The following is a 72,089-nucleotide window of genomic DNA, read 5'->3' on the forward strand; positions in this document are numbered from 1 at the left end:
TTTTCAATCATTAAAGTGTATGCTTCATTCTCTACTTTTCACCTTCCATAATGCATGCCAGCTCAAAAATTTGTACAACTCTTCAATTAAGAATAGGTTTGCAATGCTTCTAATATCACTCATTTCGACTGTCCACCTTGAAAACTTTTGCCGGACTGAACTTCTGACCACACTTCAAGTAAAACTGCACAGGTAAAATCTTCAGCATGTTGACGAGAGTACAGGCGGCGCTTGGAGGCTTACATGTGATACCGTCTTGCTGCTCTTACCTGCGCAAATGAGTCTCTGCAGACATGGTCTCAGGCAAAACGTAGTGTGTAGCCAGTGTATTATACTACAGACCTCAAGGCTCTGAGGATAGTCAGCATAATTTAGATTGCTCAGATTTCTGCATTATCATTATGAATGATATATGTACAACGTTATGCTGTCATGACATTTGCAAAAAAAATTGTTTGTATTGATGGTACCTATGGAACTAATATTGGTGAAGGCGTTGCTGTGACATACATGATTTCAAATAGAATGAATACTACAATTTCTACCTAATAATATCACTACAGATATGTTTATGAGAGATATAATGGAAACTTTTTATAACGGATGGACAGCAGTGATAATGTGACAGCTGTGTCTAATCGATTATTTTGTTCCTGGCACATTGATTGTGCCTGGAAAACTAATCTAACAAAAATTTCTGTAGTTGAAAAAAGAATGGAAGTATGTATACAAGTGCTTGAAATTTATACAAAGTACTTTAGAAGTTAACAACTTTTAAAAAGATTTGTTGAATTTTCCAACTGGAGAATGATTCTGGTACTGTTAAATTTTATGAGTACCTGAGTAAAAATTATAGTTTGAATACTAAGTCGGGGTTCTACTGTTATAGAAAGGAATTACTAACAAATACAAATATGTACTTGGAGAGTATGCACAGTATTATAAAAAGGTGAAACAACTAGATAAAAGCATGCATAATTTGACACACTACACTCGAGATAAACAAGTGGAAAGACTAATTCAGATAACAAAAGGTTTGTAAATATGTTTTGATTTAATTTTGTCAACATTTTTGTGGCTTTCAGGAAAAAGGACTGATTGATTGACTGCCATTAATTGTAGCCACAAATTATAAATTTGATATTGAAAGTGTGGAAGGAAATGATGAATTTAAAAAATGGATAATTAAAAATAAAACAAACTCAAAAATATGTACTGTTACAGAGAAACTGTTTAATGTATGTTATCTTGTCAGCTACATACTATGTAAAATATGCTACCATTCCTACTCATGTACTTGCCTTGATTATTTTATTAAATTAAATTCAATCAAATCTTTAATTCAATCAAATATTTGCCAGCACATTCACTACCTTTGTATTACATGAGTCACACTAAATAATTAAGTTCCAAGCAGTGATATTTGGGAAGAACTGGAGTCTTCAGCACCTACGCACACATCAAAAACGGAGGGATAGATAGAAATTACATGAGATACTATCTGCTCAGCACTGTAAGTAATTGCATTAGGTCAAAAATGCAACAGTGAAGATATTTTAATGACAGCCGTTAATCAAATTAAAGCTGTGAAAGCCAACAAATTTCACGTTGATCCAAATATGAGACTTGAGAAAATTCAGAAAGGGTGAAACAGGTGTCATTTTCTACCAAGAAAAAGACAGTGTCTACGTCTGGTAAACTATTAAGGAAGCCCAATATCGCAGAGTCCTCCAATTTGAATGAAGTATCCTCTAAATGGTATGTATTTGCATAATGCCTGTACCTATGTGTTGTGAGTACACAATTAAGTAATCAGCAAACTGCATGTCCATTTCTTGTTTAAGTTCACCATTATCTATAAATAGTTTTTCGCAGATTTTAAAACAACAAAACTAGAACAACTTGCAACAGAACAACTCCTCTATATTCAATGAAACAAGAATCAATTCAATTTCAATATACAACTCCTTGTATACAACACAATAAAACACAAAACATAGGTTAGGTTAAATAAAACGGAAATGTCAAAACAAACTACAACTTCGGAATGGACTAAATACCTATTACCTATACTGTGTTTAACCGTGTCTCAAAAAATTTATTTCCCCAAATTGTGTTTTAAAAGTTGCCAGATTTTCAACAGAATTCCCCAGATTTATAAGGTTTTTTCCAACTCGATACAAAACCGTTATTAAATCGTTACGCGCATGCGCAATAACGAAAATTTATGCGCAGTTACACATTTTTCGTTACTGCGCATACTCGTAACTGTTAAAGAACGGTTTTGTTTGGGGAACCCCAGGGAATATCATTGTTCGCGGTAGTCACAATTCATCAAACTGTATTGAGAGTGGCCTATATGTGGAATCAGTCACCACGATCTTGTCGTTGTAAAACATTTAATATTCACATAATTACTGGACTTTCTAAAATAACTATCTTTTACTAAATTTAATAACATATTTTAGCCAGTTGGATTTCCCCAGATATTAGTCATTTTAAAAAAGTTTTTCCCCAGTCCCCAAAGTTTATCAATTTTCCCCAGTTCTGGGGAAAATTCCCCAGACCTGGCATCCCTGGACTACACACACATACACATTACACATTTACACGCCACTGTTGCCAGATGCAGATGCGATTTTCTAAATCCCCCACTTTTAAACTAAAATTCCCCCAAATTGAAGCTCAAATCCCCCAAATTTAATAGCTTTGTTCGTGGAGTCCGTCCATAGATAAATAAGGATAATGTCTAGGTAATGGGAACGGAAATTGGAAGGTGGAAACACAAAAAAAATCTTATGTATGTCTTTGTACTCACTTTATAATGCTAAAAAAATCACGGCTTCCGAATTTCCATGCATATTTTTTCTATAATTCTGATTTAAAATTCTGTTTTTAACATGAATTTTCAAATATATCCTCCATCTTGATTGTTCTTTGTTCTGTCCTTAATGTCATGTCACTTTTCTACCAATGTTGCCATATTTTCAAAAATATTGTCTTGCAAAATTTTGTAAAAATGTAAAAAAATAATATAATTTTGAAAAAACTACATATTATTTTGTTTTAATTTTGTCTTCATCAGTTATGTTTATATTAGTTTCGGTTAGTTTAGGTTAGGTTTGGTCAGGTTATGTTTTAGTCACTAAGAAATATTTAAAAGGTAATAAGTCACTTTAATTTTCAGTTACTAACTTCTTTATCATGGACGTATAAAAATAAAATCGTCTTTATTTATACGTCCATGTTCTTTATATATTATTTTTGATTAATTTGGGTTAGGTTTGGTCAGGTTATGTTTTAGTCGGTATATTGTGATTGCGCGCAGCGGTCAAATACCTCCTGGGGTACTCTACACTCTAATACCCGAAAGTTAGGTTTGGACCGAAGGGTTAGGTCTTCCTCCTTTGAAAATTCTACTGTATAATATATAATATATTAATTTTTTTTAAATTAGCAAAATTTCCGTTCAAAACGAATAAGAAGTAAATAAAACTTAGACACCCTGTTGAGAACCCTGACCGCTGCGCACAATTGCAATCTGCCCGTTTTAGTCATTCTAGAATATTATTATAAAAACGGTACTTTATATTTATATTTAAATTATTACAAAATTTTGCAAGAAATAATATTTTTTGAAAATATGGCAACATTGGTAGAAAAGTGACATGACATTAACAAGGAAACAATCAAGATGGAGGGATATATTTGAAAATTTATGTTAAAAAAGGAATTTTTAAATGAGAATTGAACTGATTATAGAAAAAATATGCATTGAAATACACGTATCGTATTTTTAAGAGCATTATTAAGTGAGTACAAAGGCATACATAATAAAATTTCTCTAATTTCACCTCAAATTTAGCATGCACTTTTCCTAGACTTTTACCATAAATAATATGAGTATTAATGGAGGCGGTCCATGGCCGATTTCTGACTGATGCGCATGCGCAGTTCCGTTTTCAAGCGCTTAAAAACGGAACTGCGCATGCGAGTCAGTCGGGGGGCCAGTCGTGGACTATCTCCGCGAATAAAGCTAATGAATTAGGAATTAGTACATTAGTAGCACAGACAAGCGGATACCTATACATTCTCAGCCATCGTCCCGGCACAGGGCGCGTGCGCGAAAACTATGTATATTTGTAATTTTATTAATTATTCTCGACAATGATTATCAAATTTCAAATTATTGGTTAAAATAAGAAATAATATTGTTTTTCTATTTTACTAGTCCATTATAATTAACGGGTTGCCAGAGTTGTAGCTAATATGATTCAGACTAGGTATTATTTACTTTTTTGACGATAAAATGAAAAATACAGTCTCTAATAATAATTATTCCTTGAAGTAGAGGATCCGATGTAAGGTCGATTTAAGTAATTAGCATGTTAGCAATTACAAAAAACAAGGTTGCCCTATCTAATCTTGTTCTTAACTATAATTAATTAATTAAAAAACCACATTTTTTTATGAATTTAAAAAAAATTCGACCCGGGCAGATATTATTTAAGATTTTTTGGATCATTCTAAGCAAAAAAGGTCTTTTGTAATTTTTCTCTAAAGTTGATCGTTTTCGAGTTATAAACAATTTAAAACTGAAAAAAGAAGGAAAGATGACAATTTTCAAGGCTCAAAATCACAAGTAAAAAATATCATTTTTGTATTCATCAAGAAAGAACATAAATTCAAATTCAAGCCTTATTATATCAGTTCTTGATAAGTCTTTTGGACTTTCATTACATTGTTTTTTAGTTGTTAATGCCCGCCTCCCCATAAGAAACCTTTCTCATATGAACAATTAAAAAAATTATGTTTTTAGGATAAAACATGGCTAAAATTCTTATCGAGACCTGATAGAAAAAGGTTTGAACTTGAATTTAGGTACTCGATGATGATGATTACAAAAATGATACATATTTTTTATTTGTGTTTTTGAGCCTTGAAAATTGTCATCTTTCGTTCTTTTTCAGTTTTAAATTGTTTATAACTCGAAAACGATCAACTTTAGAGAAAAATTACATAAAACCTTTTTTGTTTAGAATGATCCAAAAAACCTAAAATAGTATCTGCCCGGGTCGAATTTTTTTTAATTCATAAAAAATGTCACTTTTAATTATGAATTAATTATAGTTAGAACAAGATTAGATCGGGCAACCCTGCTTGTTTTTGTAATTGTTAACATGCTACATATGCAATAGTTTTTATCCATTAAACAGGTCGGTGCAAATCGACCTTATATCAGATCCTCATCTACTCTTCTGCAAGGTATAATTTTATCGTCAGAAAAGTAGGTAAATAATACGTATTATTTAGGTACTAGGTACCTATTTTAGTCTGAATCATATTGGCTACAACTCTGACAACCCATTAATTATAATAGACTAGTAAAATAGAAAAATAATATTATTTCTTATTGTAACCAATAATTTGAAATTTGATAATCATTGTCGAGAATTATTAAAATTACAAATATACATAGTTTTCGCGCACGCGCTCCTGTGCCGGGACGATGGCTGAGAATGTATAGGTATCCGCTTGTGTAGCACAGTAGCAGTAGTACATGGTAGATGCGGGTCGGGTATCATTCACAACTGTCACTGGAATGGGTAATACAGAAATCGTCACGCGCAGGTCGCAAAATGAATAAGTACCAAGTTGGATATGACCCTATTCATATCCGCTGGGAGCGTTAACTTTGACACATGGTCACGTGGTACACTGTGGCTGTTTGTGGGACGATCTTATGTGTATTCCTTATGGGTGAATTCCAAAAACAAGAGATTATTTAAAATATTACTATTAATTTTGTAAAATTGTATCAGTACATCATAAGAAATTTTATATAAATACTATATATAGTAGAAATTGTCTGATATAATACATAAATATAATTTCGATATACAAACTTACGAAGAGATTTTTAGGTTAACAGCCGTAATGTGAGGTTACGACTGTCAAGGACTTCGTAAATGTAAACAAAAGTTGCAAAGCCAGAATTTGCTCAATCTCAAAGCCTTTTTAATTCCTATAAAGTTGAAATGTTGCTTCCTCTGCAGCTTTTTCTGCTTAAGTATAGTGTTTTTAACATAATACCACCATAATTCGGTCTTAAATTTCTATGAAATATAGTTTTTTAGTGATATTCACCAAGCAAAGTTTACAAACTGGTGAACTATTCTATTTTGTATAATAAAAATGGTAATGTGCTTTGTCCCGGATTGTACAAAATATTGTGAAAGAGGGATATGTAGATTCTTTGTTGTTCCAAAAGATCTGGTTGCAAAGAAGAATTTCATTACTAAGGTAAGAAAATATAGTGAAGAGGAAGAATTGAATTTATCATTTTATATGATTCACACACGGAAAGAATCTGTCTATTCTTTGTTGGTTTGCTCTTGCCACTTTGTGAATTCTGACCAACAATTTTTGTGCACAACAAAGCCAAAGGTTTTTTGACAGACAATCAACTTTTACATCCAAATTAAATGAGTAAAGTAAGTCATTTTACTTGAATATCTGTGTTGAAATATCTGTTACAATGCTGTAGAGGGCAAATCTACTTTATAGAATTTATTTTCAAGGACCCATTCTGCATATAGAGGTCCTCTCATTTCGCTGAGTTGATTTTCATTTTAGTATGATAATATATTTGTTGGTCCATTTATATTTTCTTTGTCCGCCTAGTTCATAAATTCTCAATTTTATGATGTAGATAGTGATGCCCGATTGAAATTCCAAAATTTATTTCCATTATCTCAAATATAAAATTTACAATTAAGATGCAGTAAAAATAAACAAACCAAGACACGTTAAATGCTGCTAATAAGAGCACTCCTGGATCATAATTTACAATGTATATACACTGTAAATCCCAAATCATTATTTCCAAAGTTTATACATTGTAAATTATAATTCACAAGTGCTCCTTGTAGCATTTAACGTGTCTTGGTTTGTTTATTTTTACTGCATCTTGATTGTAAATTTAGTATAGTATTTATTGAGAAAATGCTATTTTAGCTTGCCATTTTCATTATAAATTATTTCCAGTAAAACAGTCATTCTCTTTAGATATTTTATTCCAAAACATATTTATTAAGTGCTTAATTTTTTGTAATTTTGTCTTAATAGAAATACCTACTTCTTTATCTGTTAATATTGACCTTCAGGTAATTTCTTTTGCTCATATAAATACGATGTTATGTGCTGGTCTCACTCAGGTTCATTTGTATAGGCTCTGCCAAGTGAAACCTAAACAAACCTAGTTGGTAAGTAGGTTTTCTGATTTTATTGCTTAATTCTCTGTTCACATTTTTGTTAATTGACTAACTCATTTGCATAATACAGTAGAACCCCGAGTATCTGTGTACGGATTATCCGGGCTGCGGATTATCCGTGCTATGATTTTTTATTACAAAAATTGTATTTTTGAGTTTTTATCAAAATATTGTCACTGTAAATCACTCAACAGAACCTCTATACGCCGAGAAAATGACTCATAATGAAAGATTTATTTTTTCTGTTATCTTTTTATGGTAGTTACATATATACTCGTACATACATATGTATCTATTCTACATAAGTAATGCATGTTCGGATTATCCGTGCTTTTCAATTATCCGTGCCGAGGTCTGGTCCCGAGGAGCACGGATAATCGGGGTTCTACTGTATATTTGTTTGATTATTTCATTCATAGGAGATTCTGACCAATAGAAAACTACAGAAATTTGAATTAAATTGATAATTTTTGATAATTGCCCGTTGTTAAGTATATTACGTCAGAGATGCCCTTCGTTGCTACGGACATTAATGACAATTAATGGTTTAAAAATTATAGATAGATAGATAAAAGTTATAACTTTCAATCGTCAAATATTCATAAAAACTTTGTGTTTAATTGTACTAATTTGTACTTACATAAATAAATTACAATAAAATTTTGGTTTTGAACAGTTTTATTCATGAAATAATCGCAACAAATTGCACTCGAACTCTAAAATTAATATAGAATTTTTGCCCTTGTGACACAATTTCACTCGCCTTTGGCTTGTGAAATTAAAACTGTCAAAGTGTCACTCGGGAAAAATTCAATAATTTTAGAGCTTTTGTGCAATTACTACTGATAATTTCATTTATCCAATTAGGTAAAGAAAATATTTGTGGGGTATTTATTTTCTGTTAATGCTAATTTATTGATATATCAGCAGTTATGTTAAATAATAATTTCTCAAGTTTCATTTATTGGTTTAAAAATTTGTTAATTTTATAGAAATATTTGGAATTCAATTAATTTAACAGAAAAGTTTATTTTCTGATTAAGGGGTGTTTCAATTAAAATATTTGTTATAACTTTTAGTTCAAAAGTAACCTGTAAATTTTTCTGTACTGCCTACAGGGTATATTAAGGTTTTGTTGGCTTGGGTGGTAGGGGCCCTTCATAAATTTATGCTGTGTGTTCTCTACATCTGAATTTCTCTTTTAGGCACCCAGGAGAAGGGCATGGCCCTATTTCAAATATGAGTATTATAGAAAATTAACAGTTCCCCAGGCAACCATCCAATGAGAATCGTAGAAAAAGTAACAGTTCCCTACGCAACTATCCAATGAAAATCTTAAGGCCATAATGAATTGTATCACCCGAATGTCATTCTCTAGGGGTGAGCAAGTCTCTCAGGCTGGGTTAATTCACCATTGCCTACTTGCAAGAGCAATTGTCAACATTTCTACAGTTCCACAGGTGACCATATTGTCTCTTTTTGGACATACCATCTGACACCCTCTGAAGAAGATCTTGGGGTGTAAATAACCCAGGACAGCACCGGAAGAAGCCGTCAGACCACAAGCTAAATTTCTTATTAAAATCTATAGCTTGCCTATAAACAGAGACAAACTATTTTTATATAAAATAACTTTATTAGTTCTAAAATGTAGATCTTGAATTGTGACCATAATAAAATGAGAAAATAAAGTGTTTATACCGAATTTCATTCCTTTTTACTTTACTGATGCAGAGGAGCAGAATACAAGAACCCATAAAGGTCTCTCAGGCTCGCTGTGTTATGTTGAATTTGTTTCTTGGTCCAACGTTGGCACTTGGAAATGAATTCAATATCTCATCATCAATATGATCACGACAATGTATTGAAATTTTGTAGAAATCAAATTCAAAATGTGAAAAATGAAACATTAGTCAGTACTTTCCAGGAGGCCTTTACCAGGACCCATTACCTCTTGTTGCAAATCCACCTACTTCTCCAGTGAGAAGTGAAGAAAAAAGTCAACCCGGCACTGCCAATGAAGCTACTCAGTTTCTACTCCTTTGGTTGCAACTATGGAAGCTGAAAATGACTTTTTGTAGAATGTCAAAGTACTTCAAGAAGCAGTAAATATTGCAAAGTAGTTGTCTTCTTGTTTTTCATTTAGATGTATTGAAAGTAGTGATGAAAAAAATTGTGCTTTATATAGTTTGTCCGCTCTAACTTTTCCCATGCGGCACAACTTTTCTGTTTTGACTTAATTTTCAAACAAATTAAGTTGAAACCTAAAGTGAAACGAACGTCGATGTGTATATACATTTTGTATATTATTTATACTATATACTACACACATCAGCATACGGTTCACTTTAGGTTTTGACTTAATTTGTTTGAAAATAAGTCGTGACGCATGGGAAAAGTTAGAGTGGACGAACTATACTGGTTTATTTATTTATTTATCAACGGGCAATCACCCAATTAAAATACATTGTAAACATTAATCACAGGAGATTTATAACCTAACCTAAAGTAAATTTAAAAATTTTAATCATACAAACTAGGAACATTAAGTAAATAACAAACATTAACAAAAAATGTACAAAACACAAGGTTTATCATACAAATATGTATTTATGTGTTTATAATGAGTTTAGACTGATGTCAATTAATTGTTATCAAAATTGAGCTGTGGTCAATGTACCTAAAATTGATCCGTTTCTATTTACATTGATGAAATTGAAACTAAATCTTGTGAATGAAGATTTAGGCATTATATTTAAAATTTCAATGAGGATTTCATCCTACTGAACCTGGTTTAAACATGCTACATGAAATATTATTTCAAAATATTATGAAAGGATATTCACAGCAGGAATAAAAATAACTTATTGCATGCCAACATGATTCAAAAATTTTATAAATTGTAGAATAATTTTAGACTGCACAAAAATCTATTGTAACTAACCAAAAAATTGGAAAAACAGATAGAGTAACATATAGCTCATATAATCATATAAATACTTTAAAATGTCTAATTGGAGTGGCTCCCAATGGAGTAGTTACTTATGCAAGTAAGGTTCACTATTTGACAAGAAGATAGTAAAAAATTTAGTATGTATATTACAGCAGATGGTGTCAGGTGATTTAATAATTGCTGATAAATGATTTTTGGTTTCCCATTTGGTTCCTTCAGGTGTAAGTTCAAAAAATAGACCACCTCTTTTAACAACTGCTCAATTTACACCAAACCAATAATTGCTAAAGGAAGAATACATGTCAGAAAAATCATAGCATATGATTTGACTTTAAAAAACACATGCAATGATGACAGCAACATTCTCATGTTAGTGGTCCCACAGTAAATCACTAGAAAAAACTCCATTATACCATCCCGAAAGTATGGGTCATTCTATGAATATACAACTCTCTTGGATTATCTCGATTACGAATATTTTACTGTACAAAATATGAAGAACGAAAGTAAATTGAAAATTACATTGCTGTTTATGGGAATAATTACTAGAGCCATTTACTTTCGTACTTATGTCGCACAGTAAAATATTCGTTGTTGAGATAATCCAAGAGAGTCATATATTCGTTGAATGGCCCATATTTGATCTTACATTTAGTTTACTCTCAAAATTAACACCAAAGTCTGATTTTATATGTATGTTATTTTAAAATATAAATTAGGTATCCTTGATATGTTATTGACTTACTAATCATGGTACATATTTTCTTTCTATTGATTTACTCTTTTAATATGGGTAACCACATCCACTTAGGAATTTGCAACCCAATTGGGTTCAGTAACATAATTAGAGTCACTTCTTTGATTTTTCTTTTTATCATTCATTATGGAAGTAAATATTGTAGAATCAAAATGAGTGAATGAATTAATTCAATGAGCTATATAGTTAATTAGTTTCAAGTAACATTTTAAAATCAAAAGTATTTTATGCATGTAATCGGGAAAATAAAAATAATAAATTTCTATTTTTGCTATCTTCAATAATATGTATATGTTTAGATACATAAAATAAACAAAAAATGTAATTGTAAAGTGCTTTATTTCCACATAAAAATGGTATATACTTATTTATTCAAATAAAATGTTTTTAATAATTTTATATTGTGTTCCCAGCATTCTTCAATACCGACATCATATATGATCGATTCTGAAGGCATCCAGATCACTAGGTGGCACACCTTCCTTTTTATTAATTATAAGTTGCCTTGAATTTGGTTGTAATAATTGTGCTTTGTGTTCAGTACTCATTTTTTTTCTTTCATTAAAATATATGATATAGTCCCTATAAAACATATCATTAACCAATGATTTGGACTCTTCTTTGTTCTTTTCCAAATTTTATGGCCTTTATATTCTGAAAAAATAAAAAGAAATATACTTTTATTTTACCTACTTTTAAATCACTTTATTGTCTTTTATTTATTTATTTCACTCTGAAGCAACAGTTTGAAGCCTCATCGAAAGATCAGTTGTTCAAACTTTGCTCAGATTTCATTTCTTTATTGTGGAATGTTGAAGATGATGTGTCAACACATATTGCAAAGTTAAAACGAATTTTCAATTAGCTAAATAATGGGCTTGAAATGAAGCAACTAAGTAAAGTACCAGATGTAATGATTATATATCCAAAATTCTACATTATTTTACCTGGTCAGTATGAAAGCTAGCTTATAATTAACAATGCAGTGCATGTAAACAATGATTTAAGTTGTTAAAGATGTTCAAAATGTATCTACTCGTTCCACAATAACGGTATATTATTAAAATATTTTTATCATTTTTTCTTTTCTCGATTATTAGTTTTTATTGTATAGTATATAAATTAATCTAATCACTGAATACATAGATAGTGAAAAAAATTAATTACATTAATGAATAATTTACGTGATTTTACAAATAAATAACTTCTATTCAAAAATTGAACGGAAATATGATCTAGTTCTCATTCATTGCTGATGACGACATTGCTGTCAACTTATGTTTACATCTACTGCATTGCGTATGTGATTTTACTATATGCTTATACAGGGTGTTTCATTGGGAAAGTAACATACGTTAACTGTAGAAAGGGGACACTTAGGCGGTCTCAAAAATACCATACTTAATGGGTCTTACTCCATTAATAACAAAGATACTGGGTGTTTTATCTATTTTGCCATTTTCTTAATTGGTTCATAACTTTTTAACCACACTGTATATTTATTTGATATTTGGCACGCAAATATAATTTAAGGTGTACAATAAATTAATTTATTTACAAATGTAAAAAATCCAGGCCCGGATTAAAAAATATTAGAAAAATGTTACGACCCAAAATCGACTTAAATTAGATTAAATTAGTAGATTAAATTTTTTTTAAATAAATTTTTTAGTTGAAAAGAGAATGAAAAACTAAATTCAGTGGTATACTTTGAATTTTTGGCAAAATGATTTTTCTGGTCAAATTTTGAATTTGAATTTGAATTAATGAAGGTCTAACACAAGGGGATGTGCTGTCAACAATACTTTTTAACCTTGCGTTGGAACAAGTAATCAGGAAAACTCCTATAGATAGGAGAGGTACAATATTTACAAAGTTCAATCAAGTCGTTACTTAGGCAGATGATATATTCTTGTTCTCATGATCATTTTTCAGTGCGTCATTAATTATGACGTCATGTACTGTATGGGGTATGTCGAGACTTATTTCATGTAATTATTGACGAATCTGACAGATGCCACAATCGTACTTAGCCATAGGTGAAAAGCTTGTGGAATTAAACTAATTAGTAATTTATTAAATTTGATTTTTACACAATATGTTAACATCTAGGTATTTTTTATAAAGGGGAATAAAATTAAAAAGTAAACAATATTGTTAATTAAATTTATAAATATGGAAACATTAAAAAATGACACAAAACTATCCATAAACTGTGTTTTTATCTTCTTCTCTAGGTGCTGTCTCCGCTTCAAAAGTCGGTAATCATCAGAGGGATCTTTATTTCTGAAACCGCGGCTCTAAATAATTCATTGTTATTACATCCAAACCAGTTCCTAAGGTTCTTCAGCCATGAGTTACGTCTCCTTACTATGGATCTTTTTCTTGCATAATGACCTGGAGTATTAGATATACATCTCTCATCACATGTCCCATATATCTCAGTTTTCTTCTTATTTGTTAGTTCTCGTTCCTTATGCGTAAGTCTCATTACCTCCACGTTGGCTATTCTATCTACTCATGAGATATTTAGCACTCTTCGGTACATCTCGAATGTCTCTAGTCTCCTCACGCCAATGACTAACTTTTAACGAATTAAATTCTAAACCAAAACACAAAATAATGCACAAAGACGTGAAACACAAGTGAAGTCGAATTCGAAATTTCAAAATGACAGGTACACAAAATACTGACCTGAATAATAACCGTCACTTGACTCTTTGACACTTCTAAAAAATGGCCAAAATGGACGAAGTTTTCGTCAAATGTTCGTAATACGTGTATTTGATTGGCTAGAAAAAACGCGCATTCTAAATATCAACGAATCAAACGTAGGTTAGGAATAGACATCTTATGTATGTAACCATTTTAATGCTGCATTATTTTTGTGTTTAATCACGGAGCTACCGCTTTTTCCATCTCATCTAACTTAATGCATTAGAGAGAAATCGAAAAACTGTGACGCACTGAAAAATGATCATGAGAACAAGAATAGACATAATCAGTTGTTCACATAATCGCATTAAAAGACATAGAAAAAATTTATACATGTTTTAAAGAAGCGGCACAGACTATAGGCTAGAAGTTAATGTCTCAAAGACAAAGTACATGATAACAAAAATACAAAAAGTACTTAGAAAATAATAAACGGGAAGAGACCGAGAAGTAGGCCTAGAAAGAGATGGATTGATGGTATTCACTAGGATTTGAAAGACCTAGAAATATGAGAATGGGAAAAAATGCAAAAGAAAGGAAAACATGGGCAACTGTAGTAGTCAAGCAAGCAATACACATAACGCCGAAAAGACCTCCTTAAAAAAGAATAAAGAAAGTAATATATTATGTTAGATAAATAACGTTTATAGAACTTTTGAAGTGTTATGCGTGTAGCTGGCCTTTGCCTTGCAAAACTTTAGAGCCTAGTAGCCTAGAAACCCTAACGGGCGACCATGGCCCTCCATGGGCTGGTAGTGCTAGTGCTCACCGATGATGATTTAATTTAATAATTATAGATAAAAGTATAAAAGTGAGGTTAACATACTTTTGTCTTCGAATAGCATTAATCCATTTTTTTCTTTGATCCTGCCTATATTTGGATGTAGGAAAGCGAAAGAATTTCATTCCACTGTTTCTCCATGTAAAATGACAGTCAAAAACGACACAAGAACCGTGATGTGGCATTTTAAAAAAATTAACGGAATATTTTGATAAGCCAGAAGCCAGCAGTACACGGCAGGTGACGGTGTTGCCAGAGAAATTTTTATAAATTCACTCATGCACTGGAATATTGACACAAAATGTACTAAACCAACACATTTTGTACAAAAACTTAAAAAAACGTCATTTAATGTTATTTGAAGCAAATTTCTTATATCACAAAATTTTAGATTTTTACTTTAGATACTTTAGTATCACAAGTTTGGTTGTTATTTGTTTCAAATTGGTACAATTGTACGAACTCTGGCAACGCTAATTTGTGGGACGGAGCTTCCAATTTTCGCCACCATGAGAAGGACGATCGACATGCGATATCCCCACCATGTCAACCCTCCCAGCGGATACACCCAATTTGCATACATATTAAGAAAAATAAATATATGGAAGAATTGAAGAATATATTTTAGAAAATGAGTTAATGATGTATTGGATATTCGCTATTATATCGCTAAAAAGTATGGACCATGTATGTAATACTTTTATGTTAATAATAATTTGATGGATAATAATTTTGTATTATAAATGGGCAGAAAAACAGAAGAAGACTTGAGCTACCTACCTAACCTATTACAATGATTTGATTATGCTGTATTAGTCAATCCCATAGATATATAATACTCTAGATTGCACCTTACGATCTTAAAATGGGTGACGGTTGCGACAGAGATAAATGAGCCTATTTGGTCGGTAGTCTCTTTCTAATTCAAGGGGAGTATCGACGACGTCACTATCCTACTCTGTCGTCGAGTATTTTAGATGGTTTGACAGTTCGACCGGATGGCGACGAGAACTGGTCGTTTGTCTTCGGACGTTGATAATCCTGGTTCGAATCCCATACCAATCTTTACTTTTTTTATTTTTTATTTAATCAATATTGCGTTTATTAGATATTATTACATCTCTAAAGTCCACTTTACATCAACAATAAATTGGACAAGAAATTGACCAAGTTATTCAAGGCCAAATTTGACGTGTAAAAGCACACTTTGACATCTAAGTTTGTTCGTTATAAACTTCACGTGAAGAAATTGACGAAAAAGAAAATTGTTCTATTTTTTCATTTATTTGGCGTGAATTCAGTGTCACCAACCTGTGTCCATTTGGCGGGAAGTGGAAGTAGAGCTTTTTGTTTATTATTATTTGTTGAGGTTGAGTCTTTCATGTTCATGACAACCTAAAAATTTTGATTGGAAAATGCATATAAGATAAGGGGGTGGGAAAATGGAAATTAGTGGCTTTTTTGCAGTTCTGTCTGTTAGTTTTGCTCTGGCTGGGTCTCTTTTGTTTAAACAATTATGTAAGTATTATAAAAACGTTTTCAATTTTCTGTATTCTTTAGGAAACGAATTATTTATGCATATTATTACCTGTAAATAGTAGTACCTATTTCCTATTTCTTTTGATTTTTAATTGTAAAGAATAGAAAAATTACCATTCATTTTAATTTTTTAGAATCAGCTGAAAGTGGTCTACAAAAAAACCAGGAAGGAAACGTATTATAGCCTTGTTGTGGCTATGAAAGGCAAAAGAAAGATACCTATAAAAAGTGTATTGACTAGTTGGAAGAAACTCCACATTGTCGATGCATAATAAGATATTACTTTATAAACAAATATCAAGACCTAGGAATGGAACCTGGATAATATAGTCATCAAGAAGATAGCAGGAGGTCATGAGCAACAACAACTTCATGAGTATGAGAATATTGAGGAAATCCAGCTCCTCGATATCTACTACTGGACAAACTAGAAGATTGAAGAGGACAAAGCCTTTTGAACTAGTTTGAGTGATAGGTGATAGTGAAAAGCAGAGCGTAGTGCTTGTGTGCCTGTGTATGTTAGAATAGTGCACGATCTTGTTAGATTAGATAAGAGACGCTATAGGGTAAGCTCTTCATTTTAAGGAACAGTAGTAATTTAGGTTAAATTAAAATTGCTCATTGGTCAGTTATGACCAGATTGTAATTCTCTGATGTTTGGCAAAAAGGGCTGAAGTCAGAATTGCACATCAATAATGTTTTGATGATTTCTGGACCATAAAAAAAGTGTTGCAGACTTAAACTGTATGTACCAATAAAAAGAGCCGATTTTTCTGGTCCAGAAATCATCAAAACATTATCGATGTGCAATTCTGACTTAAGCCCTTTTTCCCAAACATCAGAGAATTGCAATGTACAATTCAATACAAATGAATCATCATCGTAGTGATGATTATGGAAAAAAATATATATATATATATAGAAATATATATATTTTGTGCAATAAAAATGTTTATATTTATCAAGGATGTATTATTTGGTATGGCCACATATACTTCTGGTATATCGTCGGTGATGTGACAATACCTCCTATCTGCTTTTTCATGAATTTTGTAGGAGACGAAAAACCATTTTTAGGGTCATCTGTTTTCACATGTAAATTTTGACATGTTTTGTAGTAAATAGATAATTGAATTTACTACAAAACATGTCAAAAAATATCATATGAAAACAGGAGGTGACTGTAAAAAAAGTTTTTAGTCTCTCTTACAAAATGGTTAACAGTTAATAGAGAGACAGATAATCGAGGTTCCACTGTATAGTGAAATTTGGACACCCGACACCCCATACAAATTTTATGGGGGTTTTGTTCGTTTAAACCCCCCCCCCAAACTTTTGTGTAAGTTACAATTGAATTATTATTGTGGTACTATTAAACACAATGTTTTTAAAACTTTTTTGCCTCTTAGTACTTTTTTGAAGTCAGTTTTTATCGTGATATTTTGAATATTTGTCAAATCCACCACATATTTGTATATGGTTAAGTACGATTGTAGAGACTAATAATATGAAAATTTATTTATGATTTACATTTTTAGGTATATTTTGAACCATTTTAAAAAGAAGCCATATCTTGATAAAAAGAGCTTTATCGAAAAAATAGAAAGAGGTAAAAAAGTTTTAAAAACACAGTGTTTAACTAATGGTACCGCAGAAATAATTTAATTGGAACGTACCCAAAAGTTTGGGGGGGTTAAAGGGAACAAAACCCCCATAAAATTTTTATGGGGTGCACAAATTTCACTATAATTTTTCTTTAAGATGTTACTGCAATAATATTGCTTCATGTCCATTTTCAATAAAAAATCTTTAATAGTTTTCGATATATTCGAAAAAATCGAATTTTCATTTTGTATCTTCAAAGGGCTGTAACTTTTTTTGTGTGCATATTTGTACTAAGGTAAGTTAGGTTCATTCAAATTATTTTTGGTCCCAGAATATGTGATTTAATTTACGACCAATCTTTTCGGGACACCCTGTATAATAAATGGGATTAGCTGGCTTAAAAATTCATAATCTACGTTCTGTAGAAAATATACAGTTTTTGGTTTCTTTTTAACTAGATCTTAATATCTAACCAAGCATTTTAAGACCTTTTTATTATTTTTTCGATGATATATTCATGTTTTTAGTTTGTTCAAAATATTCTAGATGATTGTACACTATAATAGATAGCCAACTAAATAAACACAAAAATTTTATTTTTGTTACAGCCTGTATGTAAGTTTACCTATATATATACAGTGCATTACGCACCACCTTAAAAATTGGGCATTTTTGATGTCTCGAATTTCCTAAACCTGTTGTCCCATCTAAGTGATTTTTTTATAATAATATAGCCTGAGGCTATAGGTTACTGCCTTATGCTTGTCATGCACGGGGAGCTATACTGTAATATACATTATATCACGTCGCTCTCTATAGTAATGAGTGAGCCTGCACATACGGAACCATTAGTTCCCTGTCTGCAGGCTCACTCATTACTATAGAGAGCGATATGATATAATATACATATATTACAGTATAGCTACCAGTGCATGACAAGCTTAAGGATGTAACCTATAGCCTAGGCTATATTATAAAAAAATCACTCAGATGAGACAACAGGTTTAGAAAATTCGAGACATCAAAAATGCCCTATTTTTAAGGTGGTGCGTTAATTTCTTGGAGAAGTGTATTGTAATTTAATGTAAATAATGTAATATCCAATAATTGTAATTTAATATAAGATGTAATATAAGTTCCTTAAAAATATATTTTTTATTTCCCACCATACATTCTCCACAGGTCTAAATATCGATGCTAGACGTCCACCGGAGGTCCTCTCAGGACGTTAGATGGACGTTCGGCAGCAAGACATTGGACCAAACTGGGACATCCTATGAAGGTCCAATTGACATTCACTGAACGTCCCCTCGGACGTTAGGTGGACGTCCATTGGACGTTTGGCAATGTGGCATTTGGACCAAAATAGGACGTCCTGTTAAGGTCCAATTTACGTCCCCTAGGACGTCCGATTAAGGTCCAATGTACAGTAATCCCTCTTCAACCGCGGGGGTTACGTTCCGAAGAGAAAGGTGTGGTTGGTGAAACCGTGGTTGGCGAGGGATCCACGATCCAAAGAAGAATATGACATATAATCCCAATTTGGATACGTATATTAGTACATAGAAAGAAATGTGATGAAATTATGTACATTATATATAAATGAAACCATAAAATAAGCAGTTAGTCATATCAACAAAAATAAAGACGCACGGATCAGCGTCTACATTCGCCGGTATTTTAAACCTTCTGAACTATAAACTAATTGCCGTAGTATTACTACTAAAAACAAGCGCAAGTAGCGTATCATAAGTAATTTAACGCGACTGGTCAAATTATAAAAATAATAAAATATTCTCATTAAAGATTCAACAAATATCGCAACCGCGGATAAGCGAAACCGCGGTTGATGAGTCCGCGGATAACGAGGGATTACTGTACGTCCCTTCGGACCTTAAGTGGACGTCCAACAGACATTCGGTAGCGCGACATTTGGACCAAAATAGGACGTTCCTTGGACGAAAACGGACCTCCCTAAAGTCTGTGAAGGACATCCTTGTGCTATTAGGGATGTATCTATGTAGGTATATAGTATCTTTATTCTATTATATTCTACTCTATTTCAAACCTATTCTATATAAGTATCTACACATTACACCTATTATCATCATCATCATTCTCTTTGCCTTATCCCTATGCAGTGTCGGCTTCCCTAATTGCATTTCTCAACACAATTCTATCTTGAGTCATATCAATGTTAATCCCCTTTACCAACATGTCCTGCCTTATCGTCTTCTTTGGTCTTCCTCTCCTACTCCTTCCAGGAATCTGCACTTCAGCTATTCTTCGTATTGGGTGATTAACGTCTCGATGTTGAACATGACCAAACCATCTTAACCTATGCTCTCTCATTTTGGCATCAATTGGTGCCACACCTAGACTTCCCCTAATATACTCATATCTAATTTTATCCTTCTTTGTCACTCCACTCATCCATCTAAGCATTCTCATTTCCACCACATGCATTCATTGTTCCGCTTTCTTTTTCACTGCCCAACATTCAGTTCCGCGCATCATAGCCGGTCTTGTGGCTGTTTTATAGAATTTTCCCTTCAGCTTCATTGGAATTTTTCTGTCACAACACACCACTCGCTTCTTTCCACTTCATCCATCCAGCCCTAATTCTACTGCATGCATCTCCATCTATTTCTCCATTACTCTGTAATACCGATCCTAGGTACTTAAAACTATTGCTTTTCACAATCATTTCACCTATTATATTATATTTTACTTTATTCTATACTATATATCTATTCTAATCTATCTATATATTTCATTTAATCTGTTACATTCTACTCTATTCTGTTTTAAATCAAATACTTTATTAGTAAGTATCTACATATATATTACATCTATTCTATTATATTCTACTCTATTCTATTTCAGTTTATTTTATACTATATATCTATTCTAATCTATCTCTCTGTTTTATTTATTTTATTAATCTGTTCTATTCTATTCTGTTTCAAATCAAACACTTTACTCAAACAAAGAAACAAACGACATTCAAAAGCTTCTAATAAAAAAATCATTGCATTGGTACTACTGAAAATATTGACATTTTTACAACATTTATTCCAAGTTCCTTCAATTTTTTTGAGGACAAGAAAATTTTGCTTTCAAGAAATTCACGAATTTATTGGCGTCAAGTTAATAACGAACAAACATGGATGTCAAATTGTGCTTTGAGAACACGTCAAATTTGGCCTTGAATAACTTGGTCAATTTATTGTTCAATTTATTGTTGATGTAAAGTGCACTTAAAGTAAATCTATGCAAAGAAATATATAACACATAAGAAAAACTGTGTAGATACCTATAGATTTTTAAAAATGTAAAAGCCAATGTTATTTTTTTAATAAGTTAATTGTAGAATAGTATAAAGTAATTGTTAAAAATATTCGTAAAAAATTACCAATAATTAATATCAACATAATGTACCATCGATTTATTAATTGAATCGGTCATTTCAAAAACAACATGAGTCACATATTCCTAATTTTACAGAAGAGCAAAGAAAACTAACTATATAGTCGAAAGATGGATGAAATGAATGACATCAAAATTCAGAGTTATATTGTAGTTTTGTTCCTAATGTTTTTACTGGACTGGTGTCGTTTTTGCACACAACATTTATCTTAAAGGAGTCTATTCCTCTCAAAAAGTTAGTTTCTGAAAATTGTGGACTTTGCTGTTTTTGAAATGACCGATTCAATTATAAGTAATTAGACATTATTTTTATTTATGAAACTATTGTTACAATTTTTTAAAAAAGTAGAAGCAAAACAAACATTCACATCATTCGAATAATGACGAATTTATATCTATTAATAACGAATGACTTTTATTTTACTATGCAGTTCACAAATTATGTATTCCAATATTAACTTACTATACATACATTTATTATCTGCTAGATTTACTTAGGTCCATTTTTCAGATGTAAAAATATCTAATAAACGCAATATTGATTAAATAAAAATAAAAAAAGTAAAGTTGGGTATGGGATTCGAACCACGATTATCCACGTCCGAAGACCAAAGACCATTTCCCGTCACCACCCGCTCCAACTGTCAACACATATTACTCGATAAAGTGGGATATTCCCAAGTAGCAATTTGTCGACGCGACAACGTTGTCTACCGCGTGGCAACGTTTTGTTACAACGTTGTTATTGCCTAGAAGACGACCCTATTCTGCACTAATTTGGTGGACGATTTTTGAGTTGTCTTGACGTTGCCTAGGCAACCTCCTGTGAAGCAACATCGTTTCGTAAGCGTTGCATAAGACAACTGAAGCGACTATAAAAAGAACCTGCGCGTACAATGGTTGCTCAAGGAGTCAGACTGGTTATGTTTTTTTACCTATATTTTTAACACCTGTATGGTGAATGCGAAAACCAAAAAGGTAACTATTTTGACATCGTATTAGGTATTTAAATTTATATAAATACATAAAGGACTTAAACAAAATTACCTGATGTGAAATTTATAAACGCATCTCAGATTACCGTCAAATATGGATATTTCACCTTTAAAAAACACACGCGCTCCTTTTTTATGACATTTTTGACAAAAAATATGCAAATTTAAAAAAATCTAATTTTAATATAGAAGTCAAAATTTATGTTTAAGATGTTCTGTATAAATTTAATGTATTGATGGTGCTTTTAAAGGTATCAAAAAATGCCTGCATTTTTTATATCCTGTGTTTTCATTTTCTTTACATCTCAAAAATCTCAAGTAAAACCAAAATGGTGCATTAACAATATTACCAATATTACTAAAAAATACCTTATTACCAACCCTAGACGGAAAAGACAACTTAGAAGTCCAATCGCCAACCAAAACCCGGCCGCGCCGACTATCCCAACCATTTTAGAACGCACCCTCTTATTGGGTGACAGAGGTCATGTGACCAGTGTCAAAAGTGTAGCATTCTCCTTAACAGCGTTGTCACATTTAGGAGATTTCTACTTTTTTTGGTAGGTTTTTGATATTTTTTAAAATATTCTAGTAGGCAATATTTTTTAGTAGATTTTTGGTATATTTCAACATTTTGTTATGACTAAAATAAAATTTGCTTTTTAATAGTATTTACCCCATTTCTAAATTAATTTTCAGACATTTGGTTACAATTTCCTAATGTCATTACCGAAAATAAGATTCAGGACGTAGATGATGCAATGTTACAGAGAAAGGAAAGTGGAAACTGGATTCTTGTGTAACAAACTTGCAGATTTCAAGTAACAGTGCAAGCAGTATTTCTGGCATTCGGTGAGCCTATTAGAAGCTAATGATGGAAAACTAAAATATCTAAACATATGTAATTTTGCAAAACAAAAAATGTTGTGTTTACGTGTTTCTAATGTTAAATGCGAAACAATTGTTTGAAGAATTTGATCCAGACATGCAGATGTTAAAATTAGGGGATGATAAAATATTCTAGTTATTAAATGTACCAATTCATTTTTTTTTCGAATCATGAGGAAACTGTAATAAGTATTTTTGAAAAATTTAAACGCAAAATTAAAGACTGCATTATTTAGAAAAACCAAAACGTTTCTTTTGAATGAGATATTTGGAATTAAAAGTCACACTAATTTTTTTTCTTTTTTTCACCCCTGTAACTTATTAAAATAAACATTATAGAAGTTTTCAGGGACTTTCGGTCCTCGGTAATAACGTAATCTTTCTTTCTGCGTTTAAATTTTTCAAAATACTTATTAGTTTTCTCAGGATTCGCAAAAAATGTAAACATTTAAAATACATTGAACATTTTAACAGGCGACATTTTGCGCCTATCCCCTTAAGTTAGCTGTTGTTTTTATTATCAAAAATCCCAAATATATCCCAAAAATCCTTAAGTATATTTTATTTTTTGATTTAGCAGATTTTAGCTAAAAAATGGTAATTACGTTGGTGGTTTGAATCGAATGGTTTGGAATAATTAGGTCTACAATTTTTGGAATTCCTTTTGGGATATTTAGGACGGATATGCATATTACTGTATAAGTATACTGTATTTACATGGCCTAAAAAGAATCTACTGATTTTGTGAAAGCAAAGCTATAAGTATACTGAAAGAGTAAAAACTCACCTGGCAACCCCGCCTACTAAAGCTGATACAAAGATTGAAAGATTAAGGTTATCAAATCTACTGATAAAACAGTGGACAATGGAATGGAAACCAGCTATTAAAAAAACAAATAAACAGGTTGTTAAATAAATCGAAAATTTCCAGCAAAATAAAACATATAATAATAAGAAAAAAATAAGGTTATAAAGTAAATTATTTTTCTCCTTCTGAAGTTACCGCAAAGGTGTCACACACCTAGAACAACACCTAGGGTCGTGACAGACAACTTCAGAGTCGGCCAGAAAACCTAATCGGCCAGGGCGTAAATTAGTTTAGCATTATAACGTTTTTAAGTCGTTGCGATTGTTGAAAAAACTGAACTGTGATATGTAGTTGTCACAATGGTAATAAATTAGTTGCCCGTATAACTAAAGGTATTACTTAAAGTTGTAACATCGTAATGTCAGTCGCGATAGGGGACGTTGGCCGAAACAACTGAAAATGCTCTCTGGCAACGTTATATACAGTGCATTTGTTTGTACTGACAACCAATGCGTCGAAAAATTGCTACTTGGGTTCACGTCGTCGATATTCCCCTTAAATTAAAAAGAGACTACCGACCAAATAGGCTCATTTATCTCTGTCGCAACCGTCACCCATTTTAAGATCGCAGGGCGCAATCTAGAGTATTATATATCTATGGTCAATCCAAACCACGTGACCTCTGGTTGGCACACAAACTAACAAAGAGGTTATGTTTGTATCTATTTTTCAATGATTTTTCATTGTTTATCGTCGTATTTTGTCTATTTTGGATTCATTTGGATTTCGTTTCCTGTTTTTGTTAACTTTATAAACTTTACCACAATGCAAAGTGATTATTTAAGGAAATCATTATTGGAAACTCCAGATGTTGCGAGAAAGGTAGGCGAAACAATTTTTATTTACTGTTCATTTTGCCCCGATATTTATCAATAATGATGAATTTTGCAAGCAATAACATTATTTCTTTTATTGTTTTAGATATTTATTGAAGCTGAAAATAATTGGGGATTTAGATCCATAGGCAATTCAGTCAGAATTGGATTTTACAGTAAAGTGCAGTCCATCAAGTTACTATTATAGATATTTATACATATTTGGTGGAGTCTCACAGTTGCTACTCTAAGCAGCAGATGAAAGAAAGCATACAAAAGCGTTCAGGCACATAAATATTTTACAGCTAAATTTGTTTTGAACGTTGGAGTAAAAATTGTTAATGATTTCCTGATTTCCATATTATTGTTGGAAAGGTATGCCTTTATTTTATTTATTGACCATTAAGAAATATATGGATAACAGTATTAGTGTCTTTTGGATAAATTGGTTCTAAATATTAGATTTATTTACGTTTATATATCTGTATGAAACCAGACATATTGTCTTCCTAATCTGTAAACTGCGAACTCCATAATTCTGTCATGCTGTCTGATACTGTCATGATTGTTCTAAAATTATATTATATGAATGTCTGATTTTAAATAAAATATTCTCAATCATTGTAAAGAACGCAAATACTCTAATAAAAATAAATTTTTGTAGTTGAAGAATTTCCAAAAAAATAAAATATTTTTTTTAGGTGAAGCATTTCCAAAAAGCTAATGCTAAACGACTAAATACTTGGGTGGGGTGATAGCCAGTTCTGATGACATAGCAAATGCACATTGTATGCATATGGCCGGTAATAGTGAAGCCTGCAGCCATATTGCAGCAATCCTATTTTTAGCTGAGTATGCCCAGGGCACGACAGATGAAGAAGAACCAAATGCATGTACATATGTTACAGCTACATGGTTTGGAGATAGCAACATATGCATTCTCTGATGAAAAACTAATGAGTTTTGAAACTGTTCTGTCAGAGTGCTTGTTGCGCTCACTAAACGAACTGAAATATAAGACGGTTTTGGCATTGTGTTGCAGCGATATAGAAAATGGCTATTCATTTTTAATTATAATGTACTTCTTCATCATGAGTAATTATGTATTGGTCTTTTAAATGTGTATTTATTTTTGTAATTAGTATCAACTTGTAATGATAATATACATTTATCGTTTAAGGTATGACTATGTTTTGACTCTAAAATAAATGTTTTAAAAATCGAATCCTGCCTCTTTCTGTTAGTTACTACCCATGGATATCACAAACTTGTGCTTACTGATAGGTTTGTTCGTAGAACGATCAGCAACTCTTGCCAACCATTAGACACATGTGCATTCGTAGTCTATGAATGCTAACTGTTAACTGCACAACGCTAACTGTTAACTGCTCATGTGTCTGATGGTTCGCAGAGGTTGCTGATCGTTTGTGTTGTACTACGAACAAACCTATTAGGTCTGGATCCCGCATGCCAAAAAAATTGATTAATATCAAGCTGAAAGTTTGTTAATAGCTTAACGATGTCCAGTCGGACAAACTTTGATGTATTGTGACACTGGAACAGGAGTAGTTTTAATTGTGAAACAGTTTGGAAACTCAGATTTGGAACATCAGATTACGAAAACGTCCCATACATTTTGTCGGACAGAACATCCAATTGATCTGTTACCCTTTCATTAAATTCTCATGCAAAAATCAGACTGCTATTACTAACCAACATGATTCCTGTCGTTTGCCATGGTCTTCATGTTCTACTCATTAAAATGCCCAGTTGGTGATTTTTTCACCAGTCTGGTTTTTGCATGAGAGTTTAATGAATTGGTAGCAAATCAATTGGAAGTTTTATCTGACAAAATACATAAACATTTTCGTAGTCTGACGTTATAAATTTTTAACCTGTTCCAGTGCTCCCATACATCAAAGTTTGTCCGAATAGACACCGTTAAGCTATTAATAAATTTTCAGCTTGCTATTAATCAACTTTTTTTTGGTACGCGGCATCCAGGTCTATATGGAATAAATAAATAACAAAACAAATTCCCTGTCAAAACTGCATTTATTTTGAATAGAATGAAAAATAAAATAATATTGTTTTAACAAAATAGGGGATAAATGTTAAAATTTAGTATTAATAAAGTTTGTCACATTGGCCTAAAATTAATGTCACTAGTTACGTTAGTGTCACATATACATAATTGTAATAATATTAATAAAGACCATAATTCATAGCATGAGTGCCTCCTGTTTTTTGATAATTTAGTTAGGCGAGGAAACAAATGAGTTTCTATAGAGCTTTTCATCGATTGTCATTTGTTTCGAGCTTCTGTTAGATGTTGTATAATCCGTGTATAATATTACTATACACGGATTATACGACATATGACAGAAGCTCAAAACAAATGACTCTGAATGAAAAGCCCTACAAAGGGAACACGAAAAAAATTAACATCCGATCAGCTTGACTTCCACAGTTCACTACTATACAAGTTATAGGCATGTTTTCAGAACTTAAAATCACCAAAATCGAAAAGTTTATAAAATAATCAATCTAATGAATGTCTAAATACTATATTAAGCTCAAAATCATGAGAAAAAACAAATTAAAATTGACATTATTCTGATCAGTTGGACTTCCACAGTTCACTACTATACAAGTCACAGGCATATTGTCAGCACTCAAAATCGCCAAAAACGTAAAGTTTATAAAATAATTAATCTAATGAATGTCTTTAAATACTATATTAAGCTCAAAATCAGGACAAAAAACAAATTAAAATTAACATTATCCCGATCAGTTGGACTTCCACAGTTCACTACTATACAAGTCACAGGCATATTGTCAGCACTCAAAATCGCCAAAAACGTAAAGTTTATAAAATAATTAATCTAATGAATGTCTTTAAATACTATATTAAGCTCAAAATCAGGACAAAAAACAAATTAAAATTAACATTATCCCGATCAGTTGGACTTCCACAGTTCACTACTATACAAGTCACAGGCATGTTGTCAGCACTTAAAATTACCAAAAACGTAAAGTTTATAAAATAATTAATCTAATGAATGTCTTTAAATACTATACTACCTCAAAATAACGACAAAAAACAAATAAGAAAAATCAATAATTACATTGAGTTTAGGTTAAGAACAGTTTTGTGTGCCAACCAAAGATCACGTGATTTAACTTTGACAGGTCGATGGATTCCCTAATTAGGCAATCCAAACCACGAAGCGTTAAATACCGCTATGAATTCCAAGATTTCATTGGTTAGAACTACCCACGTGATATCTGTGTTCGTATTGGTCAAATGATTAAGAATGACAGAGCGGGATATTTAAATAACAATATTGTATACAATGTGTCGTTTCAAGAAAACAAGTCAGCTGACTGAGGATGATGGATAAATATTAATTTCTTGTTTATCTTTGACAATTTTTATGACAGAAATAAAAGTGTGGTAGAAAATCAATATGTATATTGAAAAACGGTATTGATTAAAAAACACTATTTATTCGTTTCTACTAGTCTTCTTTCTAGACTCTACCTAGTCTCATAAAATATTTCTTTTTATCTCATAAAAAATATAAACAATTATTGTATAGTTATAATATTCTTTTAATTTATTTCGTTGTTCAATACAAACACGGCAGTACTAGAATATATCTTATAAATTAAATTATAAATGCATGAAAATTAAAAAGAGATAATTTACATAAAAGTTACTATAGGTACTGGATATGGGGAAAAGTAATTTAGGGGAAATTATATGTTATATTATATAATAATTATGATTTTCTTCGGCATTTTGTGAAGTATAGGGCATGTTGTGTCTAGTGTCCTTTTAAAAAGTCTGAAATTTCATTTACATTTGGATTTTTAAACCTATCACTTATTAATATGTTGCTACAATTTTTGTTCCTTTGTGGAGAAAAACCGTTTCTGTGGTTCAACGTTTTTACATATGTAAACCTTTAAAACACTTCAATTTTTTTATGCAAATTTTTATTAAATTTTTTAAAAATGAATAACCATTTTCAATTTCGTTGCAAAACGAAAATACAGCCGAACCATATTCCAGTCCAATCAGAGAGTGCTGCAAGCACCTCTACCGGTTTCGAAACTTATTAGTCTCTCATCAGGAGGCACATATGCTGCTCTCCCTGATCCAACCAAAACAAACCCCAGTGTGCAGTCCCGAATTGCAACGAACGAAATGGCATAGATGCCCTAGCGGCAACTGCTAGCAAAAGACTAAGTTTTCACTCTAATGGCATATAACATATCCCACCAGAATGAAAACAATGGGAACCTTCTCTGGTTACACCTCCGAGGCCTCTACAATTTGCAAGCCATACGGATGCTGAGACTAAGGAAGATGAGGGAATTTTTTGTTGCATGTGTATATTTGACAAAACAATCTAAACATTGCTGTCACTTAAATTATCTAAATCGGGTGTATGTATTTACAAGCATCGTCAAATCTTCATGATCTTTTTTATTGCAAATTAAATTGATGTTACTTAAATCCTTAAAGTCGTGGTTTCACTATCAAATAATTTGATCAAACAGTTTGAGCAAACTCAGGAAGTGACGTCACAACTGCAGTTTGTTCAAATTATAAAAATCTAGTAGTCACACTATCAGTGTGATCAAAGTTTGTATTGAGAGTTGTGGTAGTAGGTACATATATCAAAACCCACAAGCATTCCAACACTTTAGCGAATAATAAGCCCCAAACTCTCTATTGTAGAAGGGAGTTAGTAACAAACCAAAAAGAAATCAAGTCCTGATTAGGAAAAATCTAGAAAACAAACAAGAGTAACTATTGGCTACAAAAGCTGCTGTACAAAAATCAGTGTGCACGCTGAAGAAATCAACGCAGGGAATGATAACGAAACAATTTTAACGTGTAGCTAGGCCATGACTGATAAACATATACAGGGGCTCACAGCTTAAATGATGCAGTCACTACTCAATAAAGCTAGCTTGTGTCAGTCACTCAATATTTATTAGAAAAAACTTACATACTGAAGGTAGGTAAGTTAGTATGAGTCTTCTAAAATAGCATAAGCTATGTTTGGGTTTCAAATATGCAATAATTAACACCCTCAGCGCCAGTGTATCCTTTTAGATATACACTGTCCTCAACACTGTGTACTAAAAAAGATACACATGGCTCGTTGTGTTCGATCTATTGTGTCACCTAAAAGGACACACTTTCCTAAGTTTTTATATGTAGAGAATAATGCTATGGCCTAAGCCAATTTCCTGGTATAACTGGGTTTGGCCTTATGACATAAAAAGATAGATTGTATGTAACTAGAAATTCGTATGAAAAATGTTGCCATGTATGGGCCAAAACAACTTGCTCCAACTCATTATGCAGGGAAAGATTCAAGGAAAAAGAAGCATAGGGAGATGCAGAATATCTTGGCTGCGCAACTTGAGAGAATGGTACGGATGAACATCAAATGAACTTTTCAGAGCAGTCGTCTGCAAAGTCCTAATAGCTAAGATGTATTGTCAGAGAAATAGCAAATAATCCCAAAAAAGTGCACCAAAATTGAGAGATGAGGTGGAAACACAGTTTGGAAAAATAGGTAACCCTAAAACAATTAAACGGATATTACAAAAGAATAATCTACCTACATAGCTGAACTGCAAGAAATAAATCTTTTATCAGCCAAAGAAATAAGCAACAAGGAGTTTTGTTTTCTTTATTAATATTCTCCTTTAAAAGTTTACATCATTTTAGCTGATATCAAAATCGTACACAAAATAATTAAAGAACTATTGTTATTTAAGTATGGTATATTTGAAACCCAAAACATAGCTTTGCTATTTTAGAGGACTTATAGTTAGTAACTTACTGTCAGTATGTAATTTTTTTTCTTATATTGGGTCACTGACACAAGCTAGTTTTATTGAGTAACGACTGTATCATTTCAGAATTGAAGCTGTGAGTCACTGTAGGTGCAGTACAATAATTTTGCTTATACAAATTATCAGTAATAATATTTATTTACATCAAAATAAAAATTCCATCACATAATGATGTCTAACAGCTGATTGTCATTTGTCTTTATTGCTTAATTCTCTGACCAATACGAACACAGATATCACGTGGGTAGTTCTAACCAATAAAATCGTGGAATTCATAGCGGTATTTAACGGCTCGTATCCAAACCACGTGACCTCTGGTTGGCACACAAACTAAAGAAGAGGTTATGTTTGTGTCTATTTTTCAATGATTTTTCATTGTTTATCGTCGTATTTTGGATTCATTTGGATTTCGTTTCCTGTTTTTGTGAACTTTATAAACTTTACCACAATGCGAACTGATTATTTAAGGAAATTATTATTGGAAACTCCAGATGTTGCGAGAAAGGTAGGCGAAACAATGTTTATTTACTGTTCATTTTGCCCCGATATTTATCAATAATGATGAATTTTGCAAGCAATAACATTATTTCTTTTATTGTTTTAGATATTTATTGAAGCTGAAAATAATTGGGGATTTAGATCCATACGGAATTGAGTCAGAATTGGATTTTACAGTAAAGTGCAGTCCATCAAGTTACTATTATAGATATGTATTTATACAGATCTGGTGGAGTCTCACAGTTGCTACTCTAAGCAGCAGATGAAAGCATACAAAAGCCTTCAGGCACATAAATATTTTACAGCTGGATTTGTTTTGAATGGAGTAAAAATTGTTAATGATTTCCTGATTTCCATATTATTGTTGGAAAGGTATGCCTTTATTTTATTTATTCACCATTAAGAAATATATGGATAACAGTATTAGTGTCTTTTGGATAAATTGGTTCTAAATATTAGATTTATTTACGTTTATATATCTGTATGAAACCAGACATATTGTCTTCCTAATCTGTAAACTGCGAACTCCATAATTCTCTGAAAATGATTTATTACTGCCATCTATTTGAATTACTGTCATGATTGTTCTAAAATTATATTATATGAATGTCTGATTTTAAATAAAGTATTCTCAATCATTGTAAAGAACGCAAATACTCTAATAAAAATAAATTTTTGTAGTTGAAGAATTTCCAAAAAAAAAAAATATTTTTTTTAGGTGAAGCATTTCCAAAAAGCTAATGCTAAACGACTAAATGCTTGGGTGGGGTGATAGCCAGTTCTGATGACATAGCAAATGCACATTGTATGCGTATGGCCGGTAATAGTGAAGTCTGCAGCCATATTGCAGCAATATATATTGCTGACCTGTAAAAGTACATTTGTACATTATTACCAATAAATACTCTACTCTACTCTACTCTACTCTAATCCTATTTTTAGCTGAGTATGCCCAGAGCAAGACAGACGAAGAAGAACCCAATGCATGTACATATGTTACAGCTACATGGTTTGGAGATAGCAACATATGCATTCTCTGATGAAAAACTAATGAGTTTTGAAACTGTTCGGTCAGAGTGCTTGTTGCGCTCACTAAACGAACTGAAATATAAGAAGTCTTTGGCATTGTGTTGCAGCGATATGAAAATGGTTATTCATTTTTAATTATAATGTACTTCTTCATCATGAGTAATTATGTATTGGTCTTTTAGATGTGTATTTATTTTTGTAATTAGTATCAACTTGTAATGATAATATACATTTATCGTTTAAGGTACGACTATGTTTTGACTCTAAAATAAATGTTTTAAAAATCGAATCCTGCCTCTTTCTGTTAGTAACTACCCATGGATATCACAAATTGTGCTTACTGATAGGTTTGTTCGTAGAACGATCAGCAACTCTTGCCAACCATCAGACACATGCGCATTCGTAGTCTATGAATGCTAACTATTAACTGCACAACGCTAACTGTTAACTGCTCATGCATCTGATGGTTGGCAGCAGTTGCTAATCGTTTGTGTCGTACTACGAACAAACCTATTAGGTCTGGATCCTGTGTACCAAAAAAATTGACTAATAGCAAGCTGAAAATTTGTTAATAGTTTAACGGTGTCCAGTTGGACAAACTTTGATGTATTGTGACACTGGAACAGGGGTAGTTTTAATTGTGAAACAGTTTGGAAACTCAGATTTGGAACATCAGATTACGAAAACATCCCATAAATTTTGTCGGACAGAACATCCAATTGATCTGTTACCCTTTCATTAAATTCTCATGCAAAAATCAGACTGCTATTACTAACCAACATGATTCCTGTAGTTTGACATGGTCTTCGTGTTCTACTCATTAAAATGCCCAGTTGGTGATTTTTTCACCAGTCTGGTTTTTGCATGAGAGTTTAATGAATTGGTAGCAAATCAATTGGAAGTTTTATCTGACAAATTACATAAACATTTTCGTAGTTTGACGTTCCAAATTTTTAACCTGTTCTACAGTTAAAACTTCTAGTGTTCCCATACATCAAAGTTTGTCGGACTAGACACTGTTAAGCTATTAATAAATTTTCAGCTTGCTATTAATCAACTTTTTTTTGGTACGCGGGATCCAGGTCTATATGGAATAAATAAATAACAAAACAAATTCCCTGTCAAAACTGCATTTATTTTGAATAGAATGAAAAACAAAATAATATTGTTTTAACAAAATAGGGGATAAATGTTAAAATTTAGTATTAATAAAGTTTGTCACATTGGCCTAAAATTAATGTCACTAGTTACGTTAGTGTCACATATAAATAATTGTAATAATATTAATAAAAACCATAATTCCTAGCATGAGTGCGTCCTGTTTTTTGATAATTTAGTTAGGCGAGGAAACATAAATGAGTTTCTAATAGGGCTTTTCATTGATTGTCATTTGTTTCGAGCTTCCGTTAGATGTTGTATAATTCGTGTATAATATTACTATACACGGATTATAGGACATATGACAGAAGCTCAAAACAAATGACTGTGAATGAAAAGCCCTATAGAGGGAACACGAAAAAAATTAACATTATCCGATCAGCTCGACTTTCACAGTTCACTACTATACAAGTCACAGGCATGTTGTCAGCTCTCAAAATCACCAAAAACGTAAAGTTTATAAAATAATTAATCCAATGAATGTCTTTAAATACTATATTAAGCTCAAAATCACGACAAAAAACAAATTAAAATTAACATTATTCTGATCAGTTGGACTTCCACAGTTCACTACTATACAAGTCACAGGCATGTTGTCAGCTCTCAAAATCACCAAAAACGTAAAGTTTATAAAATAATTAATCCAATGAATGTCTTTAAATACTATATTAAGCTCAAAATCACGACAAAAAACAAATTAAAATTAACATTATTCTGATCAGTTGGACTTCCACAGTTCACTACTATACAAGTCACAGGCATGTTGTCAGCACTCAAAATCACCAAAAACGTAAAGTTTATAAACTAATTAATCTAATGAATGTCTTTTAATACTAAATTAGCTAAAAAATCACGACGAAAAACAAATACGAAAAATCAAAAATTACTTGAGTTTAGGTTAAGAACGGTTTTGTGTGCCAACCAAAGATCACGTGATTTAACTTTGACAGGTCGATGGATTCCCTAATTGGGATAAACCGTAATCGTACCCCTTCCTAACTGCCAAAGTGTCATGGCCGCCGTCGGGACCTATTATTGTGCTGACATTTACAATGTTTACATATAGAAAAGTTTGTTTTTTTCTGCTTATAATGCCGTTTTCTAAAGATATTAGTGAACAAAATCGATTTGCTAACAATATTTAATATATTTTAAATGTGCTAAAATTGGATTCAACAGCAAAAGTCGCATAAATAACATATAAATGACGAATTTGTTTACCTATTACAAATGGGGTTATGTGGTTGTAACTGTTTATTTTGGGAATAAAATGAAAATGATCAATTAAACGACTGGAAAACTGTAAGTATTACAATTAAAACATGTTTATCCTATCACAAGAGTTCACTTCATTTTAAGAAAGCTAATTATTATTATACAATACACATTTATAAACTGCCATGTACTTTTAAGGTTACTTTTGATCTGTTTTCAAAGCTTATGATTAAATGTTACCTCTTTATTAATTAGATTTGCCAACAAAAGATGCATGATTAAGGCCAAATGCAATTCCTTTGCTAAAGTCATAAAAAAAGTACAAATACAGTTAAAAAAATTATTTTAAAAAGGTCTCTCAAAAGACATGAAAATTATACAACAACTCAAAAAACTAGAGAATGTAAAGAAAGCCAGGTTATTGGAAATGGAATTCCTGTTTAATTGAAAGCCAGTAAACTATCCAAGACTTTTCAGAATCAAATGTGTCAACTTGTAAAACGATTCTTCTGACATTTTTAGTAAAAACCAGATTATCCTCAAGAAAAATTCTGTTTTAAGTGAAACTCAAAGTCATATATATAAATATAATTTTGTGAATGTGTCATCTTTGAATGAAACAAATTTTTTACCTAAACAAATAAATGTTTGGATCTAATTAAAAACAATGCTGAATCAAGTACAGTAGAAATACAATCCTTTGAACTTCTAAATGTGATTGTTAAAAGTGTCGAGATAGCTACTGCATAGGGATTCGAAAGGGATAGACTTGTTATGAACGCACTTGATCATGTACTTCTTACTGTTATAAAGTTGAAACAAAACTTATTTTATGCTTTCTTATCAGTCACTTTTAATTGTGTATCAACTTTACGTGGTACATCGTGCAAAAATTGCTAAAATACAAACATTATATTTATTTTCTGTGTTACATTGGATACTATGATTGAATGTCTTCCTCTTTTAGATAGTGAAGTGAAGAACATCTTGAAGTTCCAATGATGTTTCAAGATGAGATAAATCGAAATAATGGTTGTATGTTAGAAGGACAGAGAATACGAAGAAATGTTATTGCTGCATACTTAGTGTAGTGAAATACAAACTTCAAACATTATAATATATTTTTTTATTTCAAACATTTCATATGATTATGAAAGAACATCTTCCTCTTTAAAACAATGAAGAAGTGAAGAACATAATAAAGTTCCAACGAAAATGATTCCAGATGAGGAAAATCGAAATAATGGTTGTATGTTACGTGTATAGAGAATACGAAGAAATGTTATTGCTGCAAACTTAGTGTAGTGAATTAAAAACTTATTGTCAAATACAAATCAATTTATTTCATACTTTTATAATATATAGTGGTACAATTTTATATGTGTTCAAATAAAAATATTAATAAATAAAATACAATAAACACAAATCATGTATATCTTACAATGAATTACAAAATCAAAAATTAATTACAAAAATATCAAAATAAATCTAAAATATTAAAAAGTAACCCATAATTTTTATAGTACCTACATACTTTGGTTGGTACTCTAATAATTTGGAAATCCATTAAAGTTTGTAGATGGAAATTGCAGGTATCTAAAAAATATATAAAGTAACTCAACAATCTCTTTTCAATTAGGGTTGCAGTTGATAAAGATGAATGACTCTTGCTCGGGAAATCAAATGTATCTAAAAAAAATTAAGTAACAGCTTTCTAACAAAACAATCTTAGCACTAAACGGAAACAAAGATACTGGTAAGTATTAAAACATTTTTTGAAAAATCTTTCTGAAAGTGAAAATAAAGACTACTCTCTATGGGAACAACTAAAACTGGGTATGCTTTACAAAAAAATGTATCCAGAACAAACTTCTTCTCTATAAGGCAATACTACTACAAGTCTGGATGTACAGGATTTAATTCTGGGGAACTGCCAGTAACACATAATATGCAAAGACTACAAAGATTCCAATCCAAAGTCTTTCATGATGTCCGATTTTTTTAGTACCACTACCAAATATCACGCTAAACTTAAAATTCTTACAATGAAGATAGCTAAAGCTTGAGTACACATAGATAGATCCAACCAAATAAATAAAAACAATTAATGTATGTAAAATGTATGTTAGTCTTCTTCCACTTGCAGAAGATATTTTCAGTTGTTTGTGCCACTGTGAACTTAAGATCTCTAATATTAACCGATGATAAATTTATGAAAACTGATTTTAAATATTAAAAACTTTCAGAGATATTTCAATTTTCGAAACATCTTATAAAAGAGTGAAAAATATTCAGAGACACCTTACAGCCATAAACCAGTAAAACTAAAATATTTAATGTTTTTGTATAAATTAATATTAATATTTATGAACTTTTTAAATATATCTTTAAAAATTTTATGATAAATAAAATGTTTTTGAGTAAAGGCAATATTTTTTTTGTATGGTAATAGAAAAGATTAATATTTGAAATCATATACAGCATCACATTTTATAAATTATAATCTTTTTATTATAAAAATAGTAATACCGTGTGTCTACGGATGGGGTGCCCAAGAGGAAAAACTTTTTTATTTTCAATTTTAGCGAAAAATGTCATTCTTGATAAAAACTTTTGCTTGTTCTAAAACCCCATAAAATGAACTAAAATTCAAGTTTTTCAAATCCTGCTTATTTTTATAGCCAATTTTATGTAAATCCCTATAAATTTTTGCACTAAGTTCGAAATTGTAACAATAATAACTTGGGAGAACAACCCTTTCACTTCTCTGGATTACGAAGCCAGACTTTGTCGTTCTCCTTGAATCACCCAATTATTTATTAATTAAATAATTATTAATACAACAATTTTAATAATGAAATTTATCACAAGATAAATTCTTTATTGATAGCTTAACATTGTCAAAAAAATTGACAATTCGCAAATTATTTATCGAAGTTGATAGTTACTAAGCTACATTGTGGCTTGGCAACACTAGATTATTGTTAAGATTTCAAACTTAGTGCAAAAATTTACATAAAATAGGGATTTACATAAAATTGGCTACAAAATTAAGCAGGATTTAAAAAACTTGAATTTTATTTCGATTTATGGGGTTTTAGAACAAGCAAAACTTTTTATCAATAATGACATTTTTCGCTAAAATTGAAAATAAAAAAGTTTTTCCTCTTGGGCACCCCAACCGTGGACACACTGTATATAATTATAATACTAAAATCACAATAAAGATGCACTAGAAAGAAACAAACACAAGACATGATGAATGTTATGAGGAGCACTCACAAATCATGATTTACAAAGTTTATACATTGTAAATCATGATTCGGGAGTGCTATTTGTATCATTCAACATGTCTTGGGTTGTTTATTTCTGGTGCATCTTTATTGTGAGTTTAGTATAAGAGAATTACAAGTTTTATGTTAAATCTTCTGAATCAAATTTTTGTTAGGTATCATGTCACTCTTACTAATTTTATCCCATAAACACTTTGAAATAATACATTTTTTAGTTCCATGACTGTTATCAATTGTTGGATATCATATTGGCTACCATTTCGCTATTGTGGCTTTATTGACAGCAGCTCTAACTAATGATGATGGAGTCAATTTTCCATACTATGGTCTTAGATTGTTCAGCTATGATTGTGAGATTCTACCAGAACCACATTTACCTTGGATCTTTCTCTGAATTATCAAATGAAAAAGTTCATATTTTTTAGGGTGTTTCATACCTAAGTATTATTGACCTAAGTATTCCAGCTTGTGTCTCTTTAGTCAAATGGAAATTATTATATGAAACTCTACAAGAACACATTCATATTATTAGTGACTTTTTTACTTATGCTCAATCAAATATTTTTACTATTTTCTGTTAGTTTTTTAATAGTTATTTATGATATAAGTGTTAAAAGTACACATTTAAGGCACGCATGTGAAAGTCTGCAATTCACATGAGTGCCTTAAAAATGTACTTTTTAACACACATATCATACAATATTTTTTCTGCAAACGTAATTACAGAATAATATCTACAAAAACTTTTTTCTACAACCGTGTTAAAAATTCAATTTTTAGCACTCCATAAGAGCATTAAAAATGCTACTTTAAGGCACAAGTGCTTTAAAATTTTTATGGCACTGCAATTTGTATTGACCGTATAGACAATTTTGATGTAATGTCACAAAAATATAAAAATGGAATGTCAGTCAAGTTCAAGTAAAAGTTTTTGTAGATATTGTCCTGTAATTACGTTTGTAGAAAAAATATTGTATGATATGCGTGTTAAAAAGTACATTTTTAAGGCACTCATGTGAATTGCAGAACTCGCTATCGCTCATTCTGCAAACTTTCACATGCGTGCCTTAAACGTGTACTTTTAACACTTATATCATAAATAACTATTACTTGAACTGACATTCCATTTTTATATTTTTTTGACATTACATCAAAATTGCCTATACAGTCAATACGAACTGCAGTGCCATAAAATTTTTAAAGCACTAGTGCCTTAAGGTAGCGTTTTTAACGCTTGTATAGAGTGCTGAAAGTTGCATTTTTAACACGGTTGTAGAAAAAATAAATTTTATGTATATTTTATCTAAAAAAGTATTTAAGCACTTAAATATTTTTTCAAAAATAGAATATTTTTATGAACTTCTTTAATTCTTTTTTATTTTAACTTTAATGCAGTCTGTTATCATTATAACAATATGACAGATATAAAAAATGACACAGTGGGAACTACACTCAGGTGTGAGAACTCTTTACATATTTATATTAATTTAGTCTACATTACCATATTTCTGACTTTTTTACAAATTAGTAACTACTATCTACTTCCCAGTGGTGTATAGATCTGTAACTTTTCTTAACCCTCTAGTGCCCTAGTTTGCCTCAAGGCGGACCATAATAAAAATTTCCATGCTTACTATTTAAGTATTTTATAGCTGCAATACCGAAACCAGCCTCTGGACTAGATCAGATAAGCATCCAGCTTTTAAAAGTTTGGGTGATCAGACAGATTTTTACCCTATAATTTTCAGTTTAGCATGATATTTGGTAGTGGTACTAAAAACATCGGACATCATAAAAGACTTCGGATTAGAATCTTAATAGTTTTTGCATATTTGTATTACTGGCAGTTCCCCAGATTTAAATCCTGTACATCCAGACTTGTCGTAGTATTGCCTTATAGAGAAGAAGTTTGTTCTGGATACATTTTTTTGTAAAGCATGCCCAGTTTTAGTTGTTCCCATAGAGAGTAGTCTTTATTTTCACTTTCAGAAAGATTTTTCAAAAAATGTTTTAATACTTACCAGTATCTTTGTTTCCGTTTAGTGCTAAGATTGTTTTGTTAGAAAGCTGTTACTTAATTTTTTTTTAGATACATTTGATTTCCCGAGCAAGGGTCATCTTTATCAACTGCTACCCTAATTAAAAAGAGATTGTTGAGTTACTTTATATTATTATATTTTTTAGATACCTGCAATTTCCATCTACAAACTTTAATGGATCTCCAAATTATTAGAGTACCAACCAAAGTATGTAGGTACTATAAAAATTATATGTAACTTTTTAATATTTTAGATTTATTTTGATATTTTTGTAATTAATTTTTGATTTTGTAATTCATTGTAAGATATACATGATTTGTGTTTATTGTATTTTATTTATTAATATTTTTATTTGAACACATATAAAATTATATCACTATATATATTATAAAAGTATGAAATAAATTGATTTGTATTTGACAATAAGTTTTTAATTCACTACACTAAGTTTGCAGCAATAACATTTCTTCGTATTCTCTATACATGTAACATACAACCATTATTTCGATTTTCCTCATCTGGAATCATTTTCGTTGGAACTTTATTATGTTCTTCACTTCTTCATTGTTTTAAAAAGAAAGATGTTCTTTCATAATCATATGAAATGTTTGAAATCAAAAAATATATTATAATGTTTGAAGTTTGTATTTCACTACACTAAATATGCAGCAATAACATTTCTTCATATTCTCTGTCCTTCTAACATACAATTATTTCGATTTACCTCATCTTGAAACATCATTGGAACTTCAAGATGTTCTTCACTTCACTATCTAAAAGAGGAAGACATTCAATCATACTATCCAATGTAACACAGAAAATAAATATAATGTTTGCATTTTTAGCAATTTTTGCACGATGTACCACGTAAAGTTGATACACAATTAAAAGTGACTGATAAAAAAGCATAAAATAAGTTTTGTTTCAACTTTATAACAGTAAGAAGTACATGATCAAGTGCGTTCATAACAAGTCTATCCCTTTCGAATCCCTATGCAGTAGCTATTTCAACACTTTCAACAATCACATTTAGAAGTTCAAAGGATTGTATTTCTGTAACTGTACTTGATTCAGCATTGTTTTTAATTAGATCCATACATTTAATTGTTTAGGTAAAAAAATTGTTTCATTCAAAGATGACACATTCACAAATATGACTTTGAGTCTCACTTAAACAGAATTTTTCCTGAGGATAATCTGGTTTTTACTAAAAATTTCAGAAGAATCGTTTTTACAAGTTGACACATTTGATTCTGAAAAGTCTTGGATAGTTTACTGGCTTTCAATTAAACAGGAATTCCATTTCCAATAACCTGGCTTTCTTTACATTCTCTAGTTTTTTGAGTTGTTGTATAATTTTCATGTCTTTTGAGAGACCTTTTTAAAATAATTTTTTTAACTGTATTTGTACTTTTTTTATGACTTTAGCAAAGGAATTGCATTTGGCCTTAATCATGCATCTTTTGTTGGCAAATCTAATTAATAAAGAGGTAACATTTAATCATAAGCTTTGAAAACAGATCAAAAGCACCGAACAACCCGAAGGCACAGTCGACTCGGCGGGAAGAGTTCGCGCATCTGGTTTGCGCACGGCTGGCGGCCATTTTTTCGGTCCACAGGTCCGCTGCTGACACGATCAATTTGTGATTGTTGTTGTCAGATCACGCTTGTTTCGGGGTTACTTTGATTTTGTGTTGTTCTGTTCGGTGATTTTGTTTTTGTGCATTGTGCAATAATAATTATGGATATGGACAAAAAGAAAGGCAGTTCGAATTTAATCTGTGCAGCGATCAACTGTAAAAATACGGTATCAAATTTCAGCTATAGTTTTTTCCGTTTTCCAAAAGACGAATCAAGGTAAGCATTTTTAAATTCACAATGTTTTTATAAATGTTTATGTACTTAAATGGGTAGGTACTTGAAAATTTGGTATTAACTATGAAACTTTACCTAATCAATTATTTTCAATGGGAAATAAGCCACAATTTTACCAAAAAAATGATTTTATTAACGTTTCGACGCCCAAGTCAGGTGTTGTTGTCAAAATACAAAATAATTCTTGTATTCAATCATTGAAAATAGTTGATTATAAAAATGCCACAAGGAAATAGCTTCAGAACAAAACTTTACCTATATTATGTATACAGGGTGTCCAGAAACTCTACCGACAAACGAAGACAGGAGACTCCTCATAAAATTTTAAAACATTTAAACCCAATTCATCTAGTCCGAAAATGCTTCCTAAGGGAGCTAGAGCTCTTTGAAGATGGCGTCTTGTAATTAGTTTTTCTTAGATACCTCCAGAACCCTTGTATTTAGAAAAACAAAAATTGGTACACACATTTATCTTCCAAAGATGCATCGATTTCATTAATCGTGAATTTCTAGTACCGGTCATAGGCGTCCGTTATGGGTAGGGCAACGGTTATTTTATCGCATAACTTTTTTATCTTAAACTTTTTGATATTGGATTATTATACTGTGTGATATTCTAGTACTAAAAGGTGCTCTTGATTTAAGTCCGTAGGACACGCCGTTTTCTAGAAAAATCGATTTGAAAATTTTTCGTCTTTTAAATTTGAAAAAAAAACTGCAAAAAAGTTTTCAAAAAAAAAACAGTGTATTTTACTAACTTATACCAAGAGTAAATTTTAGTACTAGAATAGCTCATAATTTAATAATCTAAAGTCACAAATTCTTAAAAATTTAAGGCAAAAAAGTTATGCGATAAAATAACTCTTGACTTACCCAAAACGGACGCATATGACCGGTACTACAAATTCGCAATTAATGAAATCGATTCATCTCTGGAATATAAATAAACGTACCAATTTTCGTTTTTTAACGTTTTTTTTAATTTTTTTGGAAATTCAAGATACGAAAAATTTTGAAATCGATTTTTTTAGAAAACCGTGTGTTCTACCGACTTAAAGGAAGAGTACCTTTTAGTACTGGGATACCTCATAATTTAATAATCCAGTGTCAAAAATGCTTAAAAGTTAAAGACATAAATGTTATCCGATAAAATAACCGTTGCCCTACCCAAAACGGACGCCTATGACCGGTACTAAAAGTTCACAATAAATGTAATCGATTTATCTCTGAAAGATAAATATGCGTACCAATTCTCATGATTCTAAATGAGAGCGTTCTGGAGTTATTTAAGAAAATTACAAGACGCCATATTTAAAGAGCTCTAGCCCTCTTAGGAAGCATTTTCGGACTAGAAGAATTAGGTTAAAATGTCTTAAATTTATCTGAGGAATCTCCTGTCTTCGTTTGTCGGTAGAGTTTTTGGACACCCTGTATATAAAATATTGTTGAAAACGTACTTATACATAATACTTTTGTTATTGTAGAGCTTGGAACTCCTATTTTTTGTACAAAAAAATTACAGAAATAGAGATAAAATACATAGAATACAGAGAAGCTCTTATTAGATCGCTATCAGGTCTCGATATGTTTTTTTAATTAAAATTATATGTTAAATAAGTTTAAAGTAAATAGATTTTATTTGATACACTTATTTGAAAAATCAACACCGGTACTGCAACATCTATTTAAGCAAAGCCGGATCTGACCACTTGGACCGATACAGTGATGTGGGAGGGAGTGGATAGGACCCGAGCAATCCTGCCTGTACTTACTAAATGGGACCACTCGCCAAGGCAACCAATATGGCGACGGGCAGGTCCGGATTCAAATTAATTCAATATGTATTTACGATTTTATTTGAGAATACGCATCGAGTTAGATTAATAAGTTATTTGAAATAAAAATAGTTTAATTTTTAGTACTTTTCAAGTACACTTTTAATAATAATAATAACAATAAAATTTATTAAACTAAAATAAAGAATATGTGAAATATAAGTTTTGATCAATCCAAACCCCTAAGCATTTGACATATTCAGAGAAGGGTATCAGATGTTCATTTAGTTAAATATTGTCAGGTATACAATACGGCTTTAGTTTTTTCAAGGTTCATAACTAGTCTTGAATTTAAGAACCAGTTTTCTATTTCCGACTTCAAAGAGGTTTTTTTAAGTTATACTTCTTTAGGTGCGATTGAGGGCATTTTTATTATGCCACGCACATGCTCACACATACAGTATGGAGTTAGTTGTTAAATCTTTCAAGTTACGTATGTATCAGCACAAATAAGATGTGAAAATAATATATTAGTGTGTTTAGTTATATTTATATAATTTTTATGTCTTTGGATCTGTCTTCCTCGGGAGTAAGATAATAAGTAGGTATTATTAAAACATTTTTATATTTATACTTCACTTGATCTATTTGTCACCGTGATTTGTAATTATGTCCGAGAAATCATGTAGGTAAATAAAGCGATTATGGGTGATTGGTAGAGCATTCGACTACAGGTCGAGAGGTCCCGGATTTAAATCCGGAAGCATATTCCTTTTTTTTTAATTGTTGGTATTGTTTTAATAGAAAATTTTTGAAAGTAGTAAGTATTAAAATTGGTTTAATATTTAAATAAAATACAACTAAACTGCTTAAAGTATATTTATTTCGCTGAAATCAGAATAATAGAAGATAACTTGTTAGTTGCGTACAAAGTAGGTACAAATACTTTTTTATTATTATTCATAAGCAAGGACGGAGGGGCAAGTCCCTATTATGCACACAAACAATGAAATTATATAATAAGTAACTTACTAGTAGATATAATAAAAAAAACAAAAAAAAGATACAATTCGGTTGAAATAAAAAACAATATTTCGACTGTTATAGAAAATGGTCCACTCTGACATGTTGGTAGAAGAGGCCGAGACAATGTTACCACTAAGTTTATTCCAGCTCTCGAAAAATCTATTTAGTGAAAAGTTCTGTCTTGATCTTGTAGAGAAGTTCTCTTTTTTAAGTTTAAACTGGTAACCTCTGAGGCATTCATCTTGATTTATGGTGAACATTTGGTTGAGATTTCTGAAATTGAATTTTAATCTTTTAAATGTGAAAATTAAGTCTCCACGTTCTCGGCAAAGTTCAAAAGAAGTTAGGTTGGTCATACTAGGTCTTTCTGCATAGGGGGGTCTTCTCAGTTCCAATGAAATTCAAGTGGTTTTTCTTTGAATGTTTTCCAACAAAGTTTTGTCTCGAACCAAATCAAGATACCACGTTCCACCAGCATATTCCAGAATCGGTCTTACCTAAAGAGTGTAAAGTTTACAGAATGACAGCATTGAAACTCTCGAAAAAGATACCTTAATATTTTCATTGTAGATTTTATATGAATTTATAGATAATAACATTTTTCTTTTTTATGACATGTTAGTATATTATGCAACGAGCATTTAATGATGGTCACTATGAAGCGAGTATGACGGATACGAAACGAGCCGCCCAGCGGCGACTTTCTTATAGCATACGAGCTTCATAATGATAATAATTAAATGCAAGTTGTATACACGATTTTTTCTATGATCATTCACAACAAAAAATATATTCAAATTTATTAATTTTGTAACGCAAAGAAATTAAGTAGTTGTATGGTTTAATTAATTATTTTGTTGATACATTTATATTTTCAATATTACAATTATTAAAATGAATTTGGAGGATAAATTTTTAATATCCCTACCGTCTTCAGACATTTTCTTAAAAAGATTTAATTTTTAAATTAGTCAGTTTGTTTACATATTAAGAACTGTCAAAGCGTATGTATTTCACTCGCCATTGGTCATTGCGCGTGTGCCACCTTCATCGCTAATGCCATATCGCGATTCTATTAGTTAAAAATCTGCAGCGTAATGAAAAGCTGTATCATAATGAAGCTCATTATGATACAGGTAGTGAACCTATATTAAAGTATGAGCATAGAAAAAATATGTTATAGACTAAATTGAACTTCCATATTAAGATATGCCCAGTACATCAACTGAATCTACAGAACCCATTTCTCATATCGTCGCCTTAATACTATAACCTAAACCTAATTTTAATACTATAACTACCTAAACCACCATAAGTATCATAACTACCATATACTAATAAACATAAACCATACCATATACATAAACCACCTATAACTACCATAACTATAACCACCTAAACTTAATACTATAACTTGATAACTCGAAATTAGTAGTTTTGAGATAAACGGGTTTAAAGATTTTAAAGATATTTGTGCTGCTACCATGATGTTGGTAAATACGTGATTCATTCTGCAGCTCTAAAATACTGTTCCTTAACTTTTTGGCTACTGATCTATTTAGGAGTACGGTGCAAATTTGTTTTACAATATGGAAAATAACGAAAAATTAAAGTTATCAACTTTTAGCACTACCATAATGTTAACATTTGGAAATGTCGCATGCCGTGCCAAGTTGCATCTTAGTGAACTTTATAACAAAACTGATTTTTAAGCTTTATTTTGGTAAAAATTAGCCCTCTGCCATGGGCGTTGCCAGATCTACTAACAATTCTCGCACTTCAATTTTTGCATTAACATGAACCGAATAAAGAGATAGCAATTAGGCGGTAAGCTCAATGGTTTCAGAAAAACACGTGCTACAACTAGATAACTCTAATTAGCTAGTTGTAGCATTCAGTGTACATATGTTGCATTAACGAATATTCCGATTAAACAATAACTTGATAACTTATCTTGTCAAGTTGTAGCACTGAATATTAGGGGCATTTGAGTTTTATCAACCTTCGTCAATCATAAATAAATAGTTATAACTCGCTTGGAGAGAGTTATCAAGTTTTTACGCAATATGGAGGCAAATAAAATACATCTTGTGAACTAGTTATCTCAAAAACATCAATTTTGGAGTTATCAAGTTATGGTACTAAGGCGACGATATGAATATTGATGTTACACCAAGAAAACGGAAATTATAGTTGTTCCATTATATCTTTGCACAAACGTCATGATTCATTTGTAAACAATTTAAATCAAAACATTAAGTAAAACGTACGTCGATATGTAATATCATTGATATCTCTCAATGTAATGACAATTTATAAGTTAGAAAATATTAGTTGTCTTAGTAGCGTAAAAATAAATACTTCCGGAAGTAATCAAATTAAAAGAGCAACAGTTAGTCGTTCTAACAATTATGTTTGAAAATAAAAACAATGACATCTACAAAAATTAAAAGTTTAAATAATATGAAAATCCAAATGAAACAATAAATCCAAATAAACCAAGAAATACAACAAATGCACTAATGTGACTGTCACTGAAAATGATAAACGTCTAAATTTATAGTAAACAAGGTATCAACAACATGCCGTACCGTTTATTCTTGTTTACAACTCATTGTGGTTTCTATGGACAAGCGGCTTAATTTTGCTATACTAGTTTCTGTGAGTAAAAAAAGAGACCTAGTATAAAAAGTAATTCAAAGTATAATATAATAGAAGAACTATAATGGTACAATTAAATCGCAGCAGATTAATCAGTAGCCGAAGAAGAAGAAAATTTTCCTCGATATAAAAAACTGCTACGAAGAGAGAAAAAGCTAGCAGTCATGAAGAATATTGAGTCGGAACTTAGGAAACATAATTATTCAGAGGAAGAAGTTCTGGATATTATTTCAAAAATAGATGGACCAAAAGAAATTATTCTAAGGCAATAGAAAATGTAAAAATCAATCACTACCTCGATAATATTCGGAGCAATTTAAAGTCTTTGCTTTGACCCTACATTATTATTCACTTGCTGCATATAATTATGTAAGGACAGTTTTTTAAACTTACTTGTTGCACCCAAGAACATGGAACAGATGGTATCAAAGTATTGATGGTAAACCTGGCTTTACTGCAGTCTTTTAGAGCTTTGGAAACAAAAGCATTGTTAGATCCTGATAAATTATGCAGTTTAATTAGATGAAATTTCTATCCGACAACATGAGGAATGGGTTGCTGAAAGAGACAAATGCTATGGTTATATCGATATGGGAACAGGATCTCAAGAGGCCACTAACGCCTTTGTTTTCTTGCTGAACTGTATCAATGGCCATTTCACGGTTCCAGTTGGATATTTTTTAATAGAAAGAATTACAGGAGAGCAAAAAACAAAAGGTGTAGTCCAATAGTGCCTACACAAATCCAATAACATTGACATAAAGGTAGTAAGTATAACTTGTAAAGGGCCGCCAAGTAAATTTCACAATGGCAGCTCATCTTGGCTGTAACCTAAACCATAATAATTTAAAAACGAGCTTCAAACATCCTTTAAATGGTGATGATGTACTGTTTTTGGATCCTTGCCATATCTCACACCTACTTCAATAGTGCCACAAGTGCAAAACACAATATTCTCGAGAAATGAGCAAAACGTTCTGTAGTAAATGCGTTATGCCCTGTAAATAATTTATTTTGAGAGTGACTGGCTTCAAAATTACAATTTAGGTAGTAAATTATACACTTATTGGCTGGATCTTATTACAATTTATTAAAAATAAAACGTTATTATTGTTTTGATAGTTATGGCGATATTGCATTGTGAAGAAAGTCATTTATAAAACAATACTTAGGAGATACGGCGGCAATATAATGAAAAAATCAATTGATTTTTGCAGTTGTGGCCGTATTGAATTATACCGGTTGTATTGTGGCAGTGTATATTATCGCCACATCTCTCTTGATTTTTGCAGTTGTGGCCGTATTGAACGTATTGAATTACATCGGCTACAGTGAAATACCGAAGTAACTTACTTTATACGTATCCAAAACAATATTTTAGTTCAGGCTGTATTGCATTAGATGGGCCATTATATAGGCAATATTTTACAGACTTAACCCAAAATTCGAATTTTTTGCAGTTGTGGCACAAATGAACTAGGTGTGCGATATGTTAAAATTAGTTCGTATAATACCTTAGGAGGGATGTGTATCATGTTCGATGATAACAATGAAGTTATATTGTGGAATTACCTACAAGAGCTTATTTCGCAAATTTGCAAGAACAAGAACCATTTCATCTTGCTAATAAATTAAGATCTCAGTATGTAGCTTTTTATAACCAAAAAAACAGTTCGTCTTGCTACTCATTTATTTAACTAAAGCGTTGCATCCGCTTTGGTCTTTTGTTCAAAGGAACTGCAGTTATAGCAATTAACGTAAATTGAAGCCACAGCTAGATTTGTTATGATAATGAATAATTTATTTGACGTCCTTAAATCTAGAAATTTGTTACAGTTTAGTTATAAAAGAAAGTATTCAAAATTATTCAGAAATAAGTAGTTTTCTATAGTCCACTGAAAAATACCTTAGTGTGTTAAAAACTAATGTTGGTGGTGCTCTTTTGTTAGACACTCTTCGTCACATAGGATTTTGAGGTCTTAAAGTAGACATAAAAAGTTTACATCTTTTATACAAATCATTTGTAACTTCTGGCATATTAACTTATTTACCATTCTATAAGTTCTCCCAGGATCATATATAGCTATTTTTTGAAAGTATTAGATCACAAGGTGGCTTAATTATGACACGACAGCTCGCCAGTTCATTTCAGCTTACAAAAAGTTATTAGTTCATGTTGAACTAAGTGATAGCTTTAGAGGCAACTGCATATTATTACATAGTGTCCATTTTAAAATGTAATCCCATCGTGCACATAAATAAATCTTCAAGAGATTTTAAAAATCTTATCGCAAGATCCAGCTTTTAATGAAGTAGGCATTATGATTGCATATATAGAGCAGGTCATTTTGTTCACTCATTGAAACTAAAAATAGTTTGTGCCGAATGTTCTAATGCATTAATTAGTACAAGAAAAAATCTATACTTTTTTTCATTTATAAACAAAAAAAAAATGGTTTGGAATATCCCTCAACAGACCGGAACTGCGGACTTGACAATGGCAAACTTAAAATTGTGGCCTATTGCCAAATAAAATAGTAAATTGTATTGACCACAACAAATTATTTAGTGTCCACTAAATAATACTACTTTATTAATTAGAGGTCTCGTGGTGCGGGATTTGTCAGTCCTAGTCCTGCACATATAGAACATCCTAATATCAATATAGCGACTAGCTACAGCCTTTATTAGGAGCATTCTGTGATTATCTGAGAATTGTTGATCCATGCTATGACTAAATAAATTTAAAAAGATGTCGTTGTTTATGTACCTCCGCAAAACGTTTGTAACTAACTCATCAGTATTCATACGAGTTGGAGAAGGGACCTCTTTTAAAATTTTCTCAGCCATAAAGCATATATCGATCACACTCTCAGATGGATATTGCAATCCTTTTTTATTTTTTTTATCAATAAATGAAAATAAAAAGTTGTTACGAGTGACACTTACTAAGGCACTTAAACATTCATTACAGACTATTCTTTTTTGTAAGTAAAACACAACATAACCAGCTATATATGTAATTATGCTTTTTGAATAAACAGAAAAAGGATTAATATAGCTGTGATCATGATCACTTATATCTACTGGCACGTCAGTAGTGCAACTACCACTCAACCTATAATCTCTGGAAGTGATATTAATGTGATCGGTGGGATTGCATTTTAAAATAGTTAAATCTTCCAAAGGAAAGCAGTTACCACTAAATTTATTTTTTAGTTCAACATGTACCAAAATTTTTTTATAAGCTGACTGAAAATGTCTAGCACTTGGGTTATTATTGTAACCGCCTTGTGCTCGAACTGAACTAAAAAATAATTCTATGTGGTCTTGTGATACCTTATAAAATGGTAAATACTTTAATGTAGAAGAAACAACTAACTGGTTAAAAAGAACTTTTATACTGGATATGCATACTTTTAATCCAAGAAATCCAGTAAAACAATCTGTATCTAACATTAAGAGGTCCTGACCTGGAGCTGCTTTTAACTCACTAATATATTTGTCTGCTTCATTTAAAAAATTGACAGTGTTATCATAATTAATTAAACTTAAAGGCTTTTTAAAGCCATGCTGCAACAAACTTCTGGAATTAAGTATATCAAACAATTTGTTCATGATTGTTACAAATCTAACAGTTGCTTCAACTCCAGAAAATTGTGACAAACCTAACTCTTTATTGCAAAAGTCTAAAGCTACTGCAACACTTTCGCTTAATACCTGAGTAGCCAGTGACACTTTCATTTTTTGTCTACGAAAATAAACATGTTGGGCCTTTAATTTATTGGCTAAATGAAAAGATTCACTCTGTTGAAGATGATGCAACTCCTTAAAATACCTCCAATCAATAAATCTATTCTTGTCATCTACAAAACTAGATTTATTACCTAAAGTGTTACGAATTAACTTAATCATATGACTAGGATCTAAAACTATAACTACATCCTTGTCTGTACAAGGATGTTTAAAAAAAGTTTGTAGGGATGAATGATTCAAATTACATCCTAATAGCTTAGCCATCGTAAGATTAACAGGAGCCCCATCAAAAGTAACACTTACAACATCTACACCTACTTCATGGCACTTTCGCAGACACTCCAGAACCAAACCTTTTTTCTGTTCTCCAGTGCAGCCAGCTATCAAAAAATATCCTACAGGCATTTTCCAGGCACCATTAATACAGTTAACCATAAATACAAGGACGTTTTTGGCTAACACCAGTTCCTGTACACCAGTACCTATGTCAACATACCCATAACATTTTTTGCCTGGAACCCATTCTTCCTGTTGCCGGATAGACATTTCATCAAATATTAGACCACATATTACTTTGTCATTACATGAGTTGACTTTCAGTCTTAAGGCATCGAAAGATTCCTTCGTAAAACCAGGTTCACCATCAATGGCTGTATACCATCTACTTAGAGTTCTAGGATGAGGTAAACATGTATCAAATGTTCGTCTAACATATTTATACGCCGCAGGTGAGTAATAATGTAGTGTCAGAGCAAATGTCCGCAATTGCTCTGAATATTGCTTAGGTAGCGCTTTTTTTTCAACTTTTTTTAACTGCCTCAGAAGAACTTCTTTAGGTGCTCCTAATTTTTCAAGAAGATCCAATGTTTCTTCTTGAACCAACCTTGTTTTCTTGAGTTTCTCAATTACATTCTTCATGTTAGCTACTTGTTTCTCACTTCTTTGTAGTCTTCGACGAACATTCCTTAATCTTCGTTTTCGTTCACTACTAATTTTCTGCGAACGACCTAATTCTTTAGATATCTTCCACTTCCTAGGAGTTAACTCACATGATGTACTAGGAATATCTGGAGATACATTGGAAATTACGTTCCTTTCTGACATTATACTGATATTAGATAATATCCTCACTTTTGAATTCTCCTGCATTTGTAGCACCTAAAAGAAAAAAACAAACGCTAAATATCACAATATCAAAGAGATAATAATAAAATATGTAATATAGATTTACAAGAAATAAAAAAGCATACTGAATAAGTATTAAATAAACATAACACCAATATATATGAATATGTAGTGAGGGACGTTTGAGTTTGCATAAATTCATTATCTCGAGAATGGGCAAATTTGAAGAAAAATCCTGACAGGTCGATTTTTATTTTTAAATTAGGGCTTTTTGGCATATATATACTAGTGACGTCATCCATCGTGGATGACGGAATCGATGATTTTTTTAAATGGGAGTAGGGGTTGTGGGACAGCTCATTTGAAAGGCTATTTAATTCTCTATTCAGTAATATAAACAATAACCTAATTATTTATACAGGGGGCCAAAAATTTTTTTTTGAATTAAATTAATTGAGACAAAAAGAAGAATGTATGTACTTATTTAATGCAAAATACATTTTACTGCTGTCAGAAAACAGAAAAAAATGTTAATTTCGAAAATAAACATTGCTTTTCTCTTAAATTAAATGTTCAAACTGGTAAGAGGCAGACAATTTAAGCGAAAAACAATATTTATGTATTAAATAAACATTTTTTTCCTGTTTTCGGACCACAGTAAAATGTATTTTGAATTAAATAAATTACATAGGTACATTTTTATTATCTCAATTAATTTAATTCAAAAACATTTTTTTTGCTACCCTGTATGAATAATTAATTAGGTTATTGTTTATATTACTGCATAGAGAATAAAATACCATTTCACATGAGCTATCATCACGTCCAGATGGATGACGTCACTAGTATTATATATAAGCCAAAAAGTCCTAAATTAAAAACAAAAATCGACCTGTCTGAGGATTTCTCTTCAAATTTGCCCATTCTCGAGATAATGAATTTATGCAAACTCAAACATCCTCACTGTATAATATTATAAATATAAAAAAATATAATTACACACTACATTATAACAGTAATATACAGTCGGAAAAATGAAAGAATACCCATGAACGATCACATCAATCACTTATTTTGTATTTGCTGTCTTTTTCTATAAATAACAAACGTTTGTTATAGAAAAAGATTTTTTTTCCTCTGATTCTGGCTTTGGTTTAGAACTAGAACCTTTAGCCACGTAATTGTATAACTTATTACTAAGTCAGGGGAGTAATGTGTAGTGTGTGTGTTGCGTAAGTGTCTTGTTACTTTGTAAAGTTGACGTCAAAAAAGATATTAAATACAAAATAAGTGATTGATGTGATCGTTCATGGGTATAGGACTTTTCATTCACAGTCATTTGTTTCGAGCCTCTGTCATGTGCCACATAGTCATAGCCATCGTCATACTTTATTGATCCTTTAAGACATTCAAAATAAATGTATAGGATACGTCAATACACAATTCAGTATATAAAAAAAACAACAATGTGTATAATACAATATTGACAGTGTAACAAAAATTGACAAAACATAAAATATATAAAAATAACATTCTTACAAGTAAAATATGAAGCTACTGCAGTTTGTCCTCCAGATATTCATTTATCGAATAATATGCTTCTGTTATGAGTAAATCTTTAACATTTTTTTTAAATGTAGTGGAGAGTGGTATTTCTTTCATAGCTTTTGGCAAATGGTTGTATAAGGTCAGACCCATATATCTGAAGCTATTTTGAAATTTGTATGTTCTGTGTTTAGGAACTCGTAAAGATTCAGCACTTCTTGTATTGTAATAGTGATTATCTGCATTTACTGGAAATGTATTTATTTCCTGTTTTACATAGAGTAAACATTTATAGATATATAGGCAGTAGAAAGTTAAAATTTGATGTTTAATAAAAATTGGTTTACAAGATTGTTGATAATCCAAATTAAAAATTTTACGGATAATTTTTTTTTGGGTAATGAACACTTTGGCACTATCTACTGAGTTCCCCCATAAAATTACATTATAGCACATGTGGCTGTAAGCAAGGCTATAATAAACGTTTATTAATGCCGATATGGGTAGTGTGTTTTTAATTCTAGATGTAGCATAAAAAGCTTTATTCAATTTCATGTTCACTGAATTCACTTGCTATGACCATTTCAGATTACAATCAATGAACACACCCAAAAACTTTGTAGACTGAGTGGAAGATAACATATTGTTTCTATCATGGATGGTTAAGTTATGGTTGATGAGTTGTATGAATGAAAATAAATAATTTCTGTCTTGTCAATGTTTAAAATGAGTCTGTTGGTATTACACCAGCATCTAAAGCAGTCAACAACAGTCTTCATTGCCATTTGTAATTCCTCGAGTGTACGTGCAGAGACTATTAACGAGGTATCGTCAGCAAACATTGATATTATAAGTGCCCTTATGTGATCTGGTAGATCGTTAATAAAAATTAGGAATAATAATGGTCCCAGCACGGATCCCTGTGGTACTCCTTTGTTTGTCGTGTATGGTTCTGAGCTTGATTCTTTAATTTTCACAACACTCTTACAATCAATAAATTTAAAGTAATTCTGAAAAAATATCTTCTGAGTTTTGCTTTTTACTCTGTTAGTGAATATTTTGATCATTTTAAAGCAGTATCATGGACATGAATATTACTCACTATGTTTTCCGATGTCTCATTTTGTGAATGTATTTATATGTAGAATGCAAGTAATTATTCCGTATTCCACACCATTCTAAAAGGCTAAAGGTAAGTTTAGATTGTATAAGTGCTTAATAAAGAATTCATAAATGAGTTATTCCTATAAAATATTATAAAAATTTGAACCTTGATAGGAGACCTCTTAATTTAATTAATTAGTATTTTATAATTTACTTAGTACATAATATACAAAATTATAAAAAGAATATCAAGAACCTAGTTGAAATCTGCCCGTACACACCTATTACCTATACAAACTTATTTGCCAATGAAAGCAAGTGAAATAGGTCTGGATCCCGCATATGAAAAAAAACATGATTAATAGCAAGCTGAAAATTTGTTAATAGCTTAAGTGTGCCTAGTCGGACAAACTTTGATATATAGGAACACTGGAACAGGGAAGTTTTAATTTTGGAACAGGTTAAAAATTTGTAGCGGTCAGACCACGAAAATGTCACATGTATTTTGTCCAACAGAACTTCCAATTGATTTGTTACCCTTTCATTAAAATCTCATGCAAAAATCAGGCTGCTATTTATCACCAAATGGGAATTATAATGAGTGGAACACACAGAAGATGTCAAATGACAGGAATTATGACAGGTGATAAATCTCAGTCTGATTTTTGCATGAGAGTTTCATGAAAGGGTAACAAATCAATTGGAAGCCCTGTCGGACAAAATACATTTGACGTTTTCGTGATCTGACTGTTTCAAATTTTTAACCTGTTCCACAATTAAAATTTCCCCCGTTCCAGTGTTCCCATATATCACAGTTTATCCGACTAGACACCCTTAAGCTATTAACAAATTTTCAGGTTGCTATTAATCAACTTTTTTTTCATACGCTTGATCCAGACCTAAAATGTATTACTGAAATTATTGTATGTTGTGTAATATTCAGGTTCAAGGTGTACCTATTTCAGAATATTACTTATATTATTTTAATTAATTACTTATTTATATAATTTATTAATATTTATAATAATTGTTACCTGAGATTCACCAATTGTAGGGATTGCATTTTCTCGCAAACGAATAGGATGAGCTAAGGAAGTCCTATCTACATGCCTCTCTTCAAAATGTCTTGTACATAATTTGCTACCTTTCCTGGGTTCCCAGTTCTCTTTATTTACGAACTGAATCCAGGCCTCTCTCCTTTTAACATCTTTAGGAAAACTACAACCATATAAACCAAGTTTAAAAAATTACCTGTTCTTTTTACATGCATTATCACTAAAATGGATAATGGGTCTATTGAATAAAAAGAAGTATTTGCTTTTACTTACAAGTATTTAAGTAATTACTTAATATTAATTGAATAAAATCATTTCTTTAATGCTTTATTTAATTACTATTAGGTAAATACTTAAATACGAGGAAGTAAAAGCAAATACTTATTTTTATTCAATAGACCCAATACCGCCCTGTACACTGTTTACGTTTACATACTAACCCATGTAAAGTGACTTTGGAGGAGAATTTTTTCTTATTTCCGGCATTATAATCACACAATGGGTACGCACACGACGGCATATTATTGTCACTACAAAATCACTAAAACACACAACAAAAATAAGTTCAAAATAATGTATAAAATAAATTCTTTAAATGCACAAATTCACCAAACAACACGACCTGTCAATAGTGTCAATAAGAAAGGTAACATGGCCGAACCGATCCCATATTCTCGGCACATGTCACATCCTCTCCCTCCCACATCACTGGACCGATAAAATGGCGCAAGGTCACAGAATCTGTCTGACAGCTAAACAATGAAATTTATTGAAGTGCACCTTCGGGTTGTTCGGTGTCAAAAGTAACCTTAAAAGTACATGGCAGTTTATAAATGTCTATTGTATAATAATAATTAGCTTTCTTAAAATGAAGTGAACTCTTGTGATAGGATAAACATGTTTTAATTGTAATACTTACAGTTTTCCAGTCGTTTAATTGATCATTTTCATTTTATTCCCAAAATAAACAGTTACAACCACATAACCCCATTTGTAATAGGTGAACAAATTCGTTATTTATGCGACTTTTGCTGTTGAATCCAATTTTAGCACATTTAAAATATATTAAATATTGTTAGCAAATCGATTTTGTTCACTAATATCTTTAGAAAACGGCATTATAAGCAGAAAAAAACAAACTTTTCTATATGTAAACATTGTAAATGTCAGCACAATAGGTCCCGACGGCGGCCATGACACTTTGGCAGTTAGGAGGGGGTACGATTACGGTTTATCCCAATATAAAGTAGTTTTTGAAGAAAGAAGTATATTTCTAAAGCCACAACTTCTACCAGACCAGCAGATCATAGATAAAACATTCATTGAAGATTGAAATCTTGACCCTTTGGAAATTGTTGAAATTTACAGATTTCAAAGCAGAAGGCAAGCTGGGGGAGAATCAGTGCAATCATTTTTCTAGGATTAGAGAAGACAGCAATGAATTGCAATTTTTAAGCACATCTAAAATCTACGATAAAGAACCAATTTGCCTTGGAATTGCATTCCAAAAGAATACATGCAAGACTTTTTGAAACCAGGAATCTAGACTTGGATCCAGCAGTGGACATTGTCAGTAGTTTGGAAACTTTTGAAAAGGACAGTTATCAATTAAATTACAATAATTCAATTCCATTTTTACATTCCAAATTGTATTAAAAATTCTAAATAATCACAATACATATTTTAAATTTTTTATTATTATACTATAATATACATAGGTATTCTAAAGTTAGCGCAGTTTATCGAAATACAATTGCAATTTTCTATTTATGCGATTGAATGAAAAAAGATTAAATGGCTACTTTTTGTGGACGTACATTTTTAATCAAGCAACGATTTGTTCAAGAGAAAATGTTTTTAAAATTGCATAAACATTTAACATGTCAAATAAACCTGTTTTTTACCCAAAATGACTCATTTTGAATACCCCTACTCATCATAACACTCAACAAAACTTTAATAAAGCACATGTGTAAGCTTTCTAGAGTACAGATATTACCAAAGAATGAGTTTCTGACCTTACAGTTAGGTAAATATTACAAGTATATTGATGACAGTGAAAAAGTACAACATAAATTTATATACCTACAGTGATGAGCGCGCTAATAACCGGCAAAATAACGCAAAAGATGGAAAACACTACATTGCGAAACAAAAGAGATGAAACTAGTGGAGGTGGAAATTATCGTTATAAACATATAAATTACCATTACATTACATAGTTTCCCACCTTTAGACTTATCAGAGGAGTATGACAACTATCACTGTGACAATAGAATTTTATAAAATATTCCTGTCACAGATGTCTACAGGTGGGAATCTATGTAATATAATGTTAATTATATACAGTGATGAGCACGCTAATAACCGGCAAAAGATGGAAAACATAATACAGTAAAACCTCGATACAACGGACTAATTGGGGGGACGGGGTGTCCGTTAAAGCCGAAAGTCCGTTATATAAAAATAGCTTTAAAATAAATCAGATTTTTTGGAAATGTGTCCTCATTTTGCTATAATAAAAAGTTTATTGAAATTCTTTGTAAAATACAACGTTTGGGATCCACGGGGACCCCGTTATTATGCAATGTATGTTAGTAAAGGCAGGGTTAAGTATGTATAAGATTAACAGGACGTTTTAAATTTTTTTACATTTGACCTTATTTTTGGTACGTTATATCCGAAGTCTGTTAAATAGAGGTCCGTTATATCGAGGTTTTACTGTACATTACGAAACAAAAAGAGATGAAACTAGTGGAGGTGGAAATGATAGTTATAAACTTAATAAAATATCATTACATTACATAGTTTCCCACCTTTAGTGGTCTGTGGCAGGAGTATTTTACAAAATTCTTCTGTCACAGTGACAGTTGTCATACTCTTCTGATACGTCTGTCTAAAGGTGGGAAACTATGTAATGTAATGTTAATTTATACTTTTATAACGATCATTTCCATCTCCACTAGGTTCATCTCTTTTTGTTTCGCAATGTAGGTTTTTTGTTTATTATGTTTTCCATCTTTTGTGCTATTTTGCCGGTTATTAGCATGCTCATCACTGTATACGTTTATAACAATAATTTTCACCTCCACTAGTTTCATCTCTTTTTGTTTCGCAATGTATTATGTTTTCCATCTTTTGCGCTATTCTGCCAGTTATTAGCGTGCTCATCACTGTATATGTATATACAGTAAGAGCCACCGTACTAGACACATGGGGAGGTATCTAAATGCCACGCTTATGGGCTAATCCGGTCTGTTCTCAGATGTGATTTTCATCACTGTCATATTAATCTGACGTTCTAAACAAGTGAAGGTTCATTGCAACAAGTGAAGGTTCCAGGACTGTAATGGCTCAATGTTCCTATGTGTCTAGTATGTTGGCGCTGACTGTAAATATTATATATACATAAACTAGAAATGATCACAGCTGATTAGTTAATTAGCTGAAATGTTAGTAATGTTAGTAACAGCTGAAATGGAAGACTCAGTGTACTCTTTTCTACGATTCCAATATTTCGTTAACAGTCATTAACATCATAGGGACGCAGTTTGAGATTTTAGTCAACAATGTTATATATGTGAAAAAAAGCGGCATTAACAAAAAGAATTGCAGTGAATGTTATTAAAATACCACTAATTATTAAAATCTTTTAAAATTCTTCGCACAGAAAGATTTCATTGATATAATTGTCTCTAAAACCTTTCTGTGCAACAAATTTTAAAAGATTTTAATAATTAGTGGTTTTTTGCATCGTTATATGTATTATAGGTAGTTATATTTTTCATTTTTAATAACATTCACTGCAATTCGTTTTGTTAATGCCGCTTTTTTGCACATATACCTATAACATCGTTGACTAAAATCTCAAACTGCGTCCCTAATGATGTTAACGACTCTTAACAACATATTGGAATCGTAGAAAAGAGTACACTGAGTCTTCCATTTAAGCTGTTACCCCAATAATTTGTAAATTGATATTATACATATATGTATATATTGTATATATATCTTGGAAAATTCCCTAAAAAAATACAAATATGTATTTAATAAAAGTGTAGGTACAAAATGTATTTATTTAAAAAAATGAACATGAATAAAACAAATATCATGATAGAATAAATATGAATATAAATAACGTAAATATTGAGGTTGTTGAAGAATATATATCTACCTGTGTCAAATAATCAAAGCTAATAAAGAGATCCAATTATAAACAGTAACAATTGAAGTACAAAGAAAAATCAGATTGGCGTGGGCAGCGTTTGGAAAGTTACGATGGATACTAAAAAGCACAAATACACAAACCCATGTAGTTGATCAGTGTTCTGACGTATGGCTCAGAAACATGGCCATTAACAAAGGTCAACATAAACAAAATAGAAATAACCCGGAGAAAAATGCAAAGATCCATGTTGTGAATAAAACTGAAAGGCAGAAAATCAAACAAATGGATAAGAGAGAAAACAAAAGTAAAAAATGAAACTGAACATAAAACAGAGTTAAAATGGAGATTTGCTGGCCACAATGCGAGACAGGAAGATAAAAAGATGAAATGCTGAAATACAAAACTGGAGACCGTGGACAGGAAGAAGATAAAGACCTCAGATGCAATAGAGGGGCGATATTGTAAAAGCTGCAGGAACTCACTGGAAAAGCACAGCCGAGGACAGACAGATTATGGAAAGATTTGGGGAAGGCCTATGTTTAAATCCGGGTTGACATTACTAGTGAATAACGAACGTGGCTCACGCTTACCTACGTAATTTGCCCGTGCTATTGTTAGATATTTTATTATCTATTTTCAAACTCGAGCAGTACATTTGTATTGCTATGCAATGCATAAATAATACAAATGTACTGCTCGAGTTTGAAAATAGATAATAAAATATCTAACAATAGCACGGGCAAAATACGTAAGCGTAAGCCACGTTCGTTATTCACTAGTAATGTCAACCCGGCTTAAAGTTCAATAATAGAAAAGGGCTAAAGAAGATTAGGGACTTACACATTATAAGTAATATGTTGGCCACATTCTTCTAAGAATTGGCCAACATTCATATTATTATAATTTCTTAGTAAGTTTGCTAATCTTCCATTTGCCCTCTGGTACCTATTATCTTGTACCTCCTCTAGTCCTGCCTCGAGACGGCTACTAATCAAATCTTGCCTCAGCTGCTCTTTGATTAGCTTTTCTATCAATATGTATGGATTAGGATGGCGGCAACTGAACATGCTATTAAATGCATGGTGAAAGGATTCCGCTGAATTTGTTGTTCTTGGTAACCCTTCCAGAGTAATATTATTGCAATTCCACATGTCAATTGCATAATATGGATTTCTTGGCGGAAGTGTACGTCCAACCCAGGTTGTAATAAAGTAGTCGATAAAACTGTGGCATCTTTCGTCTTCTCCAAAGCTATCAATTAACTCGGTCTCCAATAGTTCGAATACTTGAGAAACCTCTGCTGGTGGCACGAACGGAAGAGCACAAAATGATTTTATTAAGGTTTTAAAGAATTGTTCATCTCTGTAAAGTTGTGCTAAACCTAACTGCTGCACTTTACGCCATATTGCTTGACAAAAATGAAAGAAGCAACCGTGAACTCTAATATTGGGTACTAATCGTCTAAAAGTGTTAACAACTGCCATCTCAAAATCAATTACGATTGTATTAGGTCTTGCTCCAGGTCGAATGATATCGATTTTTTCGAAAATTTTAATCAAACTTCTCTCGTAACTCCGCTCATTTTTGTTTGGCAAAAATGCGTAGATGAATGGTAATGTTTTGTTGTGAAAGACCCCATGTATAATCCATAGCTGGTACCACAGATTCGGAGCACTTTTAAAAGTGCCATCGACAACCCATGTATCACATTGGATTAAACGAGTAAGGTCTAAAGTACAACCAAATATAATTATACGATTTTGATCATCTATTCCAGTATCGCTCAAAATGAAATCCTGAGGTATGGATGTTTTGGTTCTTCTCAACTCATTAGGGATAATTAATTCCCTAAATGAGTGAGGCACTCGTGGAATTACCTGATTTCTTCGGCGTACTTTTCTCACCATCTTTTGCATAGATGTCAGTTGTGGCAAATGAACCTTCGTGTCATCCGATATCCCTTCTAGGGCAGTGTTCACAACATCCCTAGGTGTATAATGACTGGAACTAGCTGCCTCTCTTATCTTGTGTTGCACAGTCATGGGTCCTATTTTATGAGAAGGCCCATGATTGTGCACTCTTCTGATAATAACGTTTTCGCCATCGTTGCCATCACCGATAGTTATTGCAGAACCGCCACATGATTCGCCGCAGGTCCAATAAGGTCTGCCATTAGGAGTACTCCTAACTCTATGGTAGAAGTACTCTTGGAAGATTAATTTTTTTTGGCCTCTCTTTGTCGATATGTACGTTGCCATTGCCACGATACAGGGATACAACTAAGACACTAAGAACTGAACGCACTGACTTTACTCTAAAGACTACTTAATTAACAGCAAATGACCTGCCATAAGAAGAATCACGTGATTTATCTTATGAAAGCAGGCGGGGGGCAAAATGAGCGTTTTTTCCTGCTGGTACCTATTACACAAAACCATAGAAAAATTAATTTTTTAAAGATACCTACACAAAATTATTAATGGTCATATTATAATACTTAAATTAATCATATTAGACTGTGCAAGAGATATGCCAGTAAAACAGAACAATAATAACAATAATGATATAATATCTAAGTTTTGTTTCTTACACCGATAGGACATTGCGAAGATCAACGAAAATTTCTTAGAATTTATTAAGGTGACCAACTGTACTCATTTACTGAGTTTTGTACTCTTTTTTCGCAAACCGTACTCTTTGCAAATCCTGTACTCTGAAAGTACTCATTTGTATAATTTTATACTCATTGTGAACGGATAGAATGGATATTGAACTTTAGAGCAGGGGTCACCAATTAGCGGATCGCGGTCCGCATCCGGACCGTGAGCTAGTTTTGTGCGGACCGTCAATAAATTCAGAATATACCTAGTGTTTGGCAATTTGACTATGTTTGGCTCAAATGAACTTTATTAAAAATCGGTATAGATCAGGGCCTATTTTACCACTAGGCCCATGAGGCCCCTGCCTCGGGCCCGCATTTTATTGGGGCCCGAAAACATCACTAAAAGAAAATTTTTATTGAAAAAACAAAATAAATTTTCAAAATGATTTCATTTTACGAACAGGAAATGATAAATGATAAACAAATTAGGTTAGAGTGATATTCATGAACCATAAGTCCATAAACCATTCTTAAACCATAAACCATCATAAAAATGCAATAAGAGTAGGTATAATAGATTGCCTTGTCGGCACCAATAACAATAAGCAAAATTTATACACCACTACGAAGAATTACAGATACAAGAGCCAAGAGGTAGAATTAAAAAGAGTCATCGTCACGTTTTGACGTATTTATTTAAAATGCACTTTTAAATTTAATATTTAGTTTGATGTTTAATGCCGTTTTATGCAAAGATAAGGTATTGCTTGATTGTATGTATTAGTTTTCAGTCCTGTGCATTTTAAGTTCAACTAATCTATTCATTAATCATCAGTCGTTTATTAAATTTCTGTAAACACTTATTTTTCTTATCTAAGTAATCGTTTCGTTATCATGAGTTACAATCATTTAAATGTCAGTAAAAACGAAAAAAGCAAAAAATTAAGAGAACAGAAACGGCAGGCACAAAAAGATGAAATATTATCTTATTTTACACCTCAAAACAGTGCGCAAAAAGGAAGTTCGTCCTCCATTATGAACTTCTTCTTCTTGTTCTATCCCTAATAGCACAAGGACGTCCATTGGACGTCCTTCACGGACTTTAGGGACGTCCATTGGACGTCCGAGGAACGTCCTTTATACGTCCTATTTTGGTCCAAATGTCGCGCTACCGAACGTCCATTGGACGTCCATCTAAGGTCCGAGGGGACGTATATTGGACCTTAATCGGACGTAATTTGGACCTTGATCGGACGTCCTAGGGGACGTAAATTGGACCTTAATCGGACGTAAATTGGACCTTAATCGGACATAAATTGGACCTTAATCGGACGTAAATTGGACCTTAATCGGACATAAATTGGACCTTAATCGGACGTAAATTGGACCTTAATCGGACGTAAATTGGACCTTAATAGGACGTAAATTGGACCTTAATGGGACGTAAATGGGACCTTAATCGGGCGTAAATTGGACCTTAACCGGACGTAAATTGGACTTTAATAGGACGTAAATTGGACCTTAATCGGACGTAAATGGGACCTTAATCGGACGTAAATTGGACCTTAATCGGACGTAAATTGGACCTTAATCGGACGTAAATTGGACCTTAATCGGACGTAAATTGGACCTTAATAGGACGTAAATTGGACCTTAATCGGACGTAAATGGGACCTTAATCGGACGTAAATTGGACCTTAATCGGAAGTAAATTGGACCTTAACCGGACGTTCTAGGGGACGTGAATTGGACCTTAACAGGACGTCCAATTTTGGTCCAAATGCCACGTCACCAAACGCCCAATGGAGGTCCACTTAACATCCGAAGGGACGTTCGGTGGACGTCAATTGGGCCTTCATAGGACGTCCCAGTTTGGTCCAATGTCTTGCTGCCGAACATCCATCTAATGTCGTGGGAAATAAAAAATATATTTTTTAAGGAACTTATATTACATCTTATATTAAATTACAATTATTGGATATTACATTATTTACATTAAATTACAATACACTTCTCCAAGAAATTAACGCACCACCTTAAATATGGGGTATTTTTTATGTCTCGTATTTCCTAAACCTGTTGTTTCATCTAAGTGATTTTTTTATAATATTATAGCCTAGGCTATAGGTTACCTCCTTAAGCTTGTCATGCACAGGGAGCTATGCTGTAATATATGTACATTATATCATATCGCTCTCTATAGTAATGAGTGAGCCTGCAGACAGAAAACAAATGGTTCCATATGTGCAGGCTCACTCATTACTATAGAGTGCGATGTGATATAATATATATTACAGTATAGCTCCCCGTGCATGACAAGCATAAGGAGGTACTTAACCTATAGCCTAGGGCCTAGGCTAGAATATTATAAAAAAATCACTTAGATGCAACAACAGGTTTAGGAAATTCGAGACATCAAAAATGCCCAATTTTTAAGGTGGTGCGTAATCGGCTGTATATACAGGGTGTAACAAAAATACACGTCATAAATTAAATCACATATTCTGGGACCAAAAATAGTTTGAATGAACCTAACTTACCTTAGTACAAATATGCACATAAAAAAAGTTACAGCCCTTTGAAATTACAAAATGAAAATCGATTTTTTCGATTATATCGAAAACTATTAGCGATTTTTTATTGAAAATGGACATGTGGCAGTATTATGGCAGGAATATCTTAAAGAAAAATTATGGTGAAATTTGTGCACCCCATAAAAATTTTATGGGGGTTTTGATCCCTTAGATCCTTCCAAACTTTTGTGTATGTTCCAATTCAATTTTATTATTGTGGTACCATTAGTTAAATTCAATATTTTTGTTTCTTAGTATTTTTCAGATAAGGCAGTTTTTATCGAGTTGCGACTTCTTTTTTAACATGTCTACATAAAAATTTTATGGGGGTTTTGTTCCTTTAAACCCCCCAAATGTTTGTGTACGTTCCAATTAAACTATTACTGAGGTACCATTAGTTAAACAGAATGTTTTTAAAACTTTTTTGCCTCTTTGTATTTTTTCGATAAGGCACATTTTATCGAGATCTGGCTTCTTTTTTAATATGGTTCAAAATATCCCTAAAAATGTAAAGCATAAATAAGTCTGCATATTATTACCAAGTCTCCATAATCGTACTTAACCATATACAAATATGTGGTGGATTTGACAAATATTCAAAATATTTCGATAAAAATTGACTTTTCGAAAAAGCAATAAGAGGCAAAAAAGTTTTTAAAACGTTGTGTTTAAATGGTACTACAATAATAATTAAATTGAAACGTGCACAAAAGTTTGGGGGGGTTTAAAGGAACAAAACCCCCATAAAATTTTTATGGGGTGTCCAAATTTTACTATAGTTTTTTCGTAAGATACTGCTGCCATAATAATGCCACATGTCCATTTTCAATAAAAAATCTCTAATAGTTTTCGATATATTGGAAAAAATCACTTCATCTTGTAACTTCAAATGAATGATAAAGGCACAGAGACTTAGATGGCGAGGTCACATTGAAAGGATGCCAAACACGAGGACTCCAAAAATGGTACTAAACTACACTACAGCTTCAAGAAAGAGAAGAGGAAGGCCGAAAAATAGATGGAAGCAAGAGGTCGAAAAAGATTTGGAAAGAATGGTGCTACAGGGTCAGAAAAGAAAAATGAATAACAGGAAGGAATGGAGAAAAATCACATATCAAGCCAGAGAAGATCTCAGTACATAAAGAAACGTGAAAATGAAGAAAAAAAACAAACTTTTCAAGCCATGGGCCTCTAAGACCCTTGGTGCTATTATATATATATATATAACTTCAAAGGGCTGTAACTTTTCTTGTGTGCACATTTGTACTAAGGTAAGTTAGGTCCAATCAAACTATTTTTGGTCCCAGAATATGTGATTAAATTTATGACCTGTATTTTTGTTACACCCTGTATATATCTACATACTTCGTCTAATTTACTAACTGTTGCGCGTCATCCGCGTCGTAGCCTGTGAGGTTGCATGATACCAACACGAAATATTTAGGCGGTAGGTGTGTTCTTTTTTAGAATCACTTTGCCGAGTACACTGGAATTACAGCCACTAGACATATTTTATTATATACGCGTAGAAATAATATTTGAAGATTTCTATTAATGTTAACCTAAAGAAATACACAATAATATGTTTCATTTAATTTGTATAAATGGATTATAAAGCGTTTTTATGAAGCAGATTTGTTCGGATCACACTGTAACTGTAATCGAACGAAGGTGACATTTTAGAATAAATTGGTAACATTTATTTGACAGTTACGGTGATGACACTTCATATTTGTTTATATTCTTTACTATAAGTATCTGTTTTATTTATTATATTTACTGTTTTTATTATTTACTTTACTATAAAAAGATCCTCTACTATAAAAATATAAATTTCACCTAATTTTATAACGACTTGGAATAATCGAGGTATCTGACAACTTTTTTAGTTATTGTTATTGTAGACATACTTATTGTTATTGTTATTGTAGACATACTTATACAAAGAAACCTACCGGCTTTTTGCCAAGAGTTCGGAGCCGTTTTTTAATTATTAACAATGCAGTGCAAAAACTCTTGCACTGCAAATCTTAAAAGATTATAACTTAATTCTTGTTCTCTATTTCTTAAGTTTTTACTTATTTACATTGAATATTAATTTGCTTTGTTGTATAATCCACGTTTACAATAATTATGTGACATATTTGATTTAAAATGGATTCAGGATCTTTTTATACTTTGGCAACTATGTCAACTTAGATCTCTGGCGTAGATAATGACGTGCAACAGTAAGTAAATTAGATGGACTGTAGGTTATATTTGGTTCTTGGGACATCAAAGTATATTTTTTAGACATTCTTAGTCACTGATGTGACATACCTCCGATTTGTTTTTTCATGAGTTTTGTAAGAGAGACTAAAAACTTTTTTTATAGTCACCTCCTGTTTTCATATATTTTTTGACATGTTTTGTAGTAAATTCAACTATCTATTTACTACAAAACATGTGAAAGCAGATGATCCTAAAAATGGTTTTTCGTCTCCTACAAAATTCATGAAAAAGCAGATAGGAGAATTATTGTACATTACAATTCTCTGATGTTTGGGAAAAAGGGCTTAAGTCAGAATTGCACATCGATAATGTTTTGATGATTTCTACAGTACTGTAGTAGATTCTACTGTACATACAGTTTACATCTACAACAGTTTTTTTCTGGTCCAGAAATCATCAAAACATTATCAATGTGCAATTCTGACTTAAGTCCTTTTTGCCAAACATAAAAAAACAATCTGGTCATAACTGACCAATGAGCAATTTTAATTTAGCCTAAATTACTACTGTTTCTTAAAATGAAGAGCTTACCCCATAGCGTCTCTTATCTAATCTAACAAGATCGTGCACTATTCTAACATACACAGGCACAGCACACAAGCACTATGCTCCGTTTTTCACTATCACCTATCACTCGAAACTAGTTCAAAAGGATTTGTCCTCTTCAATCTTCTAGTTTGCCCAGTAGTATCGAGGAGCTGGATTTCCTCGATATTCTTGAACTCATGAAGTTGATACTCGTGACCCTGCTATCTTCTTGATATTTGTTGATAATGTAATAACTTATTATGCATGGACAATGTGGACTTTCTTCCAACTAGCCAATACACTTTTTATATCTCTCTTTTGCCTTTCATAGCCACAGGGCTATACATTTCCTTCTTGGTTTTTTTTTGTAGGCCACTTTCAGCTGATTCTAAAAAAAATTAAAATGAACGGTAATTTTTCTATTCTTTACAATTAAAAATCAAAAGAAATAGGTACCTATTTACAGGTAATAATATGCATGTATAAATGATTCGTTTCATAAAGAATAAAGAAAATTGAAAACGGATTTTATAATACTTACAAAATTGTTTAAACAAGAGATCTAGCCAGTGCCCAGAGCAAAAACTAGCAGACAGTACAGCACAAAAGCCACTAATTTCCATTTCCCACACCCCCTTATCGATGCATTTTTTTCCAATCAAAATTTTTACTTTTTTACTAAATTTTTAGGTTATCGGTTATGTTATGAAAATGAAATGTGATGACCAATGACCACGAGACGCTACATAGATACTCGCGCGGCAAATTTGAAAATGAACGCAAATTGAACAGTACAATAAATGGCCTCTCTTAAAATCTTGTAATGGAAAATTTTACCCCTCCAGGAAGACATTGTACTATGTTCATAGAATATCTTGTGGTAACTTTCCACCCATAATTTAATCAGATAGATGTTCACGGAATAGAACGGTAGTACCTACATTCCTGGAATGTTTTGTGTTGTTAGGATTAAACTTTTATTTTATTTATTCTTGAATATTTCCTATTGTTAAACATTGTAACCAATAATTTACAAATAAGATTTTCATTACATTACATAAAATCAAAAACATTTTTTGGATATTAAACTATATAGTTTGTTTATAATTGTAATAATTGTATATACAATTTTGAATTAAGATTTAATCTTTTCGATTTAAACTACAGTAAAACCTGTGTTACCGGCCCCCTGCAAACACCGGCCACCTGTACTAACGGTCAGTTTAAAAATTCCCCAAACCAATTACAGTAAAACCTGTCAGTAACGGCCACTAAAAATGAAAAAGCTATTGGCCGATATAGAAAGGTGACCGGTATTGCCAGTTTTTGTAGTCTAGATATAATTGGTTTAGGGAATATTTAAACTGGCCGTTAGTACAGGTGGCCGATTTTATCAGGTGGCCAGTAACACAAGTTTTACTGTATATCTAGACTACAAAAACTGGCAATAACGGCCACCTTTCTATATCGGCCAATAGTTCTTTCATTTTAGTGGCCGTTACTGACAGGTTTGACTGTATTTCATTAACGTAAAGTTAACGCGTAAGTTAATATTTTATTGAATTATTTTGCTATTTGATCCCGTAATTGGTATAATGTGTCCAATATAATATATACGCGTTCATAAAACGTCCGTATTTCGTCCAGTATGGACGTCCAAAGGACGTTCAACGTCGGACGTCCAAAGGACGTCCATATTTATTCCGTCCGAAGGACGTCCAACGTCGGACGTCCAAAGGACGTCCATATTTATTCCTTCCGAAGGACGTCCAAAATGGAACGTCCAAAGGACGTCCGTTTATAGTCCATGGACGTAAGGACCAAAAATGGACCTATTTTGGACGTCCAAAGGACGTCGTGTGCTATTAGGGATGGCACTACAACCCAAATTGAGCCTTGGCCTTCTTTATTTTTTGCCTCCACACTTTTTTATCTGTGACTGCTCTTATCCATACACGGACTTCTAAAAATACTTGTGCATCGCTGGTTACTGTGTCTTCCCAGCACTTTCTAGGCTTTCCAACCGGTCTCTTTCCCTGCATCTGCATCCTAGCGTTCATTGCTTTTTTTGATATAGTTGATTCGCTAATCTGAGACACAACTGTCTACACTACAATCACAATAAAAATGCACTATGTAGAAATAAACAAACCAAGACACGTTGAATGTTCGAGGAGCACTCCCAAATCATGATTTGGGAGTGCTACTCGTGCTTGTTTATTTCTAGTGCATCTTTATTGTGATTGTAGTGTAGACAGCTGTGTCTCCAATTAGCGAATCGACTATAGCCTATCCTCTCCCATTTTTATCACATGTCCAGCCCATTGCAATATTTGTATTCTAATGAAGTCTGACAGGGGTGTTTCCTTATAAAGTTGATAAAGCTCGTTGTTGTATCGAATTGTGAAGATTCCGTTTCCCCTCACAGGTCCTAGTATTCTCCTCAGTATACTTTCCTTTCGAATGTGTCTAGTTTGTTTTTGGATGTTTCTTTCAGGACCCATACTTCACTGCCATAGCATGCTATTAGTCGAATTAAGGTTTTATAGATTCTCATCTTTTTATTTCGGTAGACACTTTTAGACCGAAATATATTGGAGCGGACTAAATAAGCTCTGTTTGCCTGCGGTATTCTTTTCCGTATTTCTCCATTTTCTGATCTGTCGGCATATTTCTACTCCCAGGTATGTAAACTTTCCAACCGTTTCAATGTCATCTTCAGATATAATATTTTGTGGGACTATATTTTTTCTTGTCGTCTGTATCATTATTTTTGTTTTTTTCTATGTTAATTTCCAGACTTAGCCTTTTCGTTTGCTTTTTTAATTCTGCGTATGTTTCTTCTGCTCCCGTTGATGTTCTACTTATAATATTATTATCATCGGCATAAGCGGCCAATTGAACAGTTCGGTTGGTCAGTAGGTTTCCTTGTCCAATTTGCATTTGCCTAACCGCATACTCCAGTGCCAGGTTAAACAATGTTGGGGCCAGCCCATCTCCTTGCTCAATCCCTGCGAGACTTTGAAAAAGTCTGTCCGGTGGTTTCGTACTCGTACACATGCCTGAGTTTCATACATTGTGGCTTTAATTAGTCTAATTAGCTTGTGTGGTATTGCCAATTCAGCCAATATATGAACAGCTTATTACAGAAAGGGACCTAAGTCAGTCTTTTATTATTTTTTGTTAGGAGTGGATTTATTCACTACGGTGGTAGACATATAGTTTATTGTAGAAAGGAACCAGGTTAAATATATTATAATAATAGACAAATCGTATGGCGTACTTCTCGTTTACTATAGAAAAGCAGTTTATATCCAGACAGTTTTTTGCATATACATATCTCGAAAGTTAGTTAACATGACTCGAGTCCCTTTCTGAAATAAGCTGATCATATAGTATAGTCTGTTCCTTTTGATTGAGTTGTGAACATGAATGCCGTGTCCCATGATTTGCTCAAGACCTGCTTCTGCTCGACTCTAAATATTTGATCCATTGTCGATCTTCCCCGTCTGCAGCCCGTTGGATACTCTCCAATTAATATTTTGTACTAGTGGTTGGAGCCGCTGGTTTATAATATACTTACGTGAGGACTTTATAATAATATGCTGTACATAGTAGAGAAATTCCACGGTAGTTTTTGCACTTTAAACAATTCAACAATGTTTAATTATTTAAATATAAATTTTATTTATTGTTAATAAAAATTTAAATTCCTGGTGCAACTATATTTCTATTAAATAATTAATAAATTTAAAAAATTATTATTTGTATTAAATTTTTGTTAGGGGCCCGAAAATTATGTAGTGCCTCGGGCCTGATTTGAAGTAAAATAGGCTCTGGAGATCTCACTTAAGAGATGAATATCTCAACTCCCTTATGAGACTCAGTTGCACTAAACTCACTCTAAACTTCAGACAGGTTGTACATAAAAAAATTTCATTTTTCTCTTTGATAATTTAATTTTGTAAAGAGTTTTCCCCCTTATTGTTATACTTACTTACTAATCATTAATTTTGAAATTAAGTTAGCTGTAATAAACAATTATCATATGCATTTTTTAATATTCATTTCCTCTCTACTATAAATATTATGTTAAGTAGGAGTACATTTCAGATGTGCATTTAAATAAAATAATTTTCAGATTTAATAAGTTTGCAACAAACACCTTGCACTGAAACTAATGTAGAAAAGATAACATGTTAATTAGCATTTTGTACTATGATTATTTATTTTAAATTCCTCAGTTTCTTTTCTAGAAAATTGAAGATGTCTAAAAACTTCATTAGCATTC

At 31.9% G+C, this 72,089-nt stretch overlaps 1 protein-coding gene and 4 long non-coding RNA genes across 6 annotated transcripts; 3 read left to right on the forward strand and 2 right to left on the reverse strand.

The window, feature by feature from the left end:
• Positions 1-11,306: 11,306 nt before the first annotated feature.
• LOC126889675 (uncharacterized) lies at positions 11,307-15,594 on the reverse strand. The gene is made up of 2 exons (XR_007700132.1): positions 14,526-15,594; positions 11,307-11,638 (listed from the first exon to the last, which is right to left on the reverse strand). It is a non-coding gene; the product is annotated as an uncharacterized LOC126889675 (long non-coding RNA).
• Positions 15,595-15,876: 282 nt separating this feature from the next.
• On the forward strand, positions 15,877-16,980 carry LOC126889679 (uncharacterized). Its single transcript, XR_007700135.1, has 2 exons — positions 15,877-15,998; positions 16,154-16,980. It is a non-coding gene; the product is annotated as an uncharacterized LOC126889679 (long non-coding RNA).
• A 7,432-nt stretch (positions 16,981-24,412) lies between these two features.
• Positions 24,413-32,318, forward strand: LOC126889674 (uncharacterized). Of its 2 annotated transcripts, none has more exons than XR_007700131.1 (3): positions 24,413-24,626; positions 31,107-31,372; positions 31,719-32,318. It is a non-coding gene; the product is annotated as an uncharacterized LOC126889674 (long non-coding RNA). The 2 variants fall into 2 exon arrangements; XR_007700130.1 differs by lacking the exon at positions 24,413-24,626 and adding an exon at positions 29,704-31,007.
• A 1,887-nt stretch (positions 32,319-34,205) lies between these two features.
• On the forward strand, positions 34,206-35,828 carry LOC126889676 (uncharacterized). The gene is made up of 2 exons (XR_007700133.1): positions 34,206-34,489; positions 35,370-35,828. It is a non-coding gene; the product is annotated as an uncharacterized LOC126889676 (long non-coding RNA).
• Positions 35,829-60,475: 24,647 nt separating this feature from the next.
• LOC126889672 (uncharacterized) lies at positions 60,476-68,702 on the reverse strand. Its single transcript, XM_050658194.1, has 2 exons — positions 68,340-68,702; positions 60,476-68,186 (listed from the first exon to the last, which is right to left on the reverse strand). Exon 2 carries the CDS (start codon positions 62,080-62,082, stop codon positions 60,661-60,663), a length of 1,422 nt encoding a protein of 473 aa, XP_050514151.1. The 5' UTR covers positions 62,083-68,186; positions 68,340-68,702; the 3' UTR covers positions 60,476-60,660.
• Positions 68,703-72,089: the final 3,387 nt, after the last annotated feature.

The sequence above is a fragment of the Diabrotica virgifera genome, chromosome 8 (assembly GCF_917563875.1).
Source record: "Diabrotica virgifera virgifera chromosome 8, PGI_DIABVI_V3a".
Lineage (NCBI taxonomy): Eukaryota > Metazoa > Arthropoda > Insecta > Coleoptera > Chrysomelidae > Diabrotica > Diabrotica virgifera.

Coding starts and splice junctions, on each gene's coding strand:
- LOC126889672 (XM_050658194.1), bottom strand. CDS start 62,082: ATGGCAACGTACATATCGACAAAGAGAGGCCAAAAAAAATTAATCTTC.